Source organism: Filicampus tigris, chromosome 8, assembly GCF_054856515.1.
Source record: "Filicampus tigris isolate MCC_2025a chromosome 8, RoL_Ftig_1.0, whole genome shotgun sequence".
NCBI classification, from domain to species: domain Eukaryota; kingdom Metazoa; phylum Chordata; class Actinopteri; order Syngnathiformes; family Syngnathidae; genus Filicampus; species Filicampus tigris.
This window is the reverse complement of record NC_141224.1, coordinates 20989573-21053080: the sequence shown is the minus strand read 5'-3', so window position 1 is coordinate 21053080 and position 63508 is coordinate 20989573. Positions and strand designations below refer to the sequence as shown.

At 41.5% G+C, this 63508-nt stretch overlaps 3 protein-coding genes and 1 pseudogene across 4 annotated transcripts; 3 read left to right on the top strand and 1 right to left on the bottom strand.

Moving 5' to 3' along the window:
* Positions 1-3413: 3413 nt before the first annotated feature.
* pnisr (PNN-interacting serine/arginine-rich protein) lies at positions 3414-15189 on the top strand. The gene is made up of 12 exons (XM_086038525.1): positions 3414-3569; positions 4050-4143; positions 4238-4411; positions 9001-9242; positions 9549-9711; positions 11476-11666; positions 11783-11914; positions 11986-12085; positions 12612-12665; positions 13005-13199; positions 13319-14402; positions 14877-15189. The coding sequence occupies exons 2-12, from the start codon at positions 4056-4058 to the stop codon at positions 14908-14910; spliced, it is 2457 nt and encodes an 818-aa protein (XP_085894651.1). The 5' UTR covers positions 3414-3569; positions 4050-4055; the 3' UTR covers positions 14911-15189.
* A 1214-nt stretch (positions 15190-16403) lies between these two features.
* On the top strand, positions 16404-28996 carry coq3 (coenzyme Q3 methyltransferase). The gene is made up of 6 exons (XM_086038995.1): positions 16404-16728; positions 20292-20429; positions 21198-21297; positions 23477-23731; positions 24654-24813; positions 28562-28996. Exons 1-6 carry the CDS (start codon positions 16538-16540, stop codon positions 28735-28737), a joined length of 1020 nt encoding a protein of 339 aa, XP_085895121.1. The 5' UTR covers positions 16404-16537; the 3' UTR covers positions 28738-28996.
* Positions 28997-31637: 2641 nt separating this feature from the next.
* On the top strand, positions 31638-48545 carry faxcb (failed axon connections homolog, metaxin like GST domain containing b). Of its 2 annotated transcripts, XM_086038905.1 has the most exons (7): positions 31638-31889; positions 35126-35247; positions 38306-38441; positions 38688-38884; positions 44399-44616; positions 45787-45903; positions 46048-48545. In XM_086038905.1, the coding sequence occupies exons 1-7, from the start codon at positions 31836-31838 to the stop codon at positions 46368-46370; spliced, it is 1167 nt and encodes a 388-aa protein (XP_085895031.1). In that variant the 5' UTR covers positions 31638-31835; the 3' UTR covers positions 46371-48545. The 2 variants fall into 2 exon arrangements, with proteins under 2 accessions (XP_085895031.1, XP_085895030.1); XM_086038904.1 differs by lacking the exon at positions 31638-31889 and having other exon boundaries at positions 34787-35247.
* A 7805-nt stretch (positions 48546-56350) lies between these two features.
* Positions 56351-56961, bottom strand: LOC147144042 (uncharacterized; annotated as a pseudogene).
* Between the last annotated feature and the right edge of the window lie 6547 nt (positions 56962-63508).

The following is a 63508-nucleotide window of genomic DNA, read 5'->3' as shown; positions in this document are numbered from 1 at the left end:
CCCCACCCCCTTTGAGACAGTTGTAAGAAACAAATGGGTTGGTGCTGTAGGGCTCATCACTGTCGACCAGCAGTGCAGGTTAAATTCTGCTGCTCTCACCACACATGCCATCATCACTGCCAGACTTGCCCAGTTTGACGCCACATCTCACATATCCAAATTAATAACAACATAAACACATCCCTTCACGTAAAGCTCTGAACACTGCCTTGGGCTTTTCTCCTCACAAACCTTATACACACACCAAGACCACAAACCTACTTAAATACAGTATTGCATGACATTGCTGAAATGTAAATATACTGTTCATTCCTGTAATGAAATGTTAAGACATTTTGAGCAACCAATAGGCACTATAGTTAGCATCCATGAGTCACAAACAGCAATAAAGTGTTGCATTATTCAATTGAACCTATACTGAATAACTATTTTTATGTTATAGGTGTATCTCCAGCTCATGTGTGGGATCCCATTAGATTGTGTAGGTAGGTGTTCCTAAAAAATGTCCCGGTACCATGTTGGTAAATTACACCTCCTGTTATACCAACAATGCCACCATCATCAATTAGCCTGGCAAAGTGATTTTGTTGTGTAAAATCCATGTTAATTAGTCATGTAAATACAGTGATGTAAATTATATTAAATTAAAATTCTATATTTTGTTGTAATAATGTATAAACATGTTTCATTAAATTAATACAAAGCACAAGGATATATTTAACTGATATATTTTGTTAAAAGTATTGCAAAAAAGGTAAAGGGAAGCTACATTTGATTTAAAAAGTCTGCACAACCATCAAATGTCAGGTTTTTCCTGATAGAAAAAATTAGCCCAAAATAAATTATTTTAAATGATTTTTTTCCACCACTGAAGAGACCATAACATGTACATTACATTTTGAAAAAAAAAAAAAGAGCCGGTCACCTTTTGACATACCTCTGATTAACCACAAATAAAGTTATGCGGCAGTTTTAAGAGGCTTTTTCCTGACATTTTTAGTCATCTTTCAGCACAAGCCATGGGCTGCAGAGAGCTTCCAAATTAATTTGAAGACATTAAACATGCCATGGAACACAGTGAAGACAGTCATCAAGTTGTGAAAATATGGCACAAGAATGACATAGCCAAGAACTGGACTCCCCTGCAAAATCGATGGACGGACAATAAGAAAACTACTCAGGGAGGCTGCCAAGAAGCAGATGAATTTGAAGGAGCTGCAGGAATTTCTTGCAAGTACTGGCTGTTTAGTACATGTGACAACAATCTTAACATCTTTTTCTTTGTGGTAGGGTGGCAAGACACAAGTCCTGTTTTTCTTAAAATGGAACTGGAGGTGAAAGGGAACGGATACATTAGCAGTTTTAGCAAAAATGATTCAGGCGAGAAAGCAAAAAAATGTCAGGAAACATCTACTAGAACATTATTTGCGGTGGATCGATGGCACTTTAGATGGTGGCAGGTGTGTGTGCTGACTTCCATTTGACCTGAGTTTGAATGTGATTGGTTAATTCTGAATACAGTCACATCCCCAGCGGGTGTGCACATTTGGGAAACTACATTATCAACAGTTGTTTACTTACCATCTCTATGGAAAAAAAATAAAAAGATGAAATGGAGCTCAACAAGTTAATGGTCACATTAATGGTGAGAAATGAAAATGTTGGTCTCTTACAAAACCTACCATTTGAACAGGGGTGTGTAGACTTTATATCGACTCTATATTAGTTTGTGATCTTAATTACCTTTCAGTTTTTCTTCACACCTGTTAAACAAATGATTACATGAAAATAAATATCTATTTGAGTGAAGGAGATTTTTCCTACACATAACCGATTTTTGGCCATGATGATGCAATTATTAAATATTAGCATTCTACTGCAAAATGTTTTTTCTTAACACTTTCACACCAACACTTAGGATTTTTAATTTAATAACGTTTAAAACGTTTGAACTAGTCCTATTTGTAAAACTGTCTTAAAATTCTGTTTGTCTGCTGCAGCTGTCTGAATGTCTCTGAATTTAAAGGGGAAGTCAGCCTCAAAAATGTATTTATAGTAATATGATGTATGCGCCTACACTAATCTAAACACGGCCTTGTGATTAATATTGCTTTTGTGGAATATGAATGAAGCAGCAAAATCCACCAGTTTTTATTAATCTCGGGGGGCGGCCATTTTGCAACTTGCTGTCGACAGAAAATTACATCACAGTAGCTCAAGTAACGACCAATCACGGCTCTCCTGTTTTCCGAGTTTGGTCCTGTGACGTTCGCAAGCAGAGCCATGATTGGTCATGAGGCCTGAGTCTAAATAAAAAGTAACATTTTGCTGAGCTTAATTTACTAGATAATGTCATATTATTTGTCGTTGCTTTACTTTGGTGTACTCTCATAAATATCTCATAGTCTACTTCTATCTCATGCACTGATTTGATCGCTGGCCAATCATTGTGACCAATTGTCACCCACAGCCTCCGGATAGCGCATTTTGCATACTGTCAGTGCTTTAAGTGGGAAAAAAAATAAGCGCTGGTTCTCCCCTTATTCGGCTGTTTCTAGGTAAATTAGGCGGTGGTAACACAAACCATTAATCAATTAATAAATAGATAATACATACCTTATATTAAATGAATAAAGACATACCTTATTATGTCGTTTGACCAGCAGTCTGGCCATTCTTGGTCTGTGCAATTATTGTTGACATCGCTGGCAACAAGTGAATCAAAAGCGCTAACATTACTTTTAGCTGTCTGCTCTTCACTTGCAAAATTGTGTCATCTGTATCATCATCACCAGCGTCAGCATTAGTCTGTGTTCTCTTTTGGTCCTTTTGGAGCCACGCCAACATTATTGGATTCAACTCTTTTCAATCAATGACAAATGATTTGTTTCAAAGTTTCTGCTCGCTCTATATTCTTCACTCTTCATTCTTCTTCACGTCCTTTTTCTGCCACACACTCGACTCGCTAGAGTGCCCCAGACCAGGCCACCACGTAGCACTGCCCCTGCTTGGCACCAAGGAACTATTTTGAAGTTAACATCCTTACTGAAAGACAGACAAGCTATTTACTGTATGTCAAGGTGGAATTCTCAACACAACTTTAGTCATGTAGATGAGATGGAACTGTTATGGGATAGGAGTTTGTGGTATGCAAGGTAATGTGATATAATATAAATATAAATATAATATATAATATCATATAACTCGTTTTTGTGGGGCTTGCATGCGTGCCTTTTTTTGTTTCTATTCAAGGAAACGACCTCGGATTAATTAAATGTTAAAATTATTTTATTAATTTATTATGGGAGTCTCAGTCAAAGCTTGTAATGCCTGCATGTATTCATGGTCTCGTCCGACTTTTTTTCTTCTTACAAAGAAGAACCCCATTTCCCAAACATATCTTACAGCAGTAAAGCAAACTTATCCAAATCAAAAGTCTTGTGTCAAAATAAAGTAGTGGACAGGAAGCAGTGGAGTCGGAGTGGCCACTCACGCTTGCTCTCGGCAGCTTGTTCTCCCACGGCAGCCATTTTGGACCACCAGCGCCTAATATCAATTGTTCGGAAAAGGTAAGCTTCGTTTTTTATCCGCAAATGAATATGATATGCGCTTCTACCATCGCATCCTTTAAAGATGTAACGTGGACGTGGAGTAAAAATGTGTCACCGGTTTAGCTATAAGTGCAGTGCCTTTTAGTTAGCCGTCATTCTTGGCTTAGCTAAAGCGATCTCTGGTTAGCTTGGTTGAGCCTCCTTGGCTTCCGAACGTATATTCAGAATCGAGCTTCAGGCTGTTTGGCTTCTTATTCTGTTGTGATTTTAATTGCTCTGCAGACAATGCGTGCTTTCGTTCGTAAAATGTGCCTTTCCATAATGTGCCCGGATTTATGTCGCCTTACAACGCCTTCCAGTCTATTGGAGCTAATTTTAGCACGACGCTAACGTTTTTTTTCCCCATACGACTGATTGTATGATGAACACCACAGTAATATTGGCTCCAGCCAGCAACACTCTCGTGGTGTAAATGTGTTTCGGGTTTGCCTCTTTTAGAGAAGAATGTGGGACCAGGGAGGCCAGCCTTGGCCGCAGTGGCCTCTGAGCCAGCAGCAGTGGATGCAGTCTTTCCAGCACCAGCAGGATCCAGGTCAGTGGGAAAAGCACTAGGCACCTTCCACTAAATATTTTTTCGGGTGCCACTAAGTTTATGTCATTATTGCATGTTTGCTGTCTTTGCATAGGTCAAGTAGACTGGGCTGCCCTTGCACAAGCTTGGATAGCGCATAAGGAGTCTACTGGATCAGAGCCTAACATTCAGCCCAATGGACAGGACATCCCAGGTCTAGAACCACCTGCACAAGGCAACCATGGGTCCTTCCAGGGTGACTCTTCTTTTGGCAGAATGTGGCAGCCAGGTACATGTCTGTAAACACAATTAGATCAATTTAAACACTGTAACTTCTTATTATAATTTCTTATTATATAATCTTCAGCCTCATTTTTCTTCAAAATGTGTGGTCCAAGCAAGTGTTGGGCAGATACAGCATTGATCATGGGTTTTGTTGCTTGAAATTTATCAACTGTGTAATCTCCATCTATGAAGAAACTGAGATATAATTTCACTACTTGGAAACCAGCACGGAATACAAATATTTCAGGCCCAACTAATCTGCTGCTGTAGGAATTGTAACAAAATATGTCAGGACCACGCGCACTGGCACTCCGTCACTAAATTTCCGATTGGCAATGCACTGGGTTTACGAACGGTTGGAGTGAACCAGTACGCGCTCTGAGTGTACCCTATTTCCGAATTAACCTTGAAGACACCTGGTTCACTACAACACCGCCTCTCTCCGTGTGGCTGCCACGCCCCTTTCATGATGTCGTCTTAAAGTCTGGCACTGCGCGCGTCACCCACAAAACAGTAAATGGTAATGATCATGGAAGAACATATTGTTTGAGCCTTACGTCCTCGACCCAGAGTCAAGAGGCAATCTTTATACAGCATTGAAGTACTATTCATCCATTGTTCGCCCCTCGGTGGGATAGAGGTTTGAGAGAACAGGAATGAGCATGAATGTTCAGAGATGGGTGAATGGAGGAAAACACAACTTTGGTTTTATTTCTGGTGAGGAATTAGCATTTTAACATGGTTAAAATCCCCAAAATGATTTTGCATGTTGCAGACGCTTTAACATTTGACATTTTCATGTTCAAGCCATTCCTTATGGAAGGATTTAACCTGATGTGCAAAAAAATGTGTGCAGTACGGTATAAAGATCAGTTGATTAATCAATTTATGTGGATACAACACAAAATACTCAATATTAAATATTCCAAAAATATGATTTAATTTATTTATTTATGTTCTGGCCCAATGGGCTAGCATCAGTGAATTTTGGATGGCCCACCATGTGAACCCTGCACATGTTGTAAATCTTCGTTGTTGGGCAGAATTCTCGTATCTTCAAAAATCACTACTTTTCAGGGAAACAAACAAACAAAAAACGCCATCTTGCTTGAGTTACCCAACACCACATTGTTGAAGTTGGCACTATACCTTGTATTGCTGTCATATACATACACAATAGCAACCCAAATGGCTCTGTTGGTATGTAAAATGCAAAAAATTGCTAATTTATTATGCCGTCGTTGATTAGAATGGTAGTCACTGGGTGCCAGCCGCACATAATCATCGTCTCCGTTCATGCTGATGCCCTAACCACAAAAAAAAGCCTTTCATACGTCACAAAAGTGAACTACATGTTACGTCATCTTCTCCAGAGTCTTTTTTAAAAGGTCTTAGAGCCATTAGAGATGCAATAAACTGACTAACCACGTGTATTAGACCAATATTAATCTGCACACATGGTTTACGGGCTTCCTTCTGCAACAAAGCATTATAATGATCCATTTTTAACAAAACAGGCTTACTCAAATATACTTAACCTAACTGTTTTCACTCGTTATTGTCCCAAATACATCCAAGTGAGGGAAAAGGCTGTGCTTTAAGCTTTAATAGATTTGTTCTAAAGATTTGTTAGTTGTTCTAACCACTTTAAATTGGTTAATAATGTGTGAAAATAAAAGGTGATGTGGGGGACAGATCCAATAGTTTCGATGTGTTGGGAAAAAATATGAAATTAACCATATTTGGGTATACAGTGCAGGAAGTCCTCAAATTACGACATACGCTACCCACGATGGTTCGACTTAACGACACCCATGGCTCCTCCTCCATTTTGTCCCCAGCACTGTAGCGACTACATTTATATGCCGTCAATATTTGGGTTAAGGTCAAAATTCCGATTTCTGAAACATTCTGAATAACTTGTTTACATGATTGAGTGGACAGAGTTGCTCCGACATTTGAAAACCCCACTGTGTACGGCGACACACGGCGTCATGACTCAAATGGACGTCATTTCCGCTTGTTACTTTCAACTGTATAAAACACTTGATATTCATGTCATTCACCACATGAATGAAGCAGCCGGTTTCCTCCTCGCTCCAAAAGTGTGCTTTTGTGCTGCGTCTCTTTTACCTCTGCTTGTGTATTTGCGGTGGGTTTCGCGCCAAACAACGCACTTCAGCATACAAGCACTTTCTGTAATTGCAAAGACCAGCATTCCTTGCGGTTGAGCATGCGCAGAGTGTCTCGATCGTGTCTCTTTGCGCGCTGGCAGTATCTTTGCCTTTTTCGCCCTCCTCTCGTCCTTCTCCATCCACTTCTCAGCAGTAATGCTAAGTACAGTATGTTATGCTTTTTATTTTAATATATTTTCTTTTTTTTTATATATATAAGGTATTTTGACATAAATTTTGACTAACGGTGAAATCCGACATACGCGGAAAGTGTTACATCGCCAGTGTAGGAACGGAACTCGTTAGTAAAATGAGGACTAGTTGTACTTATCTTCATTTAACTTCCCGCTGCCGCCTCTAATGTCTCACCATAGATTCATTGACGCTAAGCTTGCGGGCAGCAGCACGGTTTCCTTTCTGGATACCAAGATCGATGGCCTTCAACTTAAAACTTGAATCATATGAACTTCTTTGTGTGGGGTCCATGATGAAGGGGCGAGGATTTGAAAATAATTACCGGTAACTGTTTGATTTTGTCATCCGTGTTCTATCTGCTAATAAAAAAGTAGCATATTATTCTTTGCATTGATTTTTATTTTTTATTTCATTTATTTATTTTTTTCTCCTCCCCCTTTTAGTTTTGATTCTAATTCCAGTCAGAGATGCCCCTAGCGGTGGAAGAAAAACCCACAGAATAGCCGCATCTTTATATAAGCCGCATGGTCTAAAACCTAGGTAAAAAGTAGCGGCTTATAGTCCGGGCAAATACGGTACATAGATTGTGTATTTAAAAACAAAACATGCTTTGTTTTTAAGTACACAGATTGTGTATTTAAAAACAAAACATGCTTTGTTTTTAAGTACACAGATTGTGTATTTAAAAACAAAGCATGCTTTGTTTCTAAAACTCTGCTAGCCTCTAATGCTAAAGTCAAAGTAATATCCCATTGAAATGCTAACGGGGAAATAAGCATCTACTTCTGGACTGATATTCCTTCAAATAATAAATATTCACACACAAACGCTGCGGAAACACATGGACGCAAACAAGATAACACTACACAGAGGCACAAAAGTGATAAAGATTTTTATGCGAGCAGCGCACAGCTTACCAGATCCGGTGGTCTTGACCGTGATGAAAGGACCTGATACACCAAACGGACGTCGGAGGTCGTGAAGCGTCGTGGCGTCTGAATGCGCCGTCTGTTTGGTGTAGTGGCCGCCGTCGTAGTGTCGTAACCCGTCTGTAAGCGTCTTGGGGGCGGTTACGCATATTGTATCAGCGTCGTCAGTCGTGACATTTGGTCACTCTGATTGGCTGTTAGCTAGCAAATCAGTGCTCGGAGCACCAACGGGAAGTGACAAATGCGGAAAAACAGCGAGCACGCCTCCGCTGCCTTAATCTTCTTACAAGTACAAGAGCGAGGGTTGACAATGTAAGTATTTCACAATACCGTGTCAAGAACGTGATGGTTTACTTCGTGTGCGAGTTCATTGTGAGCGAAGTATATAGCTGAATGTATTGTTTACGTTTTTATAATCCGCCCCCGGCCAACAGCTTTCCGGTTGGATTTTTCTAACAATGAGAAATAGTGACTTCCGCCGCCGATGGTATAGAAGGGTACTACATCTTATGCATGCGCAGAAGGTACTTTAATGGTCTGCATCGCTGTCTGTCGTTGCGGTGTATTCCTCCAGTGTGACGTGCCGACAGCCGGCCGGACGCCACAGGGGGTAAGCGTCTGTCGCTGTTGGCCAGCGTCTTTTTGGTCAATCTAGGCCTGAAGATATCCTCCAGCCGCAGCCCGAAGCCTCTGCTGTCCCCCAGCCCGACAGTTGTGGCCCCCGCCTCATAGGTGGAAGGTTGGGGTGGCAGCCAGAGCGTGATCATAATGAGCCAGCAACTTAAAGTGGCGGCCAAGCAAATGAGAGACACGGCGCGCCTGTCTCTCGCTGGCTTGAAACCTAAAATCGATTTTTTTGTCTGTGTGAAAGCTTCTGTGCATTTGATTGGCTGTAATTTGCGTCTTCGCCACATCATGTAACAGCGAGTTATATTATGAATCACTGCAACACCAGTGGCAGGACCCCGCATACCGCAAGTGTACAGTGAAGCCTGCACAGTTCAGTTGATCCTGCCCAATTTTGTAATTGAGAAGTAACGGAGGGCAGGCCAAACGAGGCCGGTGCGGGGCCAAGCCAGGCTGTTCTGAAACCTGCAATGGAAAAGAGGCTTAAGAGAATCTTTGAAATATTTTATCTTGACAGTTGATCATTAATTTCTCCTATCAGGTTCTGAGGGAGCGATGACAATTTACTTCATTTAAATATATGGTGTGAATGAAGCAAAGACTCATGCGCTTGTTTTTCTGTCCACCTTTGTTTACCACATACTCATAAAGTATTTTGTCGTGAACAGAATGGGGAATGCATGGCCAACCGCCACCGCCTCCTCCACCGCCTCCTGAACAAACCTGGATTCCTCCGGGCTCAGCTCAGATGGATGTTGTGAACCCCAGTGAAGATAGCAACAGCCAGGACAGTGCAGAGTTCAACTCTGAAGCGCACCGCGGGGTTTTCACCCAGAACAGCCATGGGTATGGGGCACAGCCCGACAGCTACGCCATGGCCCCCATGGCCATAAACCAGTTTGATTATCAGGTATGCAGATGATGCAGTCAAAATTGTTGAAGCATTTGGGTTTTCCATAGAAACATTGACAGGTCCGATCATCTAGGTGTATCAGTCATTGCCTCCTTGAGGCGGTTGAAAGGAGTCTATTGGCATGTTGAGGATCCAGCATGGTTTGGTATTCTTTTTATAGCTTTTGAGCCAAACAGTATAACCAGCAAAGTCATGAGTCATTTTGGCTCAGAGCATTCCAGAAGATGACACCAACCCAGCATTCAGCATTTCAGACCTGTGATTACTTTATGTAACTTTGATTTTTGTGCTGTCTCTTAACAGCATGGAGCTGCTTCAGCTTTTGCCCCGCCGCCCTCTGGGTTCCACTCCCCATACTGGCAAGGTCCCCCTCAGAATAGACGGGATGCCCGACCACCTGGCTTCAGGGACCGGCCCAGATCCCCTATCCAGCTCCCCATTAAACAGGAAGCCCCAGCACCACTTGGTAAGCCCCCTTTCTCTTAACCCATTCAAGCCTGAAGCCCCTCGTGAGAGATCTCTCTAAAACCTACCGTCGTCTTTGGGGTCACCCTTGAAAACCTGACATTTTCACCACCTACAAAATAATTAATATCTCAGCTCCTGTAGCAGATAGAAACATAATTCCAAAAGAATTTGAGATCTTAGACATGTGGAGTTTATTCATCTTTACTGTTTTAATCTGTTTAAATGTAAGTGAAGCACTATTTTTCATTTTAAAAATCGAGTGGTAATTACCATGCTGTATTCTCTTACAAAGACGTTGAAATCGTCATTGTCTATCACGTTTGGATGGTTTCACGGCTTTAAAATCCACGAGCGTGTCGTCTATATCACTGCCGTGACTTATAGTAGAGCTCCCGCGATCTGCGCCGTCCGCCATTACTCCTAGAAAAAAATTCGTATATGCTCCGACAACTCACGACACCGTCGCATGTATATTCTGATGCATTTCGTTGGCTAAGAGACTGAGAATTGGATTAAAAAAAGAAAATGACGTATACGCTCTCTGGCTTTAAAGGGACAAACACGCAACAGCGCTCCCGGCTTTAGTGGTAGAAACGCGGTTATGCGCTCCCGTCCTGAATGGGTTAACAGGCTATGTCTGTGACAGAAACTCAAAGATGAAAACGCACAATTTTGCTGAGCATTACTCTTATGACTTTGAATGTAAGTAATTTCGTTATTTGTATTTCTTCATGATTATTCCTTGTTGGAACTGGGCTTGGTAAACTGACTAATGGATACATGTTAGCATACAAAGTCAGTGCCAATGGCAAGTGTGTGATCGTAGTCACCATGTTTATAGACAATAAGGTGCACTTAAACAAATTTTTCTCTAAAATGCGATGCGCGCCCTGTGTATGGATGCATTTTGGCTTTTCAGTTTGTCGCCTTAAATTCAAATTCCTTGTTATTACTTTCGTGTTGTCATTGTCATCCGCATCTAATCGCTAGCAGGCGGCTGTTTGTCATATCTGCACGAGGACTACTTCCTGCTTCTGTATCTAAGAATCACGGGAAATGTAGTCGTACTAGCCTAATACTGCAGTCAGCTGAACGTTGCTGCGTGTGTTTCCAATGTGGGACAACATCTTTGCGGACTGTGGGACTGAGAAGTAAACCAAGTTAAATTCCTTCCTATTTACGTTTACATTCATGTTTGCGTTCTCATTCTCATCCTCATCTAATCACCACATAGAGGTGGGAATCCATGGGTACCTCACGATTTTTATTTGATTCCGATTCTGAGGCTGACTATTTGATTCCGATGCATCACTATATTGGATTGAATTTTATAGTCCATGTAAAACACTGGTACCTTTTTTTTAAAACAAAAAACTCAAGGAAGAGCAAGGACACTTTGACTTGGCTCTGCTCGTATGAGGTTTTGCTTGATCCGCCATTACCTTAGCCTAGCACAAGCATCTGTCAGAGGATCCTCTCCTCCGCTCAAATCAACCACCGTGTTGTTGCACGGCGAACAAAAGCAAGCGAGGCACTTCCCAATATTTCATCATGTCTGGTGTGAACCTAGCATAATAGCGCTAAATCTATCAAATAATCATATAGTACAGTTAGAATAAACTATCGAACGTACAATGTGTCACAAAATAATGCGTTATGTATGATGATGATGTATATTGCGCCTAATGGTCCGTAAAATACGATAAGTGGTATTAAAGTAGCAATATGTCACTTGCTCATTTGGACCCCTGACCATCTTCAGATGCAGTGAAAAGGCGTACACTACCTGCCTGGATCCGAGAGGGGCTAGAAAAGAGGGATCGAGAAAATCAGAAGAAACTGGAGCGAGAGCGAATGGAGAAGGAGCGTGCAGAAATGTCAAAAGAGGATGACAAGGAGCATGAGGTGGATGAAGGTGGTGATGGGCCTCGTGTGCCCCGTAAGAGTAAATTTGTAAGCAGGCCGTCTTTTTATTTGACATACTACTGTAAAAACATTATTTTTTGGATGTTGATGTAACATATCGGAGGTCATGAACTGTTTAAAGTGTGTGCTACTGTCTTTATCAGGACAGTGATGATGAAGCAAATGAAGACGAAGAAAAACCTCCTGTAAAAAAAGAGCTTGTTGTGCAGAGCCCATCGCCTCCTGTAGAAGATAGTGAGCAAGAAATGACTGAGGAGGAAAAAGAATTCCAGATGGTCTGTCCTGCATTGCAGATAAAGTCATAGTTAGGAGAATGTGGCTGACTGGATTTCTGTTTTGTCCGAAGATGATCATCACAAAAACACTCCTCACAGAGATCCTTCTGGAAGTCACCAATGAAGAGATCCTGCATGTGGCAAAAGGAGTCCACCGCAAAGCAACACGAGGTCTGCTCTTGTCTTGTCCAGCTAATGCATTAATGCGCTTCACGCAAACAGTTAAAGTTCAAACTGAATGTAAGAAGTGCTCAATAATCATGTCTGGGTAAAATAGCAGTGGCTGAGCATAAAAAGGTAATATGATGTAATTGGCATTTACAACCATTCTCTGCTAATGCATCAGCAAGAGGTGAGCATTTAAAACCTGTAGTGGTCCAGGGCACTTAAGGTCCTGCTGCCCAGCAGCCACCAACGGATAAGGAGCCATGTGATGCACTAGTACAGAGTGGTTCCTTCCCTCCTCTCAGACTGCTTTGATGTGGATTGTCTGACGGAAGTTTGTTTGTTAACCCTCTCTCTTTTCTCCCATTTTTGTTTATTTTTTTATTTTTCTCCTGTTACCAATGGCAGCTCGTGTGAATAGTGCTTTATCTGTCAACCCCCACCCCCCACCCAATCTCTAGCGACTCTTGCCTATGAGAGAATGGCAATATGTGTTTTAACATGTTGTTCCTGTTGTTGATGTGAATCAAAGCTCCTGCAAAACAGCTGGCACAGTCAAGTGCACTGACTTCTCTGACTGGTCTCAGTGAGTATCCATTTTTTTACGGTGGGTGGGAGGGCAGGAACATAATTATTTCTTTATTAATTATATACTTTGGGAGAAGGTGGCAAGACAAAGCATATCACCCAAATACTCAACTTAAGATGTTACAGTTCAAATAAAGCTCTCTGGTTGTTTTGGGTGTAGTTTTGCCCCTTTTTTATGATAGAAGCATGCAATACATTACATATTTGTTTGGTTTAAGTTTTACAAATTGCCGCTAAATTAGACTTTGGGTTAAGATTCTTGGTTTCACACATGGACTGCAAGAACTTGATGTAAATCCTTGTCCCACACTAAAACATGAGGGTTCTGTTGTGACAGGTGGGCTGGGTGACTATGGTTCGGAGGGGAGTGCGGACGAGGACGACCGCAGCGACCGAGGGTCAGAATCCTCCGACACTGATGAGGAGGAGTTGCGCCATCGTATCCGGGAGAAGCTGGATGCCTTCTATCGCAAGGAGCGGGAAACGCAACAACTCCAAGAAAAACATGCACAAGATGCTCTGCTTGCTCGTGGTGAGACCTTATTTGTGCCCCAAGGTTGAATTTCTGATTTCTTTTAGTCACGTCAGGTGTAAAATCACTACCTTGTGTACTCATTAATAACGAGCGTTTTCTTCTTTTTGTCTCTACAGAGGAGATGGTGAAAGAACGATTGAGCAGAGAAAGGGTTGAATATGATGAAGGCCAGTCAGAAAATTATCACAAAGAGGAATTAAAAGAGAGGGAGCCAGAGCCCTTAGCAGAGAGGCGTCGGTCCCGTAGTGAGGTTGAGAGTAGTGAGGGAAGACATTCGGCCAGAGGGAAGGAGAGATCAGGCAGAAGTGGTAGCGATTCCCCAGCCAACGGTCCCAGCAGCAGCTCTCGTTCTTCCTCCAGCCGCAGCAGCAGTCGCTCGTCCTCTTCCTCTTCAACATCATCTTCTCGTAGCTCCTCGCGATCCTCTTCCCCTCGAAGGAAGAGGAGACGTAGTCGATCTTCTTCCCATAAGGCCCGGCGGCGTAGTCGCAGCCGCAGCTCTCGTAGACGTCGTAGTGAAAAGGCCCGGGACAGGAGGAGAAGCAGCGCGGAGCAAAGACCGGGACATCGCAAGAAAGACCGCAGCGATTCCAGAGAAGGAAGGAACCACAGGAGCATCGAGAGAGATTGGGGCAGGGCCCGGGGCCGAGACAGCCGCAGTCGTAGCAGAGACAAGGGCAGGGAGAAGGAGAAAGAGAGGGATAAAGAAAAGGACAGGGAAGAGAAAGACGGGAAAAGAAGCAGGGAGCGCAGGGACAGTAGTCATAGCAGCAAACACAAGCAGAAAGCGTCCAGCAAAGATGAAGAGAGGAAGCGAGATCGAAGCCGTAGCCATGAGAAAGACAAGAAAAAGAAGGAGAGAGACTCAGAAAGGAAGAAGGAGAAACCAAGGACTAAAGAAAAGACCAATTCTTCAGTTAGTGAGGAAAATGGCAAATTAAAGAAACGGAAAGAGGTGGACTCTCATGTTGACTCACAGGGTGACAAGTACAGCAGGCAGGATAGCAAATCCAGCAAAAAGGGCTCAGCCAAAGCTAGCAAGAGATTGTCCAACTCCGATTCAAGCAGGTCCCCTACGCCGGAACTTAGTAAGGAAAAGAAATCGAAGAAGTCCAAACGTAGTCGCTCACGGTCAGTGGAAAAATCGCACAAGTCTGGTAAGAAGGCAAGCCGCAAACACAAGTCTAAGTCGCGATCAAGGTAGTATTCCTTTTGTTTCCCTTTCTCTTATTCCTATTCTGTGTTCTCATTGTATGTCTAATTGTGATTTCTCTCAAGATATCTTAAGCAACATGTTTAAATCTTAGGAAATGATCTTTGGTTGGACAAATGTTTTGTGAAGCTGGCTATCAAATGCAATTTGTGTAGATTCGACTTTGGCCCAATGTTGCAGTGCTCAGGCCTCTTCTGCAGTGTACCTTGCAAACAATATGACGCTAGAGAGCTTTGGAGACCATTTTGTAGGGCAAAGGGAATCCACACCTAAGGTCCTACACCAAGTTTTGCAGGGTAGACTTTCAGAACAATAATTTGTGAATCAAATGTTTGTTTGTCTGAGAATATCCGGTGGGTGAGGCAGTATATTTGTATACTGCACATTACTGTTTTTATTTTTTTTAGTCTGAGTGAATGTATCAGTGCATTATTAATCTGTTTTTGTGCATCCTTTTTCAGGTCAGCTTCCCCCACCCGTCGTAGCAGACACTGAGGATGTGCTTCCCCACCTCTAAATTCCACGATTGAAGTGGCTTGTCTCATTATAGAGGCAGTTGTGTAGGTGGTCATCCCTTTACAATTTTTCTCCATTGTAAATATGTTATTTTTTAAGTTTGTCTGAGGAGCAACACATTGACTAGTTCAGATTCTTTCTTGTATCATTGGCAAAGCATAAGCCTTGGCTGAAGTTACCGTTTTAAATCTTAACAGGATTCACAGATTTCTCCACCTAACGATATTGTAAGATGTCCAATAAAACTATTTGTCCTTGCTTTGCCTCATTGGTCTCCGTTGATGAGCATGCATATTGTATAATTCAATTTAAAATGAACATAGGATGTGGATGTGTAATTGTTCTGTTGTTTGCCTGAAGTGGCAGAAGCTCACATGTAAGGGGGGAAGGACAGTTTGGAAACCAGAGGGTCGCTGACTGGAGTCCTGCTGCAGACAAAAAAAAAGACATCTACAGTAGTTGGTAGAGTGAGTCTAGCCTGCTTCTTGACTACTGCCAAGTTGCCCTTGAACAAGGCACTGACCACCCTCTAATCTAGCACGAGGTGCATGCAGCACTGCTTTCACACCTCCCACATTTCCCCGTTTTTAATGGAAAATATGTATTGGATGTTTATCAGGGTTTTTTGTAGACTTAAAAAAATTTGGGGGTGTAATTTTTTTTTAAATAGAGAAAAGGGTCACCATTTTTAAACACTGCTACTTCTTGGCTACTGATATGGCTATAAATTTTATGCACACTTCGGAAATATAAAATTGGCTGTATTACCTCAACGTGAAGACACTGATAAATTATTTCTCACAATTATTACAGATTTTTTAACAAGGTAGGAAACATACAAATATGCAAAACAAATTCCTTAATGTTTACATTTTAAAATGATAACCTTATCACAAAGAGCGCGCATTTTTGTAACAGGCCCACGGCCTCCCACATTCCAAAAACATGCATGGTAAGTTGATTGGACACTCAATAATTGTGAGTGCGGTTGTTTGTCTGTGTGCCCTGCGATTGGCTGGAAACCAATTCAGGGTGTCCCCTGCACTGCCCGGAGACAGTAGGATAGGCTCCAGCACGCCCGCGACCCTTGTGAGGATAAGGTATAAATGATGGATGGATGGTTTAGTGGCTGGTTGCTTGAGAGAGTGACAGAGTGGATAGACAACATTGTGAAAACAGAACTGAAAATATCGTCGGGAGAGAGTCAAATTAAGTTCACCTGCCGATGTTATGATGCGTTGTGAGCTCAAGCTTTAAACTCTAAACTTTTTGAGGGATGTGAAGGGCAAAATTTAAAACTGACAACACTTAAACTTTTAGAACCTGGAATTTAAATCGGTATTTACAAAACGCCATATGATCATGTTAGGCTGCAGGGGGTGATGTAGTTTTAATGATAAATAGGTGTATTTCTGGGTATTGATTTCTGCGAAAACCTGAACAAAAACTATGTCAAATGATGTACTGTATGTAGACCGCAGTCGCGAAATACAGTCAACACAAATACAGTAATGCGAGTCAGGAACCTTGTTTACTATTTGCTGTTTCTGGCCGAACAGTTATCTTACCAGTACCGCGGTGCACTGACAACTTGTTTGTCATTAAAATGTTCGCAAAAAGGTTTGGCTGTACCCTGTTAGGGCTGTGTAGCCGCAAAGCAGTGTCCGTATGTGGTGTTGTCCAGAGTCTCGTTGGTCGGAACCGATTCAGTTGGACTGGTGTGTGTAAACGGCGGACGCTGTGGCTCCTGATGAAGGTTGTGGAGCGGACACATCACGCCATGCACCGTCAACTCAGGTACTGTACACGAGTGTTGTGGCATAGCTCTCAAAATAATCCCTAACATTAACAAATGTTAAACCCGATTAATCCCACTGGAAACATGAGTTGATGCACCTTTTGTGTTATTATTTCTTAAAATGTTGTTTTACTTTAAGTAGCTAAATCAAGTCTTAAAATAAAAAATAATAGGCTGTGCTTCCATCCACATATAAAGAAAATATCAATATAATGTACTACCAAGGGTGGATGGTCACATGACCAGGCCTTTTACTTCCTGTCTGAACCTCCGGAGGTCACATGACAATGCCCTTTACTTATTGTCTGAAACTGATGTCTGCCTCAAACGCTTGCAAATTGCAAGAATAAAATATGTACGGACATGTTTTCAACACATTTTAGAGGGTCTGCTAATCATACTTAATGAGGAATTTGTTCATTCGTACATCTTTTGTTCATAAGAGTAGCAAACGTAAGCATTGCAACATTTGTTGCTGCTAGCATCACACGGTGCAGTTTGCCAAATTTTATGCTAGGCTAAGTTTTTGATTTTTTTTTTTTTTTTTTGGACCCCCCACACATGTTAACTAAATGAAATATAAGTAAAGTAATTAAACATACAAAAAATAAAGCATGAAAAAAAAAAATTCTATTTCGTATATTTGACAAAATCACCATTTTTCTGAAGTGAGAGACTGATGAGCTTGAAACTGGAATTGCGACGTCATTAGATGAACTACGATGGCAGCGTTCATTGGGGAAAGTGTACAAAGCCACTCAGAAACGGAATCAGAAAGCAATACAGTATTTCAAACTTATATTAGGGGATCCGGGTGTTTGAAGAGGAAGAGGAGGTTGTTGTCATACTGCATGTTGGACCGTACATACATGTCCAAGCCAGATGCTCAGGGTGATGAAAATGCTGTCCCTGAACGACCGGACATGGTCTGGTGACAAGACCCACTGACATTGTTAGAATGGTAAGATCATAGGATATACTGATATTGGCGATGTTGAAATTGCCACAATATATCATCGTCATCATGTCACGATATTAATAGTAGCAAATCTGTTTAAAAGCCCAAGTTGTTTTCCATTTGTGCAGTTCCAGCACCCACCGGTTGATAGTTTATTAGTGCAGTTTAATCTGATGCAATTTTTTTCCACCTATAATGGACGGATGGATTTTTAAGACCCACACTAATTGCCAGATAAAGGAGAACATAACACATTTGAGTTCCTCTACAAATTGACCCGATTCACAATGTGTGCGTGCATTAGCAAGTAAGTCCCTCAATATTAGGTGTGTGGTCAATGTAGGTCATCTATTTCTTTGTGAATGCTGTTATTACGTTAAAAAAACCTGAATATTGTGATAATTTTTTTTCTCTTTTATTTGTGTTTACAATATTGTGAGCTTTTATTCAATATCGTGAGCTTTTAATATATCGCCAACCTCCCCACAATATTGTGATATCATATCGTGATATTATCGTATCGTGACATTTGGATATCGTGAGATGCTTATAAAATAAACAAGCTACAATTATTAACCTAGCATTATTGCTTGAAATTCTATGCTCTGCCGTGCTGAAATTACGCACGATGAAATTACCTATAGACTATTTGTTCCTGTTGATTCCATACCAGTACCAAGTCATGCCAGCTAATGCGTAGAGCGTTTGCTCCCTTCGGTGTGCTATTGCTTTTTTCCTCAATTGTGTCATGGGTTGAAATACCACTCTCTACCTCTATAAATATATATATATTTTTTTACTATGTTTACAATTTCTTTCAACCAGTCGGGAGATGTACACGAGACGTGTACTTCAAGTGTTTATTGCAGAATTGAACAGGTATGCAGTTGAACAGTTTCGATGGTGCTTGTGGCGAATCTGCAGATAGGAAAAACAAAATTGCTGGACTGTCTGGCATTGCCCAAACGGCCACAGCTGGAATCGGGAGCCAGTTGATATGGAAGCCAGTTGAACTAGAACACAAACTGGTCCATTTACGTGCCCTATTCTTATCTTTTGGCCACTGAAACAACTATTGGCTTGAATGTGAACAATGCATCGCTACACAACGCAGAGGCGTTTCGCCCAAAAACATGATAAGAATGGCAAAGAGCAGAAAACGTGACAGTAAACAATTCAGCACAATGGGTGTCTGGCAACTCGATCTCTTCTAATAACGTCACTCGCTCACTCAAGATTACCGGAGATTGCCGAACATTTGCATTTTTGTTGTTAGGCGCGTTGCTACAGGTCTAATTATGAATCTGGGTGGATTGCGTCATAAAAACTAAAGAAAGTATGCTTAAAATAGTTTTAGCCATCAAAAGATCACCACAGTTATGCCTTCAGTTGGAACAGATGCAACTGAAAGTTGCTGTCATAGTGACAGCTTAGATCACAGGTCAAACTCTGGTCCTCGAGGACCATTATAATACATATTTTTGACGTTTCCCTCCTACACACCTGATGACACACTTCAAATGATCAGCTCATCTGCAAGCTCTGCATAAGCCTGGTAAGGATCCTGACCATATGAAACAGATGTGTTGGAGGGGAAAACAGGTGCCCAAACCCGGTCCTCGAGAGCCCCTATCCAGCCAGTTTTAGAGTTCTCCCTCCTCCAACACACCTGATTTAAATAATCAGGGTCGTTATGAGGCTTCTGCAAAGCCTGCTGATGAGCTGACCATTTGAGTCAGGTGTGTTGGAGGAGGGAGACGTTTAGCATATAAATTTGAGCGGTGGCTCTCATCTATAAAAAGATCATTATGTACATTTGCAAGAGTATCTGTTTTTAAAGTGGAAATCAACCCAAACACATTTTTTTCAAGAATATGTTCCCAGCAGGCCCACTAGTAGAAACCCGGGATTCTGATTAATATTGTGTTTCTGGAATATGTGTTAAGCAGCAAAATCCACCCCTTTTTAGCCATCTCAGGGGGCGGACATTTTCCGTCAACTGAAAATGACATCATAATTGCTCAGGGCTCAGGTAACGACCAATCACGGCTCAGCTTCAGAAAACAGGCCAGCCATGATTGGTCATTACCTGAGCCCTGAGCAGTTAAGATGTCATTTTCAGTCGACAGAAGTGACAAAATGGCCACCCCCTGAGATGGCTGAAAACGGGTGGATTAACTCTTATTCCACAAACACAATATTTATCAGAATGCCTTGTTTCAACTAGTGGGTTTGCATAGAACATATTCTTGAAAAAATATGTTTCGGTTGACTTCTTCTTTAAGCCTCCCTCCAATGCAACTTTTGCGCTTACAGTACATCTTCATTGTATTTGCATGTATGTATAAATTTACCATTGTATGTAAATAAATCGTTTTTCATATTTTTGTCATGAACTACATAATGTAAGTCCTTTAAAAGGAAACCGAACGCTGCGGTGTCTCCAATCATCAATCACCCAAAGTCAGCTGAGATAGACTCCAGCCCATCCGTGAGCCCAATGAGGGCAAGTGGTGTAAACAGTGCATAGAAAGCTATTTCCACGTTGACAGAATGTCAAGATCAGCCCTATTTGTAACATCTGTGCATTTCCCCCCTGCCAAGCACAAGAGCAGTCCATCAAACCACGGTGGACCCTGATGAGCTGAAACGGTTCCGATCACTGGCCGGCAAGTGGTGGGATGAAAATGGCGAGTTCAGGGCCCTGCATGCCATGAATGACCTAAGAGTGCCTTTCATAAGGTATGTGTTTGTACAGATTATTTATTGTAATACATATTACATATTTTAAATTGTAACGCTTCTTGTCTCAACACAACCTGGGGGCATCCATTCTTGTGGTATATTCGAGCCAAGCATACAAATTGAAGATGACAGGATTCCTCCACACATTTTCAGCCAATAGCATTTCAGCCACCCTGGCGCTGCACATGTGCATGCTTTGATTGATAAGATCTGCTGCTGGGTCCTAGCATGATAATCACTACTTGGGCCATCCGGCGTCGAGGCCATCGCTGCTCTCCCCCACCCCCACTCTGGTCTCTTTGGTGCCGTTGATGTGTCGGTATGGTGACAGTATGACAGATCCCGTGCCCGTGTGTTGAGTGTGGCTGATTTCCCTGATGCATCTCTGCCCTCGGGACATGTCTGAAAGAGACGCAGCATCATTTGTACTCTTGCTGCAGGGTTGTCACCCTCTGACATTCTTAGTGTGATACCGTTAATGCTGCTGTGGTGCTTTCTTATATAATGAGCTAATGTACATTTGGAACCAGCCCATTGTTTAGCAACAATCTCCCAATATTTTTCATTAGATTAACAGCTCAACAGTTTACCGGTATTGTCTTAATTTGCACCACAGCTCAAGATTTAATGATAGCAAATCGTGCAGAGCAGCGCATGCACTCCATTGACAGAATGCATATCAAGCAATCGATTATTATGCCCATTTCACATTGCAATCTGCTGAACATTCATGTTTAAATTAGTTTTTGCTTGTTTCCTGGTCAGAGATAATCTGCTGAATGTGCACAAAGCACAACATCCTGGAAAACCACTTGCCGGACTAAGAGTACTGGATGTTGGCTGTGGAGGCGGCCTGCTCACTGAGGTAATGCCGTTTGATTATGTACGTGTATCTGTGCAGAGCTGGTGTTAAAAGGACAAGTAGACCAGGGTCCCCCTTCAACACAATATTCTGCAATTGTTTAAATGACTTTCTTACTTGTCAGATTGTCTTGTCGTGCCAAACAAATATCTGTCACAGTGTGAGAATGTGCTTTCAGTGCCCTGTGCCCATCTTCACATATCACAGTAAACATCGAAACGTCTGTCTAATTTGCAGTTTCTGTTGACTTGACTGGTCTCGGTTTGGTGGAGTGGACAGTCGGTCGTTTACAATTGTTTACATGTTTGTTAGTGTTGACCGCTGTGCAGTAGGCACTGAGCGCCTGTCTTAGCTTTCATTCACACTGAGGATTTATGAGCTGTACTGTGTAATCTGGAAAGACAAAATCAGGTTCTGTATTTATGCGGCTCACACAGACTGTCATTTAGATGCCCACATAGGGGCAAATCACAATGTCTGTCTGTGGGAAATGCAACTGGGAAAGTGTCTCTGGATGTTTTTGTCACTGGATGCCTTCCATCAGAGAAGATCATCTGTAGGAGAGAGACACTTGGCTTTGGGCGAACCAAGTTCCCACTTGGCTGCATTTTTAGCTTTAGTCCATCAGGGGGCACTAAAACTCAATCCTAATCACTCTTGGCCAGTGTTCGCCAGCATTTATGAGCCAAGCCACCCATTTTACATTAGAAAAATCTTACAACACACAACCAAAAGAAAATGACATCATAAATATGAATACTGAAATAATGTCTCAAGTTACTCACAAATTCACTTACCAGTACTCAGTATGAAGTCCGGCCCTGTTAAATTGAACAAAAAGCTGATGTACTCGTAAGAAGCCGTGACTTATTCAGTTGTTTTATGAACGGATACAACTGTGTTGTACCTACTAGGGCTGAAGAATTTTAGGAAAAGATTGAGTTGTGATTTTTCTGACAGATATTAGGCTTTCGATTCAATTCACAGTTTTCTTCAAATCAAGCTTCAGTGGAATATTCACTATGTACAGTAACATTTACAAACATGACAGAAAGTTACACTGTCAAAACCTTAAAAGCTATTACTCTAATAATGCACGGACACTGAAGGGTAGGTGTGGGTGAGGCAATCCTTGTTTAAAAATGCTTCAATAAAGAAAGACCTATTGCTTGTCAAATATGCAATTGTGTTTAATAGTGTGTATGTAATGTAAAAATATTTATTTAACCAAAAATGCTTTAAATTTTGTACTAATGTACAATGTCCTTTGTACATAAATGTAAGCTTATATGTACCGTATTTTTCGGATTATAAAATACTCCAATCAAAATCTGCATCATGAAGAAGAAAAAACAACAACACATAAATCACTCTGGAGTTTAAGTCGCCTTTTATCTGTAAATTTGTTTGACAAAAACTGAGACCAAGAACAGGATAGTTCAGACTCACACACAAAGTTTCCGTTCCCTAATCGTGTGTGCATGCGGAATTACGCTCCGAGCACTTACTGCTTCACTCGGACCGTTCGGAAACTCAAGTGTTGTTCAAATAAGACATTCTGTTATTCAGATTACCAGAGCTGGTCATTTTACTCAAATTTGCCGGTCCATTTATTGCCAAGGAGCTGATTGGTTTGTGTGACCTGTCCATGCCGCTTCTGAATGGTGAACTTGGGGGGGATAAAAGCGCTTCCAAAAACTGCATCTTTGACGATCATAAAATTGCATTGGCTGAGCACATGATTTTGATCCAAAAACGATCAATTGTTCAGCCTTTGTTCCTACTGCCATCTAGTGGAAGAACATGCAAGTGTAAAATAAGAATCTTTTCACAGATCATTAGGCCATTGCTGAACTCTGTACTTGGAAGCTTTATGCATCTTTAGAGTGTTAATTTTCCCTGAAATGTGTGGACTTTGGACCCCACTTTAGATATTTTTCAATGTAAATTCTGGCTGCTGTCACTGTTGAAAGACATAGGTGACAACGGGGAAAACTTAAATGACACTTGTCTGCGGCAAGGTTATGTGCCGTGCACTTACTAAATCCATTAGTAGTTTGAGAGTGCGTCCATGCAAAATTTCTTATTTTGTTTTTCCACTCCCGTATGCGATGATAATACTGCATTAATGCACCTGTCCTCTGTCAATCCACTTGAGTCACTAACACGCCCCACCCCCCAGCCTCTTGGTCGCCTGGGAGCCAGCGTGTTAGGTATAGACCCAGTTGAAGACAGCATTGGCACGGCACAGCTGCATTCGTCGTATGACCCCGATCTTGGCGAGCGGGTCAGCTATCGGGCGTGCACCCTGGAGGAGCTGTCGGCAGATGCGGCGGACCGGGGAGACGTCCTGTTCGATGCCGTCGTGGCGTCCGAGGTCGTGGAACATCTGGCCGACCTGGAAACATTCGCCTTCTGCTGCAGCAACGTGCTGAAGGTGTGTGCTCGCTTCCAGCTGCTCCCTCAAGTCAGATACTGTCCTGCATCCCAGAGGGCATGTTCATCTGTGGCACATATGGTGACATTGCTATGGTACCCTCTGGTGTGCCTCAATGGGAATACATTAGTGTGTTTGATAGATTTCAGTTGGCACTGAAGAGAAAATCTGCACGGCTGACCTTTTCTGTTTTCCTTTCAGTCTTTCTAACTTTATTTCTTACATTTAAAGCGCAATTATGATCATGCAAGTTCACTCTCACATCATGTTCAGTGTTGAAGGGGCAAAACAACTTCATCAAGCACCACTAGATGCCGTCGCCCTTGAGAGACTCACAGAGTGAGTGAAAGCCGTTTGAGCATTTGTTCACTATGCGTGTTCAACAACTTTAACAACCAGATTTTTCTTCTCACTACTAAGAAAGGTCAGCACTAGTAGAATGACACTAGCAGGACAATTTTGACATACTAATAGGAGAACTACGTGGGCCAAAGCTGCGTACTTTTTGACGTCTGCGTGCTCCTTGTACTACTAATGTAGCGCTAGCTGTTAACTAGTTGTTGTTATCCTTTCGGCTTTTCAATTAAAAAGAAAAATGCTACTATGCTAGTAGCACGCAGTTGCACACAAGTTATGTGCTATTATTTAGTTGTCCCACTAATATTCCAAAGTTGTAAATAGACCTTAAGATGGATATCAAGCATCTCGAAGAAATGCTCAAATGGCTTTCCATACTGCACCTTCTTATTCAAACTGTATAGTGGGGCTTTTTATGAAGTATTCTCTTTTTGCACAATTATAAACGATTATCAACCTCGGCGCGTTCGCACTTTTGACGCATCAGCATCAAGACTGACACAAGTAATGCACGTTAAATATTGATCCTGTTGTAACAAAAACTGTCCATGTTGTCCCTGTGCAGCCAGGCGGCTCACTCTTCATCACCACCATTAATAAAACCAACCTGTCCTACGCTTTGGCTATCGTGGCGGCCGAGCAGCTGCTGCGCATCGTTCCCAGGGGGACGCACGACTGGGAAAAGTTCATCAGCCCAATAGAACTGGAGCGCCGTCTGGAGTCCAGTAAGTTACCAGAGAAAGCATCAGAAATGCAAATACATAGCCCCTTGTGCATAAAAATGCTATGAAGAATTCCCCCCCCCCCTTTCTGATTCTGTTTATGACCATTTAAAGCAGCACTGGGCAAGAATTCAACCTTAAAGTGAACATCAACCCAAACATATTTTTTTCTAGAATATGTTCCCAGCAGGCCCACTTGTTGAGACCTGCCATTCTGATTAATAGTGCGTTTGTGCAATATGGGTTGAGCATAAAAATCCACCAGTTTTTAGCCATCTCAGGGAGTGCTCATTTTGTCATTTCTCTCGACTGAAAATTACATCACAACTACCCGCGGCCTAGGGAACAACCAACCATGGCTCGCCTGTTTTCTAAAGCTGAGCCGTGATTGGTCATTACCTGATCCCTGGAAAGTTGTGATGTCATTCTCAGTCAAGAGAGATGGCCCCTGAGATGGCTAAAAACAAGTGGATTAACTCTTATTCCACAAACGCAATATTTATCAGAATGCCTTGTTTCAGCTAGGGGGCTTGCATAGAACATATTCTTGAACAAAATATTTTTGGGTTGATTTTCGCTTTACTGATTTTTTTCACAACTCTTTTGATGAAACATTGACTTACAATTAATTGAATGGTACTTTAGTCATGCCCGGGGGGGGGGGGGGGGGGTCTGTATTGTTTTTACTGGCACTAAGCAACTTTGAGGAGGATGGGCGCAACCCTGCCACAAAAAAAAACCCAAATGTCCTGTATTGCTTCACGGCATACTCACTTCCTCCTTTCGCTATAAGGACGGAAGTCGATTTGAACGTCTGCGCTTTATTACTGGTGTCATGGCACGAGCCATAAAACAACCCAAAAAACAAAAGTATTGTTTAAACAAAATTAGATTAATTACCTCATCGCTATTCATCTTTCACACAGCCACTGGAAATAGAAATGTAATTCAGACCAACTTGCAGGCCAGCAAGAGCTCAGGATTACATGACACTACGCGCTGGCGTGCATTGGAAATGTGGTTGACTTTTGTCAAAACACTACCGCTTTTGTCCACATGGTGCCACCATAATCAACCAAAACTGACATGACACAGTGTTGCTTTAAATAGAGTAAGTATTCCCACCTACGGACCTCTGTCAAACGGAAACCCCTCAAACGGAAAAACAACGTATGCATTAAATTTTCTACTCCTATGTTACATTAATGATCGATTCCTGACAACGGAAGTTCTGGTATCTGGAACCCGGACGCAATAGCGAAGCCCGCAGTGGGCGCAAACTCAAGCAGTCCACGCTCTATACTACAGAAAAATTTTGACCGCTCCGCCATCATCGTATCAAACGGAAATTCCCTCACTCAGAAAAAAACGGATGCATTAAATTTTCTTCCACTATATTACATTAACGATCGATTACTTCCAACGGAGGTTCCGGTACTGTCTCCGGAACCCATAGGGAAGCCCGCACTAGCGTATACTCAAGCAGCTCCCACTCGTACTAGGAAAAACTCTGACCGCTCCGCCATCATAAGATTCAAAACGGTGACATGTAAGTTACCGAATTTTCCGGACTATACGCCGCTCCGGAGTACAAGTCGCACCAGCCATAAAATGCACAATAAAGGAGAAAAAAACACATATGTCGCACTGGAGTAAAAGTCGCATTTTGGGAGGAAATGTATTTGATAAAATCCAACATCAAGAACAGACATGTCATTTAAAATTTAAATGACGAACAATTTAAAATAAAAATAAAATAGAGGCAACAACAGGCTGAACGGTATGCTTACGTTACATTATACAATGCCCCCATCACCCCATCTCGGAAGCCAAGTTGTCTCTGTCGTGTAACGCTAATAAATGTGTCCATATAAATCAAATCAATAAAATTGTGCGCTTAGTACACATCATTTCCACCGAGCTACGATGGTAACATTTAGCTAACATCCACACATGTAGGATTACAAGAAAGTTACGGTAAGATAACTTTAAACTCACCAAAATGGTCGTAGATTGATTAAATGAGTCTTTTATTTATCGCCGACAATGTAGAATGTTTCCAAGTCTCCAAAAGTATTTTTGTATTTGGTCGTAATTATATCTTTGATCGTCTCCTCCGCTCCATGCGAGTGTGGGTGGCTGGCTGGTGATGCAATACCACAGCCAAGCACGGCGCATTTAAAGGAACAGTACACTATTTTGTATAGATGGATTGGTAGACAGTCAAACTGTCTTTTTATCACACTATTTTAATTACTTAGATTTTAACCGTTTGAATTCTTCATGCATTTTAATAGCGTTTAGGATTTATCACTATGTTTCTTTATGTGGGTTAAAATAACATGTGAAATGATACACAGGTAATAATGTGTTAATAATTTCACACATAAGTCGCCCCAGAGTATAAGTCGCACCCCCGCCCAAACTATGAAAAAAAAACGTGATTTATAGTCCGGAAAATTGCGAAAGATTTAAAATTTATTCATTTACATTTTCGTCTGTAGTTCATGGCATCCAAACGAAGAAGAACGGTAATGACCGAGAAAGAGAGAGTGAAATGCATCCGATTATGCGAAGCTGGACACCAAGTAAAAAACATCCAGGAGACACTTGGAGTCGGAAAAACTCAAATCTACGAGAAAAGTCCTGATGTAGAGCCACCGTCCAGCAAGAGAGCTATGGAGATGGCATCAAAAATGCTTGCATGCACAAGAATCCCCAGACATCAGTGATGATCAACGGGACAGTTTCTTGCAATTAGCAACAAAACTGTATGATACGCAGACAAACATTTTCATACAGCAAAGAATGAAGCCAACACAACAACTCAAAATAGACTCATTTTTTCTGTCTGAGAAAAATCAACACTAAAATACAGTACAGTTTACTGTAGTTAAGTACTGTACTGCATTGGTGTTACAGTATTTACAGTATTTTGTCAACAGTATTTGGACCATGTTTGTTATACTGTACTGTATTTTGTTCATATACCTGTACTTTATAGTTTAGTTTTTTTGAATAAAAATTTTGGGGAAAATATTTTTTGGGCATTATATTGCTTGTGTTGTTACACATGTATTTTGTTATCATACTTGCACGTTCATACAGGACATGTACCGTAGTTCGTTTCCCACATAAGGAAATTCTGTTATAAGGAAAGATTGAACAATGCAAATGTGATGCCTTACTAGAGAATACTTACTGTATGCCTAACTTTTGTAAACGTGCTCAAAATAAGTTCCCCAACTGTGAGGAATGATGAAGATGTTATGCAGATTTTTTAAAAACATAATTTATTGTGAAGGTTAAAAAGGAAGGTAACGATTGAAGTTAAAATCAACGATTAATCTTTAATGTTGAACAAATGACAATGCGGTCATGCTGTTAAGCTGTATTCTTTGACTGAAATAAGTTTCACAACTCCTCGTCATCTTTTTTCACATTCTTTTATGAACACACCATTTTTTTTGCCTAATTCTTTTAGAGTAAATGTTGAAAAAGAAAGAAAACTCTAAGACAGAACAAGCATGCAGAGTAAATTGCTTGCCGAACAGCTTCAGTGAGCCACTGATGTCCTATGTGAAGCCATGCAAAATGCCAATTTGAACTCAAGAGTTTCTCCAAAATGTACGTTGATTGGAATGTATAAGTTGCTCACAACTTTTTTTCAGAGTTAAATCATGCATAACCATGCGCATTGCTGTCTTCTCCTTTCCTACTTGGACCCACATCTTACTTCCTCCTTCACCAGATGGTTTCTCAGTGCAGTCGGTCCAAGGTATGACGTACAATCCAGCATCAGGAGCCTGGAGCTGGATCAACAGCACGGCCATCAATTATGCCCTGCACGCCGTCAAACTGGCTGAGGAGCCCCCCTCTTACCCCCAAACGGACAACCCGGACAACTCCGAAGCCTCACACAGCTGAGCCACTGAACATGCACTGTATTTACATTGCTCCAGAAATTTGAGCCAATTGCTGATTTGCACATCTAGGCAGCAGACCATTATTTCAACGTGTTTGTCAGAAGCAGAGCTGCAGCTCCACATGGCATCTGTTTGAATGCTCATAGCTCATCTTTCATAATTCCAACTTGATTCTGAGAATATTCTGAGCATGACTCAAACATGTTATTTGTGTCGGGAATGCCAACAATAAACAGTTCTGTGTGAGTTTGCCGCCACAAGGCTGAGTATTTTTAGCGTGGAAGCAGGAAGCAGTCACATGCTCGTGAGGATGGAAAGCATTTCACGTGCCACTATTATGTAATAGGAATAAAGGCAATGGCATAGACTAAGTCACGTTTTGTCTGATGGCTAAATAGTTGTGATGTTAGAGCAAGTATGTTTTCAATTACTCGAAATGTATTCTGTGGGAATCCGATCATTTACAGTGGGGAAATGATTTCATCCACTGCTGAATTTCTTCGCTCACTTACAAAGAAATTATCCCCAATCTCCATTTTTATAGGTGTTTATACAAAGAAATTATCCCCAATCTCCATTTTTATAGGTGTTTATTGATTAAGGGAGTCGACAGAATATCAGTCAAAAATGCAGAAGAAGAAAAATCGAATTCAAACCTTGGATGGGTCTTAGAGCATGACAATTACCCCAAACCTACTGCCAGTAGTGGCTCACGAAAACATCATATTGAGGTCATGGAGCTAGTGGCTCTCTCCAAATGTCAACCTAAAAGAAAACCTGTGAAGGCAGCTGAAGCTTGGAGTTTCCGAGCTGCAGCCAAGAAACTTTAATGATTTACAGATCTTCTGTAACCAGCACCAAACTCCTTCATGAAGTCACTGAGCTTGCCAACAAGAGTTTCTCAGCACAAAGTCATGTTTTGCTTGGGGATTAAATACAGATTTTTATAGATTTTTATATTGTGTTTTTTTACGCATTTTTGACTGATATTCTATTCCATTAAAGGGAAATAACCCCCCAAAATATCTTTACAGTAATATGTTCTATGCAGCCCCATAGTCTAAACACGGCATTCTTGATACTGCATTTGTGGAATATGAGTTAGGTTGTTAAATCCACCCGTTTTTAGCCATCTCAGGGGTTGGCCATTTTATCAATCACTGTTGACTGAAAATGACATCACAGTTGCTCAGGTAACAGCCAATCATGGCTCGCTTGTTTTCTGAAGCTGATCCTAATGATACCCCCTGTCAAGATGCTCGCTGGACAGCGTGATTATTGCACAGGTGTGCCTTAGACCAGTGGTTCTCAAATGGTGGTACGTGTACCCTGGGGGTATGTGAGATTTTAAAATGTATTTAAAAAGTAGCATCCATGCAAAAATTCTTTAAAAATAATTACTTGAATCATGTGAAAAACAGGGCGGCACGGTGGTCGACTGGTTAGCACGTCCGCCTCACAGTTCAGAGGTCGTGGGTTCCATCCCGGCTCCGGCCTCCCTGTGCGGAGTTTGCATGTTCTCCCCATGCCTGCGTGGGTTTTCTCCGGGCACTCCGGTTTCCTCCCACATTCCAAAAACATGCATGGTAAGTTGATTGGATACTCTAAATTGCCCCTAGGTGTGATTGTGAGTGCGGATGTTTGTCTCTGTGTGCCCTGCGATTGGCTGGCAACCAGTTCAGGGTGTCCCCCGCCTACTGCCCAAAGACAGCTGGGATAGGCTCCAGCACGCCCCGCGACCCTTGTGAGGAGAAGCGGTACAGATAATGGATGGATGGATGTGAAAAACATTCTAAAAAAAATATAAAGTCACAAAATTAATTTTATATTCAGTTAGCTCATCAATTTAATTATCCTAATTATTCCAGAATGGTTTGACCCAACGTGTCATATGCCAGGTACCGTCACTTTTTCGTCAGGTCAAACTTAATTTAACTAATTCACTGCCAGGCATTTTCAGACCCTCTTTTATCCTAACATTTGAAAACATTTGAAAAAAATATATAAATAAATTCCTGGGATTGAATTTGTGAAAAGACAAATTCGCTAATGGCGGTGAATGAATTACAATTAAGTTAATGCTTTCTTTTTGAGAACAGATCTTTATGATGATGCCAAAGGAGGACACTTTGTCCATCATTTTTATGTGCACAAATCTTTAGTTATAATTACGTTAATTATTTACTTATTTTTTTAGTTAGATATTTTTGTTCCAAAATAATTAGAGAGACCACTATACAAATGGAGTTCCAACGTTGAATAAATCAGACAATGACGGCACAGCACTCCATCTTTTTATTGTTGTTGTTTTTTTCCACCCAAAAATGTTTTTAAGAGGTACTGGTCTGAAAAAAATATGTCACAGGGGTTGCATCACTGAAAAAAGGATGATAACCACTGCTTTAAACTGCTCACAGTTAAAGTGTCACTCGAAAATGTGCATTTGATTAAAGGGCACAACTGTTTTCACTGTACATATCTGGCAGTTGCCAGAGTTGTGTTTGTTTTTGTTCAGTGTAGTTTTTCTCGATATGCAAAGAAAGAAAAAAAAAATATTTCCCATTGAAATGGTAACAAAATGTACCAGTATATTTATAAGGCCTCAATGATAAAAAATAATTCAGTTTCAGAAGAAAATTGAAATCATATGCACTAATAATCCTGACAGATGTAAACGCTCTAACAATTGTCACACTCCTAACTGTTCTTGTTTGTGTAGTATGACGAATGTCAAAGTAGCCTTACGGCCTTCATTGTATACTTAAAAAAACAAAAAAAAAACAAAAAACAAACAAAAGCTTGGACACTCCATAGTTTTATGAGGCTGCCAGTCTCCTCCCACGTTCGTGTCCTGCCGCTCTCCTGCGCGCGCACCCAAAGCCGCGCGTGCCCGCCACTAAGTTGCTGTACTCATGGTACTCCGAGGCAGATCACCCCGCTGCTCTCCTAAAATGTGATCTTGTTATTGACTTGGACACGTCGCCACCTGTTGACCGCTTTCGGCCCCGATGTTGGAAGGACCTTGACGAAATCTACTTTAAGCAAGTTATTCGCAGCCATCTGTAGGGATGCCCGGCCAACCTTGTCCAACAACACGCGATGGTCGGCGGCTTCAGCATGAATTACCTCCTTTACTTCCGAGGTTGCTCCAGAGTGAGTACAATAGTGCACTTTGTCTTGGTATGACTTTTTATGCTTTTAAAATATGTCTACCAGCAGAAGTTAAAATGTTGATTTGCAATGAACGTTCCCCGCCTGCGTGGTTACATAAGTGATGACAGGCGCTCTTTAGGGGATTTTGTAGCAAGTCAAAACATTTCACATTATGTCTAAGCTACTTACAAGAAGAGCCAATAGTTAAAATATTTTAATATTTTAAGAACATGTAATGTACACATTAAAGCACTGCAAACTACTTACCATAAGAGTTTCATTCAAAAGTCGACATCTTTGTGAAAGCTGAATTTTCGAAATACAGTTTCTCAAAGACAACGGGTTTTAGTCCAATTTTACTCAAGTTTGCACAGATTGGACGACCTGACACTTTGTACCACCATTATCATCCCATAGAACGCTATTAGGCCTAGTCATCCGTGTTGCTGGTTGATCTGGTGAGCCCACTGGTCTCACTGGGAGGAAGGGGCTCGTTAGGGCGGGGTGCCTCCACTCGACCAGACAATAGACCGGCTGTGTTAAGTTCGCACTATTTGCTACACTAGGGCCGGATCTTTATGTAGTGTGCCAAAATAAAAGAAGTAGCTGGAGATCGGGCACGGTTGTAACACGGGGGCATTAATAATAGAGTACTTACAATTGCTCCAATCAGGAACAAGTTAGGATCACCTGATTTATCTTGCATAATGTTTAGTTTAGCCCTTAGTCCACATGTGAAAAACCAGTGCCATAAAGCAGTGTTGTGTACCCTGTACCACAGATGCACTGACATGTGTCCCATATTGTTTTCATTTCACCAATCACTACGCTGTGCATGTGTGTCTGTTGATTTTCAAAATATTTTTTCTTTGTTTGGCGGCGTGTCTGCTCGTGCGGCGCCTGCTTGTGACGTGAAGGTTTTAAAACTTTTTAAAGTAAAACTACATAAAAGTCTGTTTTTGCGACAGTGACTCTCCTCTATGCTTGGCTGCACAGTGAGCAGAGGTCAGCTGCTACAGGAAGTAAATAAAACTGAGTTAACTCATATATATATATATATATATATATATATATATATATATATATATATACACACACACATATACACGTATATATATATATATATATATATATATATATATATATACACATTCTGCAGTTGACCCCCGTATACTCGCAGCTCGGCACCCACGGATTCACCTATTTGCGGATTTATATACATATGTCTATTTTTTTTCCAGGGTATTTCTGTTTGTCATGGAAAATGTAAAAATGTATGTTGGATGTTAATGAGAGCTTTTGAAGAATATTTGGGTTTCCTCAGTAAAAAAAAAAAAAAATCCAATGCATTTCAGTGGCAATCAATTATATGCAGATTTTCGTTATTGGCAGGTAAATTGGTCCCTATCCCCCATGAATAGTGAGGTTCCACTAATGTAGTTTTAAGTCGTAACATCACCAGTCGCCACTAGATAGCAGACATTGCTTGGTTTCACTTGCACCAGGCCTTCCACTGCCCTATACAACGTGAGCATGCCTAATATTTATTTGCAGATTTGGAATGACATGCAGAACAAACATAGTACCTGAACCATAGTTCTAGTGTTAAAGTTTGGAATGAGTCGATTTTTAGTTTAGAAATTAGTTTTTGCACTTAATGTAGGTTTGCTGTTCAGCAATTTTGAACATCCTTGAATGCAAATTTTTATGCACGAGAGTCCTTTGCACCAGAATAAAAAAAAACAACAAAAACACAATACGTGGTTATTTTTGATTGTTCCAAACTTTTTTGTCAAAGGCTGGATCTCTTATACATGTATTGAGCATGAAATATATTAGGATACTGTGATGTAGCCCTCCATTGGTTCAATAAAAAAACAGACATGCACATACTTTGTCCATATTTAAAATTTAGTTTTTCTTACGCTTTTGGTTCGGAAGTGCGTGCTCCTGTGGCCCCTCAGTAGCGCTGATGGAAAATTGTGGCCCACTCCATCTTTTAAGTTTCCCATCCCTGCGTTAGTTTGTCAAAATAAGGCCACCGGAGGGTTAAGGTTCAAGTCCTGGTGCAGGCAAAATGTAAAATGCCAGCTAGCGTTGTAGCAATTCTAGTTTGCTTCATGTCTATTGTTGGGGTGCCCCTGAGCAAGATATGGGATTATAATGAGTATAATTTCAATTAAAATTAGCTGTGCCCAATGAAGCGAATGGGGAATGTCTTAAAAGGATGATAAGCATAGAAATAGTAGATTGGTGACATAAATTTAAGTTGCTGGAGTCTTGCACTCGCACTGTCCACATCGATAGAGAATTGTTGTGTTTTTGGTCACGGTTTTTAAAAATTAAACCCCGGTGAAGATTTGAATGGCCTCGTGTTGAAATTAGTTTCTTATTTTTAAGTGTTTAACTTTTACAATGACTTTAGTTTCATGAAAGCAATGTGAATGGATGGTGAAAAAAAGAAGAGTGATTAATAAGAGTCGATTGTGATAAGCCATAGCGCTTGATATTTCACCATTACACGTTTAAAGTTTATTCTAAAATCCACAAAACTGGAACTTGGTGTCCATCTCAAACATGTTCATTTGAGCGCTCTACTCCAGTGCTTACCAGGCTGTGAGATCAACCTGTTTGCTGTGGAATGTTGTCCACGTTCACATAATTGACTTGGAAATTATTCATTATCTTTGTTCGTGGAAAGAACTTCTCTCGTCAACTCAGTGAAACAGAGTAAAAAAATAAAATAAAATAAGATGAAATAACCAGCGTGAGACTTCTTCTTCTTCTTCTTCCAAGAGGTCAGAATTCATACGATGGTCTAGCTAGCCCATTTATTTTGAAAAACGAGATCCGGAAGTGAAGCTGCTGATCTACTTAACTTGATGATGTCAGACGCTTGGAAGGAAAGTGAACTCGGGGGGTGCTGAGCATCATCATCCTGGGGAGGGGAAATCGACGGGTTTACTCCTCGTAGTTTTGCGGAACTATCTGAGCCCCCCACCACGCCATCATGCCGTAGACCGGAGCGGCTTGTACATGAAGCGTAGCAGGGAGCGCGGCGCCGAGGAAGAGGGCTGCTTGTGACCGACGGAGGGAGGATGTACTGGGCTGCTGGCTTCGCCTCTTCCCGGCCGTGCGTGGTGGATCTCGGGCGGAATCACAGCCTCCCCCTCGGGCTGTGTGTGTCCGAGCAGCCGCAGTCGTTGTATGGATATATCATCGCCTTCCCTTTGCAGGACTACGGCGGCATCATGACGGCTCTGGGCTCGGACTCCTGGTGGAAAAAGACCCTCTACATCACCGGGGGGGCCCTTCTGGCCGCTGCAGCCTACCTCCTGCACGAGCTACTTGCCATCAGGTAGGCTCCATTTGCTTTCCTGTCGCCCCCCCCCCCCAACCCCCCCGCGAACAACGCTCTGGTGAGACAAAGTGACCATTTGTTTTATTTCCGTCACACAAGCGTTGCTTTCTTTCTTGTTCCTGGGGCTTCACTGTCTGCTACCTCTTTCCAAGGGCACCACTCACTCGGTGGGGGAAATATATATTTAAATAATATCCAAGTCACGCGTCCGCTCGTGTGCCAGCTCCCGTGCCCGCCCCGTCGGCACCTGAGCGTGACTAAAACGAAGCACTCCTCGGGCCGACCTTTAATGAGCCCATGCTGCTGCTCATATACAGTGACACAGTACTTTAGATCCCTCCAGAAGTGTAAGGAAATGTGATCAGCCCGTATCATACCAAACTGATTAGTGGACTATGGTTAGTGTGACGAGTGCAAGACTGGCAATGGCTGGATTAATTTGGGCCATGCTGGTCCAGAGGAGTAAATACAACCTGTGTAAACAGTGTGTCGGGGCCCACTTTCATCATAACAATGTGAGAATCCTTGCGTTCCGTGCACAAGCACTGCCGCAGAATCACGTGCAGCCCACTGAGGCTGTAGCCAACCTACCAGCATCATCTGTTTGGGACATGTGATGTCATGTTGGTGTAATGCAGTTGTTGTTGTTGTTGCTGTTGCTGTTTTTGTTGTTGTTTTAATGTAATGCGGCCTATGTGGCGGATTTGGCTTCATAGATCTGTGCGCATGAACGCTGCAACGTTTGTGGTGTGTGTGTGACTGGTCGAGGAACAATTTCAGCACCACAGGGCAGTGGACAGAGACAGAAAAACAGCCCACACGGACTGACAAGTGAATTTATGTTCATGTTTTTGCCACCAACTAATATGGTCAAAGCCCGCCAAGCCTCCATGGGGTCCGAAGCAAGGTTTGATTTTGGGCCCTTCACTTTCTGCCGGTATTATTGATTATGGATCATTCATTGTTGAATTTCTTCTTGAAGAATCAGAATGAGTATGGTGATGCCTTGAGATAAGAGTGTTTTGAAATACAAGCCTTCATTCGGCCATTTATTTTTTATTTTTCATTTTGCTTTTGACTGTGAGCAAAAAAATTAAATATGACAGTAAACTCAACTCACTTCACATCAAACTGTTTAAGGCCATTCCCAGCTGATCTTTATTGTCAAACCAAACAAAACAAAGAGTATTACACATCATTGTGTGTATCTAACTACGACATTATTTTGAATGCCTGCTGGCTTAGGCCTACTGCTAACACACATTGCGAAATGTCATTGAATTGCTAACGATCAGCATCAATAATGCAGTGTTGTAACTCTTTAAGCAACTGATGTTATAACACAAATGGTGGAGTAATACGTAGACAGACCATATAACAATACTCTCAGGCATATTTTCTTTGTTCATTGCGAAAAATGCATTACCTCATCAACTGAGCTTAGTTGTGCCGTATCCATGCATATCCGTATGGCTGTATTAGGGCCCAACCAATATGGATTTTTTGAGGCCGGTTCCGATATTTGGCAGAATAATATTTCAATAACCTATTAATTGGCCGATTAAAAAATACATATATAAGGAATTAAATAGCTTTTCTTTTGGTCCTTAATGCTTACAATAATAAAACTATAAACTGCATGCAGTACATTTAACTGTTTTACTATACTTTGTCCTTTAGCATTTAATTATCTTTAAAACTGAGAAAAAATGACCAAAATTGGCCGTGTTTTGCCAATTTTTAAAATGTTCGTTTGATTGTAATTATCTTTGACTTATGTTGTAAAGTGTTAATGTGGGGAGAAAATCGACAAAAAATGACAGATTTTTGCTGATTTGAAAAGGGCCACCGGTGATTAATCAGTATGGCCCTAGTCTGTGTTATACTAACCCCAGGTGGCCGAGGTGCAAACACCACAAGGAGCCACACAGTTAACATGAACTGTCGCACCGACTTTTTAATACGTTACATTCTATTTAATTTTGTTTTTACCTTATTTTTTTATAAAGTTTACGAATTTCCTTCATGAAAAATAAATGACAAAAATTAGGTTTTTTTTGCGGGTGTGGGGCTGATCCATATTAATTCCATTTCCATTCATTTCTATGCATTATTAATGACTCAACAAACATGTCATGTTTATGGTTCTTGAAAAAAGTGATGCCCTTGGAGACGCAAACGTCAGCGATACATATGACTACTGCATTTGAAGCACTTTGTGAGTCTTCTCTGTGGAAAAAAATGCCATATAAATAAAATCTACTTCCTTAAATTTGCGAGGTCACTTTTGAAAATTGTATTCTGGGACAGCATTGCATCACACTTTGTAATATTTTGGGTACTTTATTTTAGGACAAGAGACTCCCTCTCATCGTGATATAGTGCAGATTTATGCGACTGCTGTTACCACATAAATGGATTCATCTGAAATCAATTGAGTCACTGGTGGAATACGTTGTGATGCACTCGCCTGACTTCCGCGCAGTCAGAGTGGCTTCAATTCCTATAAAGTGATAGTGTGAGTGTGAATGGTTGTCTGTCTCTATATATGGCCAGTGTTCAGATGAAGACCAGTCCAGGGTGTCGTCCGCCCCCTCCCAGGTCACCTACGATAGGCTCTAGCTCCCTGCATCCCTGAACAGGATAAGCGGTAAAGAAAATGGATTAATGGATGAATCTAAATTCTTAAAAACGGTCCACTTTTTGTTGCTTAGCACTTGATTCCTTGATACTTAATGTCCAAGGTGACTTTGAACTGTGATTAAAACATCACCAAGGCAAATAAACCAATAAAAATAGGACACCATGACTGAAAAGCCTCCAAACACACTCAAAAGTGAGTACATGATTTGTGCACAGTGTATGACCGCATCAGAGGGATGGGAAATGTCCAGCCTTTCTTGAAACAGTGCGATGACTCAGTCAGTCTAGTATTGATCGTCTTACGGATTAAATGGATTTGCTTTGAGTTTACTCAATGACTGACAGTATTATGTAGTGACAAAGAGAACTAGGCGAGCTCCGTTTCAAAACAAAATTCTCACTGTGTGTGCAGGAAGGAGCAAGAGTTGGACTCTAAAGATGCTATCATCCTCCATCAGTTCTCCAGACCAAAGAATGGTGTTCCCAGCCTCTCACCTTTCTGCCTCAAAATCGAGACTTATCTGAGAATGGTGGACCTGCCCTATCAGGTAAGTGCTAGACTTTTGCCTTCCAGGGAACAACTAGCCTGGAAATCAGCACGATTCTTTCCTGTTTTTAAACAATTTACTGTATTTCTGTTAAATGTTCCCACATGACGGGCACAATGGTTATTTGTTTATGAGTACTCTGCGATTGGATGGCCACGGGCTCCAGCTCACCTGCGACCCTAAGGATCACAAGCACTGTGGGAAATGTATGGACGGACTCTTACACTGCGTTGTGTTTCTCCCTAGAACTATTTTGATGGGAAGCTGTCACCACAGGGCAAGATGCCTTGGCTGGAGTACAACTATGAGCAGGTCTCAGGGTCAGAGTTCATCGTCGACTTCCTGGAAGAGAAGCTGGGAGTCAACCTCAACCACAACCTCACGCCGGAGGAGAGAGCCGTGTCTCGAGCTGTCACCAAAATGGTTGAAGAACATCTATATTGGTAAAGTTCTCCATGTAGTTATGCGGCTTGAGGAGGACTTTGAGCTGGTGATGTCATATAATCGCCAGTCTTAAAGGGGAAGTCCACCCAAATATTTTCTTGACAAGATGCTCTATACGCCTTAACTAGCCAGCTTCAGAAAGCAGGTAAGCCGTGATTGGTCGTAACCTGAGCCCTGAGTAACTGTGATGTCATTTTCAGACATCACATCGACAGAAAGTGGCCAAAAGGCCGCCCCCTGAGATGGTTAAAAACTCATATCTACAAACGTAATTTTAATCAGTCTGTTACACACAGCCAACCACATGTATTGCATCTTATTAGATTGTCCTGAGTCTCCGCTTCAGAAAACAGGTCAGCTGTGATTGGTCGTTACCAAGCCCTGAGCAGTTGTGATGTCAAAACGGCTGACCTGTTTTCTGAATCTGAGCCGTGATTGGCCCTTGTGAGCAGTTGTGATGTCATTTTCAGTCGACAGAAGACAAAATGGCTGCCCCCAGAGATGGCTAAAAACGAGTGGATTAACACTTATTCCACATATGCAATATTTATCAGTGCCCTGTTTCAACTAGTGGGCTTGCATAGAACATTCATTCATTCATTCATTATCCATACCGCTTATCCTCACAAGGGTCGCGGGCGTGCTGGAGCCTATCCCAGCTGTCTTCGGGCAGTAGGCGGGGGACACCCTGAATTGGTTGCCAGCCAATCGCAGGGCACACAGAGACAGACATTCGCACTCACAATCACACCTAGGGGCAATTTAGACAGTCCAATCAACTTACCATGCATGTTTTTGGAATGTGGGAGGAAACTGGAGTACCCGGAGGAAACCCACGCAGGCACGGGGAGAACATGCAAACTCCACACAGGGAGGCCGGAGCCGGGATCGAACCCACGACCTCTGAACTGTGAGGCGGACGTGCTAACCAGTCGACCACCGTGCCGCCATAAAAGTAATTAGTTATAGTTAATCATTACTTGCTCAAAAATATAACTGAACTACTAATTCAATTACCTTACAATAAAAGTAATGAGTTCCCAAGAAAAATATCTTATGGCTTTGACTATGTTGTAAAGTGTTAATTTGGGTGGGGGGTGGGGGTGGGGTGAACTTATCTATCCATAAAATCTATTACTTACTGAGCTTGTTTACCTGCCGGTTGAGTCGAAGCACCTGCAGCTAATGCCAAACTGTGGCAGAGTTTTTACTTTCGGGACCTGGATTTTTCATCTCTGATTGTAACCTTCAGTATGTATTGCACTTAAACTGAAACGGAAGGTTTATCCTGGACTTCAAATAGTACCTTTTTTAAACAAAAGTAAACATTTCAACAGCATGAATACATTTATTTACAATAAATAAATCAAACACTCAATATTACATAACATGTCAACAACCTTTACCTCTACGCACTGTACTTCGGTCACATTATAAGTAAACATATATACAACATAGTGTTTTAACCTGTAGTCTACAGCCGAGTAAAATAAATTTACAATCTCAGACAAGTGGTCTTATAAGAGTTAAACATCCTGTGGTGCTTTTAAACATTGAACCTCAGCTCGTAAATATGAATTTACCCATCAATATACTCCTTCCCAATACTCAGAGTGCACATTTGGTATGACTTTTAAAGATGTAAAATTTTTTTAGATATGTTGCTTCACGCACTACGTCGAATGTAAAAAACTGTGAAGAACCACCCTAAAAAATTTTAATGTACTTTTTGTGGCCAAATGCATTTGAGAAATAACAGCCTACTGCAGTGAAAACATTAGAAACAGGTTTGGTTCAATTCACCATGAGACAGTGTGATTTTGTCTTTTGTTTTGGTGTCAACTACTGCCCCAAATAGAAGAGACACTCAGTAACTGGGATAGGTGAAGTGGTGTGGCACAGAAAATGGATGGTGATGGAGGAATGCACAGTGCATCCAGGGGGTGTGGCCTGCATAGGCCTGAAGTTTTCTGTGTGCATGGGACTGAGGCTTTGAACAGCGTAGAATGATTCTGCAAGATGTTTATTGATTTGGTTTTACAAAGTTGCAATTTCCAAATGTCCCATTTCCTTTGAATTCTCCCAATTTCTCATATAATCCTATTAATTCCTATGGGAAAATTTCTACTCTGAAATTTGCTGAAGTTATTGATCACAAAGGATGCTTTCTTTATTTGTTTGTTTCTTTGTTTTGGGGGCAGGATTATACAAAATCTACTTAAGTGATATTCACAAATCTTTGTGGAGAGATGAAATTGGATGAGTCCATTAGTTCTCTGAAACATTCATATCTTTGAAGCTAAATAACACTGTAAACATTCAACTCAAAGTGGTTCAGCCTTTGTAGCGGTCTAATGAATTATATAAAGGAGTAGAAAAACAACCCCCCCCTCTAGCTCCACAACCACTTCAGCTAAATCCCTTTTTAATATTTTGGCCATCTGACTTGCACTCATTGGCCTTTTCAAATGTGCAAGGAATGAACAGCATATACTCTCTGGCCTGAAGATAACAAACAGGAAGTAGTGTGTGGCCCCTCTAGCTAGCAGACCCAACTGTAAAAAAAAAGATGCCATTATCTAATTTCCATCAAGACAACAACAAGCACAAGACCAGACTCTTCCTTGCAGTCTTGTCATGAGTACCTATAGAAATCTGTCGTACTGTCCGTCTAGCCTCACAGTTGTACTGAACTGAAAGGTCAGTGTGTAATCTGTTTATCCAAAGACTGAGTGCGGAAGTAGAAGGGTATAAGTTTGACAGACTTAATCTTGTTAGTGTCTGCACGCAGAAGCGTTGTCAGGGATTTGGGGGCCTTGTGAAAAAACTCTTACTTGGACCCCTCCATTAAAAATCTGATTTTTCTATTGCTACTGTCTGCTGTGGACCATCCCCCTACAGAATCCCTGTCGGCGTGTAAGTCGCAAGTTGGATAGGTGGTAAAATTCACCAACATCTCCACAGTTAATATTCCAAAGGTGAAAATAGGTGAAGCTACAAATAGGTACGATTTTGCACTGGTGTGCAGTGTTTGGGGTAACGCGTTACTTTTGTAACGCAATACAGTATTACATTACATTTAGGCAGTAACGACGTAATGTAACTCGTTACTCCGATTTTTTATGTAATATTATTACAGTTACTGAGTCGGGTAACGCGTTACAAATTTCGGGACTACAATACACATGTTGACCTCTGTATTTTACATTTAACAAGTAGGTCTGTTGTAAATATCACTTGATCATAAGCAATTACTTTCAGCAATACTTAAAAAAAAGTTCCTGTTGCACTTGGAGCTTCACGTGACAACGTGAGTGCGCAAGTCAATTCTCTGCCATGTAATTCGATTGTCTTTACACCATTGACAACACCCAAGAGGGCTGAGAAGTTATTGTTTGCGACAATAATCACTGTCACGGTATCGTAAAATAAAATGCAAATCATAGACACAAAATACAAGCAGGAACAAACCTAAGTAAAACGAAGCGAATAAACTGCAAAAAAATAAGTCACTGTGCTTTTTAATGAATTTAATGAATTTAGTGCCATCAATTACCATATGTAAAACGTAGTAATTCTGATTGGCTGTTCTACCACTGAGCCATGCCGCCCCCAGTGTGTAAATTAATTTGAGAATAATGATAATTTCATTTGTCGTTTACAGTCTGTGATTATTTATTTACTGGACAAAATATCAGTAATATTTCCAATATATTTAATATTTGTATTTAAAAAAGAAATCTTATTGATACAAATATTGATCAAAGATAGTGATGTGCCACCACACCATAGAGTCAAAACAGTCGAAATCAATAAAATAATGATCTTATGTGGTGCTTGTTGACATAATTCCACCATTGAAAAAAAGAGTTCCGGGTTGCCGTTTGCGACACGCGTCTCCTTTCCTTCGGCTCCAAACCAGCTGTGTTTTATAATATCTGAGGCGCGCAGTGCGAGAGCTGCATGGGACAATCACGGCACTCCACCAACTGTTTCTCATTCATTTTATATGACATAATTTACATTAAAATATACTCACAACAGAATTTTAATAAACAAAATACCCTTTTTAGACACTCGAGCAGCGAGTAATAATCTTTTTAGTCGAAGTCATTGCCAGAGCGCAACAATGTGCCATCCGTAAAAATGACTGCTCTCGTACTTCTAATAGATTCAATATCCTGCAGTCCTAGTTTAAGCACAGTCCAGCAAACTAAGCAGAGCACGAGCAACAATAAATCGCCTACAACCAGAAGATGGAGTAAATATCTGTCAGACCAACCCAATGTAAATGATTGTGTGTTTGTGTGCGTGTGTGTGCGGGGGTGTGTGCGTGTGTGTGTTTGAGAGGGCTGAGGGGCTGTTTGTGTGAGTTGAATCCAATGCTTGTTTTTTCAATTAAAGGGAAGTCAACCCAAACTTGACTTCCCTTTTAATAAAGTATTTGCATAAGAAAATCAATCTACTTATTCATTTTAAGGCCATTAAAATTTGATAAAATAATGGTCCGGAAAAATCAATGGATTTTTTTTCTACAATAAATAAATAAAAGCACAATTAACTACGAGTTAACTGAAAAATGCGATTAATCGCAATTACATTTTTGAATCGGTTGACAGCACTAATATTTATGTATTAAAGGGCGAGAGTCAACAACAGGTGGATTTTTTTTCTCAAACATCACAGCTAGTATTGCACAAGCTTTTATAGGTGAAACTTAAAAAAATGAAAATATCTGAAAAAGCAGATATGCTAGAAAAAAGGCAATTTTCAAATCAGCGTCAAAATACAAAATGCATTAGGGGACACATAAAGTCATCTCTGATTAAATTTGCTGTTGACCAGCGATTTTTATTTTGATATGAAGCTGAACAAGGTAATATCAAAACACCTCTGCTCATGACGTGATGTGAAGATGTCTTGAAGCAGAGCTGATGGGTAGAGGAAGCAGTGCTCTTTTATTGATTAGGTCAAGGCCGGTTTTCAACAGACGCAACGCTGTGTTGTTAACAGTGTGCAAAGGATTGAATCAGTGAAAAAAACGCAGCACATTGCCACATGCTTCATTCATGAAGGGTTCATATCCTCTGTGAGGAAGGGAATCAGCCACATGTCATTCAAGCTGTGCGAAGGGGTCATAGCACATTACGTGATTGTGTCAAATGAGAGAATGAGCTCTGAGGTAAATTCTCATTGCACTGTGCTGTGTTGTGATTTTCAGTGTTCGGATGTATCTTCGCCAGAGGGCGCCAGTGAGGCACATGAGCTGCTCAGAATATGCAATAATAAAAGAGGGAAAAATGAAACTCAAGAACAGCTCAAGAGTATTAGAGCAAGAGTAATAGAACAGAGTATTACTTGCTGCAGTGAGAATGATGATTTTTGGTGCGACACTAATTTTAGAAATGTCTTGTGGCAGCACCGGCGGTAACAGATCCCCACACAAACAACCCCGCCGCCCCCCAAATATTTATATTGGATTTGTTACATTTTGTATGTCATGGTTCTTCCAGGACGATCGCCTACTGTCAATGGGTGGACAACTTGGAGGAGACCCAGAAACTCCTGGCAATGAGTGGGCCTCTTAGCGACACACTAAAATGGCTGCTGACTCGCCTGAACGGCAGCATGGTACGCAGGGAGATGTACGGCCACGGCATCGGCCGCTTCTCCACGGATGAAGTCTATGCCTTGATGGAGAAGGACATGAGGACACTGGCCACACTACTGGGTAGGAGGGACTATTTGTCTTTTTTGGTCAAATGCAATTCTGGTTTATTACATTTACATGGTAATCTTGTATCGATGGAGCCTGTCCATAATGCAAGTAGAGTGTTCTTTTGTATGCCTGCTGGACGTACGCTGACATTTGATTTGGGGGCCTACTGTACAGTAGCTGCAGGCTGAAAATGTTGCAAAACTACTCACACGCTGTACTTAAGTAGAACTTAAAGATACTTGTGTAAGGAAATGAATATCATTGCTTTTCTGGCCGAAACCTTGTTTGGCCAAATGCGGTCAAATTAGTATTTTTTCATTTCACAAATGGATACTAATCGTCTGCCTCCAACCGTAACCAATTTAAAGTTGTGAAAATACCTTGAAAACAAGTATAGTGTCGCTCTTAAACTCATGTCTGAGAAGTATTGCAAAAATACGTCCGTTTCCTCGTTCTGCGGAAGATCCCTCGGTTCACCCAGCATGCCACAGCGCGATCTGTCAAATTCCCAAACACAATAAACTACATTTGTCCCGACTGTTGCTCCTTACAAAGTGACTGTGAGAGGGTGTGGAATTTATCGTTAATATATGTGTGCTTTTTATAATATTGCTAAGCATAATTATTTTTCACGGCCAATAGATAATGACATTACACTGTCTTTTCTTTACATCCTACTTTGTTAGCGAATGCCAGTAGTGGAGCAAATCTGTAGGCAAGCAAATTTCATACACAAGGTAACTCAATCTGCTTCACATAATTAAAAGTACATTTAAGAGCAGTTACGAACAAAAAATAAAAGACATTTAAAAGCAAAGTAAATAAATAAAAGTAGTAACTGAAATTACTAAAAGAGCATACAGTGCAAGAATAAGATGCTTTGAAGTGAACGACCTCAATTATTGGTCTGGGAAAAAAGCATAGCTTTCAACCTGGATTTAAAAGCATTTACACTTTATTGATAGGTTTTGAATCTTTATTTATTCATTTTACTCACTCTGATGATAAAGGAAAATCGGGGGCCCGTATTATTCACAAGTACACAAGCCGAAAGGATAACAACAACAACAGAGAAAATCATTTTTTAAGGGTGAGTTACGGGGAGTGCATAATACTGTATAAAGGGGCGTGTTAATCACTGGAAATTACACTAAATGGAATTGTCTCTTTTTCACACTATAGGAGATAAGAAATACTTTATGGGCTCCAAGATATCCACATTAGATGCCACAGTGTTTGGACATCTTGCTCAGGCCATGTGGACTCTGCCGGGTACGCGGCCAGAACAACTCATTAAAGGTTTGTGCAATATGGTATTGTAAAATTAAAAGAAAATTTGGATTTATTTTCACTAATAAATAACCAATCCATGCAATTTTGTACATTTGTGTTTTGAGAACTGCTTAAGATGAGATCGAATTTGTGACCTTGCTGTTGTTTTAGGGGAACTGATCAATTTAGCCATGTTCTGCGAGCGGATGCGAAGGAGGTTCTGGCCTGAATGGTTCGTGGAGGTGGAGGACCTTTATTACGACGGAGACAGCGAGAGCAGTGGCGGCACACCGTCGGCGACTGGTCTGCTGGACTTTGGGCTCTTCTCCCGGACTGACACTCTGGAGGACAGCGACGCCAGCAGCCACTCGGCCGGACACACGCACACACACACGCCCAACTCTGACCACTCGCTCTTTGACTCAGATGTGGGCACGGGGTCGGACAATGAAATCCAGCTCAAGGAGGAAGCGATGCCCGACCTGGAGGTTTGACGTGACGATGGCTGACAGATGGAAGCTGACCGGAGAGTGGAACAGCTGTCGCCACAGCCTGCTGAGTGCAGAACAACAGAATCACTGTTCCGACTCTGTCTTGAAGACCCGACATGTTACAGCTTCCCTTTTGGACAGAGTGGCTATAGAAATGCACAGTAACAAAACTGAATCTCAAATTTTGCATTTACCGTCCGGTTTGTTCTTTCCCAAAATGTCACAACTGTCACAGTGGCATTTTATCTCTGCCTTATTTGTGTGTTCTATTGATACAGAAGGTGTGTGAGGTTAGCAACGAGTAAACAGCTCGGGTTGGTGTGGGTATAGCCTCCATTTTACCAATTGTCTTAAGAGATGGATCATGTGGCTAAAATGAAAAGCTATTATGCATCAGCTGTTTTGATTTAGAGATCACATTTTATCATGCTATTTCCTTTAGGGTTTTATATATTGAAAGACTACAGTACATATCATACGTATATGCATGTCTACATCAAATGTCAATCAAGACCGAACTCCTTTGCTGGCCGGTTGAATGGAAATTCCTTGATCAGCATCTTTGTGCCTGTTACATTTCTTTTTTTTTTGTTTGTTTGTTTCATGTGTTGCATTGGAGCTTTTGGTCATTTACATCGCGTATGAAGAGGGTGGTTGTAGTTAATAAAAATGACCACCAGGTGGCAATAGCACCTAGCCATTAAGGACAACATACACGGCAAAACAGCATTGTGGTTACCATTCAGAAAATAGTCATACAGTACTCAATTTTCATACTGAATTCAGTACTTGCATACAAGTAAGTGCAGCTATAGTTCAGCCTTAGTGCTTGAATCAAACACATGGTTGAAATTTTGCGCTTTAGTTCACCAGTGCCGCTTTTTTTTCTTCATAAATTATTTTGTGTGTCAAATATATTTATTTTTTTATTAGTCTTTTATTTATCACTCTTAAAAGAGAAATTATTTTTTGCACTTGTAAAAAATTATTTTCACATTATTTCTATGTATATGAAAGCTTGGGGAATAGGATATTTGAGTCGAACAAGACTAAACAAACAGGTAGTAATACATTTCATTTCTAAAGAACTTTTAAGTAGTGTTTGTGCAGTGAGAGCACTGTGCTACTAAAACATGTTCTGTGTGGATGTCATCAACCAACCAGTTGATGGAAAAAGTCTGGTGGGATGAGATCGGGATACCAAATAGCTGATGTGAAAATAATGTCATATATGTGAGGGCCACCCCCACCCGTTATCCCCCCTTAATTTGTATCCTCATTTTGGGACACTTTGAAAAATATTGTAAACTTTGGAAAGAAAATGATTGGCTGTAAACCCTGCAGTCACTGGACTACATTTCAAGATGTGTTTTACTTTTACAAAGTTGTTCATTAATATATTTCATTGTGATTCTGTATCATTTTAATGTCTCTTACGAAATTGTCCTTCTTCCCCGGTGGGCTGGGGGAAATCACATGGTTCCAGTTCCTGATTGTGAGCTGTGCTGAGATAGACGTCTATTTTTCAGCCCTCTTCCGTGGGAGAAGAGGCATCCCGAACATATTCAAATAATAACTCATTGCCGCTGTTAACGCGCTGCTTCTACGTTTAACTCCCATTAAGCATCGCATTCAGCTGCTGAAGGTAACAAAAACGGAATTCTTGTCAGGTTAAAGCCGAAGAATTTTGCAGTGGTGCATGTTGATGCCACTGAGTGCAAAAGTGTGTCCATCAGAGGTCAGTTGGAGTTCATCTACGTTTTACACAATTGTACAATTAATTTAATGTTAACCACGGCATTGTAGCCTCACCGAAGTTGGACTGAGGGTAGTCTTTAAACATGAATGCAAAGCTTTGTGCACCTTGGTGACAAACCACCCAAGATGATAACCAGGTCAATAGTTGGACAGACAGAAAAAAGGCAAACGTAAACGACTCCCATCATTTTGTCCTGCGGATCGTCCCCTTGAAACTCTTCCTTCAGTTGGACCGCTTTCAACCAAACCACATAAAACGTAAATGTCTCAAACCATGCCATCTCTGGTTTAATGTAAATATTGTATGTGTGACCAAATGTATCATCATGTATGTAGAGCAGACTTGTCCATCACTGTGGCTGTGTAGTCATAAAATGGGTCGACTGGCTTATTTCAATAAAAAGCGTTGACAATTTTAAACGTTTTTTTTTTTTTTTTAAGAGGACGTGAAATTTTACTTTTCAAAGCCTTGCATGGGCTGTTGCTAGTTGTGTCTCTGGAGTGCTTGCTGATCCATGGAGTGTGAAATTTAAAAAGCAAGTAAATCTTACCTTATCTGCCTATTTCTGAAAATGTGTATTGCCGACTTATTGTTACAAAAAAGTGGGGTGTAACATAATAACCATTTGGCACATATACACACTAAGTTTCACAGCCATTGACGTGGCAGCGAAGCTGGATGAAGATCCATAACGAAAGAGCCACTTTGTGCAGAAGCAGTATCATGTCAAAGCTAAAAGCTAAGCAGGGCTGCATTGTTGATTGTGTAATGGTAACTACCAGCATGGGCTTCTGATAATAATGTTACTATAATATTGACTTGGGTGTGGAGGGTGTATGTATAGCAGGGAAGACGTCATAATTAAGTCAACTGGGATAACGATTGGCCATCATTAAAAGTTGAGAAAAGGAGGAAAAAAACAGACGCTAAAAGGAAATGTTGGAGGGTGTCAGTGAGGAAAAAGTTGGATGAAAACAAGTTGAAAGGGTGAGAAGTAGCAGGTGGTGGGGACAAGAAGAGGCCAGACGAGTGGCAAGAAGTTCCAGAGGAGGACAGGAACATAAGGAGTCGTGGGAGCAGCCAGAAGAGGGCTCAGACTGACAGAGGAGGATGTGAGAGGGAGGCATAAAAGGAAAGGAGGAGGTGCTCGGGCAGGCAGCCCGCGAGGGCCACGGATCAGGTAGCAAGCTCCTGGGGGACGGAGCAGGTGCGGGCTGCGAGTGAGGCCTTCGGGCCTGAAGGGGCTGCCAGAGCTTAAAACAATCTGCACGGCTCCTTTTTTAATTTGGCTTTGTGAGGGCCCACCCTCCACGCTATCGCCCCCTCTCTGTCTCTATGCTGAACAGATCAGCGAGCCACAGAAAGAGGTAAACATAGAGCTAAATTAAACCAGGGCACTCCCCTGGTACAGCAAAACAAATTAGTGCAAACAAATTACACAGAGTCAACACACAAACAGTTGAGCATCTGTGACTCGTTGGACTACTGGAGCTGGTGGCTAAAATCTACACTACTATACAGTATATATTCACCAATACTCAACTCAGGTGTGTGTCCAACACCAACGCAAACACTATTGGCAGTTTCTTAAGTTTGTTCACCCTGAATCTCAATTATTCATTTTACTGAGTCTTCGCACGGTTGTATTTCCAACTTTGTGTGAACAGTTTGGCCTCTGCCTTTTTCTTTTACAACAGCCAGGTCTTAAACCGAAATAAAGAGGAATAAACAAAAGAAAAAACTGAAATGGTCACTGATGTATGAATGAGAGGGCCTGGCACACCATCACAATCTCAATTAGTTCAACCCAAAGGGGTTCTTTATCAGGCTGAGGCCAGGGCTCTCAATTTCTTCACACTGAACTCACCCATGCATGTCTTTAATGGTCCAGTATCCTAATACCTGCATTAAAAGTTGACTGTTGCAAAAATGTACGAATACTGACTGCAAAATAACTGACTGACTGATAAGTGGTGTCTTTCTCACCTAGACAAGGTGGAAATGTTACTTTATATCCTTTGGCGTTTCGCTAGCCTTCATCTTGTTATTGTTTTAGTACCACAATACCTACTTAAAGCGGAAGTCAACCCAAAGATATTTTTTTCAAGAATATGTTCTATGCAAGCCCACTAGTTGAAACAGGGCATTCTGATAAATATTGCGTTTGTGGAATAAGTGTTAATCCACTCGTTTTTAGCCATCTCCGGGGGCGGCCATTTTGTCTTCTGTCGACTGAAAATTACATCACAACGACCAATCACAGCTCAGATTGATAAAAAACAGGACAGCCGTATGTTTCTAGTATAAAACTATTAAAAAAGAGTGCAGATTGAACAAAAAAAAAAAAGTAGGTACAGTATATCGTCACTTTCCTGTGAAAAACACATCTCCAATTTTGGAAACTTTTTAAATGTTCACTTTCATGCGATGTCTGTAACGAGGAAACATGATTCATGTAAAAATAAGAAAATGAAAAAAAATGGAGATAAGTGTTTTCACATGACAGCGACGATATGTATTATACTATGATATAAATCGTTCCCGCTACCGTCGGTTTACCCACAATGCTTAGTTTCTGGCCGCCATATTCAAGGGCACGCATGCAAAAGGAAAACACGCCGATATGCTTTATCCTTTGTCAGTATTATTAGTCTACTTATGTCTAGTTTCATGAAAAAGGTCCTTTTTAGGACACCTATCAGTGTCCATTACATTGACATTACATAGAACCAATCATCCGTAGTCGTTATGTGGAAAAATAGACCTCACAGTCCATCATTGACAGACACCCGTTTTGCTGACGAGAGACGGAGCTGCGACCTACCTGTCTCGCGTGTGTTGTTTTTGAAGCGATGCTTCCTGGAGTAGACTGGATTGACTGTATATGTACAGTAGGTGGTGGTATGCACCAAAGACCAAAATGTGAGCTAGGCTGGCTGTAGGGCAAGAACTTATGATGCGATAATAGGTAAGATTTACAGAGAAGTTCTTGTGAGCTAAGGTTTGCAGTTCTATTTTTATTTTTGGGGTTAGGAGGTTGTGAAATGGTATTTTGCCAAACCCCCACACTCAATCTCAGAAGGTGTGAGTAATGTGCCTATAATTATTTGCCAACCGCTAAAAGACAGAAGAAGAAGAAGATAAATTTGAATAAAGAATATTAATTTATTGTAATGGCTACTTTATTTCAGTTTGCACAAGGACTGCGAAGCATTTTAATCCACCAGGATTGTACTTTTGGCAACAATGTGACGTGGGATTCAGGTTAAGGAAAGCAAAACTTGAAGTGACACTTTTAAGAGTTAAAGCGGCAGCAGGCTCCCACTTACAATTCTATAGATTGGCAAATAAGTGTAGGCTATGTGAAATTTTGTATGTGAGTCTAAAACTGTTTGAGCAGAAAGCCGACAGTATGATCAGAGCTGGGCAGTCCGTCCCGGCGCCGGACCGGTCGGACGCTCCGGCCCAGCCGGATGTCCATTTTTGGGGCGAAGGGTGGGGGCTGACAAATTTTGAAAAAGGGCTTGACTAAGCATGGCCGGAAGTGGATTTTAGTCCTGCCCATTAATCGGCCCTCATGCGTATGATGTGGTCGCGAGGCGGCCAAATTTCATCTCAGCCTACTCGGTTAAAGGCTTCTTTCTACTCCCGCATCGGCGCGAGCAACAATTGGCGCATTGATTCACATGACCTACGCATTGTGCTGTTGGGACAGGTCTGCAACACATGCCATGGTGATAATTTTTATGAATAAGGGCGGGGGGTCGAGGCCGCAAGGGTACCCAGGGCAAGGGTGGAAGGTCGCGGCCGGACAGGCAAAAAAGGGTCAAGTGCCCAGCTCTGAGTATGATGATGATATTGCACTCCATTTTAATCAAATCGGTTCAGAGAATGGATGGAAGGATGGATTATTCATCTGTATTGACGGACTGGCGGACCTTTGATGTTTACTGATGGAAGTGCGGTTAAAATAACATAACATACTGCCCAACAGACGATTACGGCAAACTTTAATGGGTTGCCAGCCAATCGCAGGGCACACAGAGACAAACAAACATCCGCACTCACAATCACACCTAGGGTCAATTTAGAGTGTCCAATTAACCCACCAAGCATGTTTTTGGAATGTGGGAGGAAACCGGAGTACCCGGAGAATACGGGATCGAACCCACAACCTCTGAACTGTACCCGGAAAAAAACCCACGCAGGCACGGGGAGAACATGCAAACTCCACACAGGGTGGGATCGAACCCACGACCTCTGAGGCGGACGTATTATATATATATATATATATATATATATATATATATATATATATATATATATATAGATCATTATATCATTATTAAACAAAGGGTCAAAACATACATTAGCATAAGCATACATTATTATTCTGCAGTATTATTCTTTTTTTTTCCCAGTGTTTGTCTTTCAGCTCAGTCAGACACCTCCCTCGGCCCCCTGGGCCCTATTGGCCCTCTGGCTGTGGCTTTGGCCTGTCCATCTGCCTCCCACTGTGTAAGTCTGGTGGGAAGGGGTCCGTGGAAGACCCCTGCACCCTTCTCAAACCCCATCCCCATGCAACACCCTCACCAGCCCGCAGGCCAGCTGCTTGCTTGCCAGAATGTGCACATCGCTGCCAGGTGCGCCTTAGGACTCACAGAAGGAACACAACAACACACACTCACAATACCAACACATATGCTCAATAAGCCTCTTTACAAATGGAGGCCCGACAACACACATGGTTATACAAGTCGGCCAAATACAAGTCAAACGCGCACACACACACAGCCTTGACGTTGGCCAATGCTTTAATTTACAGGCTCAGGTGTTTCCTCATAGCCCTTCATAATGGCCTGAGCTTAGAGGGGCGAGACACCAACAGGTGGCGCTGTTTTCTTAACTAATTGCAGCTTTATTTATTCATTGGCATGAAAAAGCTTCCAGATGACTTTGGCTGGCCTATTCAATTTTGAAAGGAGCTTGTTTGTGTGTCTGTCTGTGCATGTGTGCGTGCGTGTATACAGATGCAGGCCAAGGCAAATATAGACCAGAGTTTCTATCCTCACCTATGGTCACGAGCTGTGGGTGGTGACTGAAAGAATAAGATCACGGATACAAGCGGCCCAAATGACCCGTGACCCAAACTCCAATAAGTGGTTGATGATGGATGGATGGATGAATGGATATTGTATTAAGCAGCCATGACACAGACCAGGCGTACCGCTTTGCTACTTTGCAATAAGCCCAATTTTTGGTTCTATAGTCATCTTCACGTTTCCTCTTTGTTATCACTGGTATCATTACAAAAATAGCCAATGAGTAAAAGGTGGAGCTTGAATTCTGAAGTTGTCTGGGACATTTAAGAGGGAAATCAACCCAAACATATTTTTCTCAAGAATATGTTCCCAGCAGGCCCACTAGGTGAAACACGGCATTCTGATTAACATTGCGTTTGTGGAATATGAATTAAGCAGCAAAATCCACCTGTTTTTAGTCATCTCTGGGGGCGGACAGTTAGTCATTTCTGTCAACTGAAAATGACATCACGACCAATCACAGCTCAGCTTCAGAAAACAGGACAGCCGTGATTGGTCGTTACCTAAGCCCTGAGTAGTTGTGATGTAATTTTCAGTCGGCAGAAGTGACAAAATGGCCGCCCCCAGAGATGGCTAAAAAAATAAGTGGATTAACTCTTATTACACAAACACAATATTTATCAGAATGCCTTGTTTCAACTAGTGGGCTTGCATAGAACATATTCTTGAAAAATATATGTTTGGGTTGACTTTCCCTTTAAATACCTGTTGGCCAAATTAGGAACATTCAACTACAAAGGTCAAACAGCACTCATACCATACATACAGTGAAGAATGGTTTTGGCACACATTGGTCACTCATTTTCAATTTCCAATAGAAAATAGAGTAAAAAAAAACAAAAAAAAACAATCTATCTATCTATCTATCTATCTATCTATCTATCTATCTATCTATCTATCTATCTATCTATCTATCTATCTATCTATCTATCTATCTATCTATCTATCTATCTATCTATCTATCTATCTATCTATCTATCTATCTATAGTTTTATTCTTGTCAACTTGAGATCGACAAACTGTGACTGGTTTCTCCCTTGATGAAAACAAAATGTAGATTCACTGATTCGAAATTAATGAAGAATATGTGGTCATGTTAGCAACTCTAGCCGGGCCACCAGAGAAGCCTTTCGGAATGTTTTGTCCCGTAAATTGCCCAGCACATTTCGTGCCAATAGCACAACTGAGTTCACACTTAATGTAGAGTGTGAACAGTGGCGATATTGCTTGCTAATTAACAATCCTCATTGGTGTGAGTTTCAGTTGCTAACTGACTGAGCCTGGCGAGCTATTTCCTGTCATTATTCATGGCGAATGCTTTCGCTACATATTTATCAGCACAATGTCCTTGTCCAGCTCCCAGCAGAGAAGTAAACAAGTGAATGTACCAAAAGCTCAGCCTTGGCCTGTAAAGTGAGCAAGGTTTGGGGTGATACTCATTCCGAATAACCCAAAGTTGAAGTGTTCAGTTTGTGAGTACGTAAAAACTTACTAGCTTACTAACTTTTAGGAGTCACTGATATTGCCAGAGGGCGGCACGGTGGTCGACTGGTTAGCGCGTCCGCCTCACAGTTCAGAGGTTGTGGGTTCGATCCCGGCTGCGGCCTCCCTGTGTGGAGTGTGCATGTTCTCCCCGTGCCTGCGTGGGTTTTCTCCGGGCACTCCGGTTTCCCCCCACATTCCAAAAACATGCATTGTAGGTTGATTGGACACTCTAAATTGCCCCTAGGTGTGATTGTGAGTGCGGATGTTTGTTTGTCTCTGTGTGCCCTGCGATTGGCTGGCAACCAATTCAGGGTGTCCCCCGCCTACTGCCCGAAGACAGTTGGGATAGGCTCCAGCATGCCCGCGACCCTTGTGAGGAGAAGCGGTGTAGATAATGAATGGATGGATGGATGATATTGCCAGGCATGTGGCATCTTTTGCTGTGGATGAGAAAAGTGAAAAGAAAAAACCTCTCTGTCATTCATTTACCCCCCAATAGATTTGGAAGGAATTTATTTGAGCTTTGTGACAATTGAGCTGATTTTCAGATCACACAAGACCCTCACCTTGCCCCTCCCTCATCCTCCTCCACTTAGATCTCTTTCCTGAGAACCACACGGTAAATTTACGAATGTACGTTCATGAGCGGGAGTAAATCTTCAGAATGGATCCAAATCTATTAACTGAGAGTACATGAGGCTCTCATCAGTGTAAAATGTGGGTGAGTAACTTATGTTCTCATCAAATAAAAGTCGCTTGGAGTAGGCTACAATTAATCCTCCACTTTGAGTAAAATTTACTTTGAATATTTTACTATCTTCCAAGTGTAAATTTTACCCTCTTTAGACTGGGCCCGAATATAACGTATTTTTAGAGTAAAATTTACTCTACAAAATTTACTGTGCACGTAGGATAGGTTGGAATGTTTGGGAAATCCCTGACATCGTTTGGTGCAAAATTAACCACTATACATGATCACTGAAAACATTACATGGCGACTTGTCTGTAATTTCCTAAACACCCCCGAATCCCCCCCCCCCCCCCCCCCCCCACACACACACAAATGTGGGCAGGTGCAGTGGTAGTTCTGGTGCCAGTTTTTTTGTTCAATGTAGCTGATGTACAGCAACATAAAACCCAACAAGCTCTCAACTTCAGCCCATATTATAATAAATGTTGTTTATAGACTGTGTTGACGGAATTTTGGGACGGAAAGAGGACACAAGCCAGTGTCGTATTGTGAAGGTCCCAAGCCCGGATAAATACAGAGGGTTGCGTCCGGAAGGGCATCCGGCGTAAAACTTTTGCCAAATCAAAGATGCGAATCAAACCTATCACTTCCATACCGGATCGGTCGAGGCCCGGGTTAACAACGACCGCCATCAGCACTGTTGACCTACAGGGCGCCGGTGGAAATTGGACTACTGTTGGTCGAAGAAGGAGAGGCGGAACGTGTGTTCGTAGGAAGAGAGAGAAGAGGCGCGCTAAGAGAATAGGACTTAGAGTAGGGACATTGAATGTTATAACTATGACAGGAAAAGGTAGAGAATTGGTGGACACTTGTTAGGAATGTCCTGGAGGTAAAAAGAGTGTCAAATAGAGTGATGAGTCTGAAGCTAGAAATCAAAGGTGTGATGTTAAATGTTGTTAGTGGATATGCTCCACAGGTAGGATGTGAGCTGGAGGAGGAGAAATTCTGGCTGGACTTTGATGAAGTGATGCAGTGCATACCAAGAAGTGAGAGAGTTGTCATTGGTGTGGACTTCAATGGACATGTTGGTGCAGAGGGGATGAGGAGGTGATGGGCAGGTCTGGTATCCAGGAGAGGAACGCAGAAGGACAGATGGTGGTAGTTGACTTTGCAAAAAGGATGGAAATGACTATAGTGAATACTTTCTACCAGAAGAAGCAGGAACATAGGGTGACCTATATGAGTGGTGGTAGGAGCACACAGGTAGACTACATCTTGTGTAGACAGTGTAAGCTGAAGGAGATCAGTGACTGTAAAGTAGTGGTAGGCGGGAGTGTAGCCAAACAGCATAGGATGGTGATGTGTTGGATGGTGAGGAAGATGAAGAGGGCAAAGGCACAGGAGAAGACGAAATGGTGGAAGCTGAAAAAGGAAGAGTTTTGCATGACTTTTAGTAAGGAGTTAAAACAGGCTCTGGGTGGTCAGGAGGTGCTTCCAGATGAGTGGAAAACTACAGCTAATGTGATCAGGGAGACAGGTAGGAGAGTACTTGGTGTGTCATCTGGAAGGAACGTAGATAAGGAGAATTGGTGGTGGAATGAGGAGGTCCAGAAGTGTATACAGAGAAAGAGGTTAGCTAAGAAGAAGTGGGACACTGAGAGGACTGAGGAGAGTAGACAGGAGCACAGGGAGATACAGTGTAAGGTGAAGGTAGAGATAGTAAAGGCCAAACAAGGAGCTTATGATGACTTGTATGCTAGGTTGGACAGTAAGGAGGGGGAGACTGATCTATACCGACAGAGAGACAGAGATGGGAAGGACGTGCAGCAGGTTAGGGTGATTAAGGATAGGAAGGGAAGTCTATTGACAGGTGCCAGTAGTGTGACGGGAAGATGGAAAGAGTACGTCATCGTAATTTGTCGTCGCTTCAGAATCTTCTCAGCATGCCTGTGGTCCCTTCACCTTGAAAGGTAACTCCAGTATGTTCACCTATGTCTTTCCTTTGGATCTGTCAGTGAGACCACAGGGGTGTGTGTACCCATGCACTATCAAGTGGGCGCCATTTTTAGATGTGGAGCCTTGTATTGCGATTACAATCGGGTTGAAAGCTAAAAGCAAATAGATATCCTCCAGATAATCACCTTGATCGGCATAAATCATCCAAATGGAATTTTATTCAGATTCACAGCGGTGGAATATTCCTTTTGCCAATCCAATCAGAAGTAAACTGTTGTCATGTAAACGCTGAATTGGAATGTTGTCAGGCTGCGCTCTGTCTTCACATGCAGACGCATCTGTCTTGATGTAAATAGGCAGTGACATGGTTGTTTATCCATTTAAAGGTTTCCAAACAGACTACACCTAACATGTCCCGGATGTAGAGCTTGCTTTTAATACAAACTTTCAAAAAAATGAAATGTATGAGAAATGATTGGCAACTTGTCAGTCGTGTCTTCTGTATGACTGGTTGTTTTTCCTCGGGCGTGGTGTTTTTCTCATATTCAAAATAGAGTATAAGATGGGGCCAGCGAGGGCAGAAACGAACAAAAAACAATCCGAGGGCATGATGCTGCCAAAACCATTCTTCGCTGTATGTATGGTGTTTTCTTTTTTGGGTGATGAGCACCTTTTGGAATCATTGGCAAAACCTTGGTTTCAGAATTACTTTTTAATGAGAATTTTCCATGAGTTTGAGCGATATCAAGAGTGCTTCATTTATTTTTGGTTAGCTCAAGCTTCTATGATGCCCTATACTCTATAGACCCCATAGACCAGACATATGAAAAAGACAAGCCACATGTATTAAGCAGCCAGCACTTGCCAGAAATCCGTGCAGTGCCTTCAATGTCATTGTTGGGTTCTTGGCAGTATCCCTGACCAATTTTCTTTTCTTATCGTCTTTTCATCAATTGAGGGACATCCAGTCCTTGGTAATGTCACTGTTATGCCATATTTTGTACACTTGATGATGGCAGTCTTCAGTGTGATCCATGGCATATTTAATACATTTTTGCTGTGGGTGTAAATGCGACCACAAAAATGTCATTAAAAGCCTACTAGGACATCCGAACTTTAGTTGGTGTCATGTGAGGATTGGGATTTAAACCCGTACGCAGACATGACATGGAGGTTGAAGAGTAAAAAGTCTTTATCCATGAAAATACAAAGTAACTACGGAGATCAGCACTGGGTTTGCATCCTCACTCAAACAGGTTTGACGTACTGACAACGTGTTATATATATATATATATATATATATATATATATATATATATATATATATATATATATATATATATATATATATATATATATATATACATATATATACATATATATATACATCCATTTAAACAGGGGTGTGAAGACTTTTTACTTTTTATTATCCACTGTAACTTCCTTTTACTTCTTTTGTGTGTGAATAGTTTAATATTGACTGTTTTGATTGTGTTAAAAAAGATAAATATCGTCAGACACAAAGCATAATTGCCTAAGTCAGAAAAAAACAACAACATTTTTAGAACACACATTGGTATTTTTTAATTGATATTGTAACAAAAACTTTAACCGGATGGGTGAACAAGTAATCGAAAGCAAAAAGATCCAATACAAAAATACCAATATGTTTCCTAAAAATTGTTTTTTCTAGTTTTACAAAAACTGTGAAAAATGACATAGGCAATTATGCTAAGTGGCCGACGATATATGGTATGAGTAAGATATATCCAGCTTTTTTTCCCCTAAATTTAGGAATAATTTTAGCGATGTTTTGTCTTTTTGTTGGCTCCGGTACCTCTGCACAAAAATGTCTATGCACCTGCCTGGATATTGTGATGTGGTTATTTTTCAAAGGAGAAAGCGGACATCACCATGACAGTCATTTTTTAGAGACGCCCGATCTCTTACACTGCTGCTCATGTCCTGCCCCAATCCTCACCCTCGCCTTCGTCGGGATCTTATCTACTTGCTTATGCCCTAACACCCCAATTGTTGTGCTCTAAAAAACAATAATTATAAATCCCAAACAAGACTGAGGGAGGAATATAACAGCTCTCTTCTAATGTGCCCCATACTTTTTTTTTTCTTAATCTCCCCCTCCTCTGTTTCATAAGAGCCAAGGGAGGTGGAGAAGGGGGTTTGAGGTGGTGGTGTGCTGGCAAAGCCTCTTTAAACTCTCCGGCATTATGGAGGATTATTTTGTGCAGAGATCCTGGCTTATGTGTCTGTTTTTTTTCTCTCCCTCTTTCTCCCCTTGCTTGTGGCAGACATGCTCGGTAAACAGGTTGTGTCACACTTGATTGCATTTGAGAAATTAAAAAGCAGCAGTGACAATAGGCCAGTGCTGGTGGATGAGGGCCCGGGCGGGGTGGAGGGCCACTGACACCATAAGACCCAACTCTTTGGGGACCCCTGCTACGCTGTGTGACAGAAGCAGCCCTCGCTGCCACAACAATACGAGGGCTCGTCCTTCAGAGAGCACTCCTCCCGCGCACTTAGCAAGTCTATCTGCAGCAGGCCATCTGCTCGCCTTTTCTCTTTCTTCTCATTCCTCTTCTGTGTTTGAATCGAACTCAAACATTCAAGTGTTTACCAGCACAAACACAGGTTGGAGGTGTTTATGAGTGTCTTCGAGGCATATTCCCCTTGTGATTTACAAATAGTATGTACTGTATACATAGGGAGCGTTGCTTCTTGTCTGAAGAGTCAGAGTAAAAGTAAACCACACAAGACATTTAACAGTTTAATGTGAAAACAACCCGAAGGATGAATATGTTGCTTGAAGGATTTTATTTATTTATTTTAAACATTATGTCACTCTCTGTTTTTGAGTAATCAGTGCAGTACTGTGATTTCAGGGCTAAAACTCCTGCAGTTAGGGGTTTGCCCTATAGGAGACAGTGTTATACTATATAAAACATGCAACCACTTGGTTCTTCATAGGATGAAACTAACAAAAGTAGACTGTTCAAGTCATGTAAGGGGGTTGATGGTGGTCATGCTTCTGCCTTAAAAGGACTCGGTCAAATTTAAAATTTTCTTTCGGTTTCTTAGGCTGCTATAATATTACAGAAAGTATATTAAGGTTACAATTAAGTGTCAGTGCACATAAAAATTATAATGGAGTAGAGAATATGAGTGGTGTGTCAAAACGATGGCCTTTAATACCACTTGCACGAAAATATGCAATTATTATTACACTAAAAGTCACGTTCCATGGATGGATATATGATAAGAAAGTGCTCAAAGATAACTGGACATAACCCAAAATTATGATGAGTGATGCTTGTGTCAGCCATTTGTTAGTGATGTTGGAGTAACTGTAAACAGCAAAATGTAACAACAATACTATACACTGCCTTCATTTTGAAAATGTGATAAAATAACACATATGGTTAAGCTTAGGCTTAGAATGTAATTCTGAATGTTAATCTTTTTATGAATTCTCACCTTCTTCTTTAACGAACAGCCCTTGTTGAGAATAGTGTTTATTTCGGAATAAATGACCACCAAAAGCTAGAGAAAAAGTAAGACTCGGCCAGAGTAATTCTACTGGTGCTCTCAAACTAGTTGAGCTAAGTTTCGTAAGGTATGCCGATGCTTCGCGTGATGTTATGAACAACGGTGGCCCATCTTTAGTTGCCATAAACCCCCAAAAAATCATTAAAAGAAAAATTCAACACATGCTGACAGTAAACCTTCTTTTGCTCCAATCGGAGTTCTCGTCACGATTTGCATGACCTCATGCATGGTCTTGCTGTTCTAACTCCGAAGTTCTGTACAGTATATCTTTCGAAGTGTATTTTTTCCCCTTCAAATTGTACAACCTCAGGCACCATAAACATTAGCACTTTTGCTGTATAACTATTTTCAAGCATGTTTGTGTAATCTTGTTAGCATCATCTTCATTATGTGTGTTGCCATGAGAGTGGCAGCCAGTTGAAATTGTTCACAGGAACAAACCGGTTATGTTTGTCAACACGCTGTTTTATTCACGTTGGCTTCTTTACACAGAACCATTAACTTGTGGTCGGCCGTTGCCGTAGAGCTTCAAGCCAAACACTGGCACTAATCTATTTATCGCCATGGGTCTTTTTGCCTCTGCGCTCTCCCCTGCAACAGTCAGCCATGTTTAATTTAATATGTCTCACTCGGCTAAATCTAATCTGGAGTTTTGCAGCACATTTGCTTGCAGTTATTTGTTTTTGACAGGAGTGAAGCTGACACAAGTTCCGTCCCGTCCCATCCGAACGCTGCGCCCCCGTCTAGGGAGCAACCGGCGCTGGCCTGTCTCCAACGTGGAGGCCTCCCTAATATATAATCTGTTGATTTACTGTCACCTCAAGGAGCACAGTCAACCCCAAGGAGACGCCGCCGAAATTCATTAATCTAATTAGATATGTCATATTGCCCGAATGAGACGGTGTTCTGGCTTTGCTGCAGGATAAGTGCAAAGTAAGACTGGATCCCACAGGGATAGCATGCGGCCGACGTGTGCTAATGCTACTGTGCTTCATTACACTCTTAATTACCTATTGTTTCTAACCAGTTGGTGGCGTTTTAATGAGAATCTACAGGCAGTTAAATGTAATCTAAATTTTCTAATCTACTGGTCCATTACCAAAGAGTCAAAATGTTATTGGTTTTGTGAGTAATCAGACTTTTAAATGGTGCTGATATCACTCCCGGAGGGCAAGGACTGGGCTTCCACTGTGTAATTGAATTCAGATTTCTTCTTCTTTCTTTTCTCCGCAGAAGGCAGGAGATTTTTCCGTTGCGGATGATCACTTGGGTCGAGGGGTATGTCTTTGGTTCCGTTTGGATCACACGTTTTTTTCCCCCCCAGGCATAGGTCACAATGACGACCCCTTCAAGATGTGTGCGATGTGTGCATGCAGGCGGCGCGTGTGTGCGTGTGGGGTGTGTCTGTGTGTGTGTGGGGGTGTGTGTAGTGGTGTGGGGGTGTGTGTGGGGGTGTGCGTGTGTGTGTGTGTGTGTGTTTTGCGGCCGAATCTGTCCGTACTGCTGTGCTGTCACCTGCAGCCAGATAAGCCAAAGGATTTATCACCTGGTGAATTGCCTTTGAGTGCTGGATAAAATGGTTCCAATGCATCCTCAGACGAAAATGCTGCGAGGTTAATGAGAGCCAAATTCGCAGAGGGCTAAATCTATTAGCTTTTCATGGATGGAATCAATCAGCATGCACTGCACAGGTGGATTTGTCATTTTGAAGCATTGCCCGTTTGAATTCCAAAACACAATCTTCCACGCGGAATGATTCACTTTGATTTTGATTGCCTCTTCATCAACAAGATGACAGCTATGAACTAATTTTCTTTTCGATTATGTTACACACACTTATTAGCTCCAGCATCTTTGGCAGTTGACGAATGTCTTTGTCTTCCTTCTACATATAGAGAAACCACATTTTATGCTTTTTTTGAAAACAAAACAATGTTGCTTTTCATTGTTAAGTACAGCCATGAAATGTGCACATTTTGTGCACTTTTTTTTACGCTTCAATTCAATAAAATTGTTTTCAAATTGCAGTACAAAGATGAATAATACTCAATTTTGACAGACAGGAGTACGCTACCAGTTTGCTTGTTCTTGCATTGGAGTGGAACTGCCCTGCCTCATACTGTTTATAATATTTTGATTACCTTATTAATCTAAAAAAGTTAAGAGAGCTCAAAGTGTAGCTTTACACCCCTGCAAACTATCAACACATTTGTCATGCAGCTTTTGGACCGGATCTCATTAGAGTCTTTAAATCGCTGTGCCATTGTGGCCTCTCAGGCATGAAAAAAAATGTCACTTAGGGCCCACCACTCCAATGCCGCACTAATTTGGATGCCCCCTGTCAGTGATGGGATGTTCAAATAGTCATCACTTTTCACCCCTTCCTGATAAGGCTCAGGTCATTTACCCATGCGATTAGTTCCATTTTCGCTTGTAACTCAGAACAAGAACACATGGATGTGTATCTTCCAAGTTATTCCCTAAAAAAAAAAAAAAAGGACATTAAACTGAAATTACATTCCAACATTGAGCTGGAACTCACTTGAAACATTCTGTTTGGATGCCACACAAAAGTATTTAGTTT

Bases quoted from the DNA above. Each gene is read 5' to 3' on its own strand.
- faxcb (XM_086038904.1), top strand. From the start codon at position 34,988: ATGTACTGGGCTGCTGGCTTCGCCTCTTCCCGGCCGTGCGTGGTGGAT. The intron at 38,885-44,398 runs GTAAAGTTCTCC...TGGTTCTTCCAG, and splicing joins GTTGAAGAACATCTATATTG to GACGATCGCCTACTGTCAAT. The intron at 45,904-46,047 runs GTTTGTGCAATA...CTGTTGTTTTAG, and splicing joins GCCAGAACAACTCATTAAAG to GGGAACTGATCAATTTAGCC.
- pnisr (XM_086038525.1), top strand. From the start codon at position 4,056: ATGTGGGACCAGGGAGGCCAGCCTTGGCCGCAGTGGCCTCTGAGCCAG. The intron at 4,144-4,237 runs GTCAGTGGGAAA...GTCTTTGCATAG, and splicing joins CCAGCACCAGCAGGATCCAG to GTCAAGTAGACTGGGCTGCC. The intron at 9,243-9,548 runs GTATGCAGATGA...GTCTCTTAACAG, and splicing joins TAAACCAGTTTGATTATCAG to CATGGAGCTGCTTCAGCTTT.
- coq3 (XM_086038995.1), top strand. From the start codon at position 16,538: ATGTTCGCAAAAAGGTTTGGCTGTACCCTGTTAGGGCTGTGTAGCCGC. The intron at 21,298-23,476 runs GTAATGCCGTTT...CCCACCCCCCAG, and splicing joins GAGGCGGCCTGCTCACTGAG to CCTCTTGGTCGCCTGGGAGC. The intron at 23,732-24,653 runs GTGTGTGCTCGC...GTCCCTGTGCAG, and splicing joins GCTGCAGCAACGTGCTGAAG to CCAGGCGGCTCACTCTTCAT.